This window comes from Hordeum vulgare, chromosome 5H (assembly GCF_904849725.1).
Source record: "Hordeum vulgare subsp. vulgare chromosome 5H, MorexV3_pseudomolecules_assembly, whole genome shotgun sequence".
In the NCBI taxonomy this organism is placed as follows: domain Eukaryota; kingdom Viridiplantae; phylum Streptophyta; class Magnoliopsida; order Poales; family Poaceae; genus Hordeum; species Hordeum vulgare.
In genome coordinates this window covers 503,688,406-503,760,494 of record NC_058522.1, presented here as the reverse complement: position 1 = coordinate 503,760,494, position 72,089 = coordinate 503,688,406, and the positions used below count along the sequence as shown (strand labels likewise).

At 46.1% G+C, this 72,089-nt stretch overlaps 3 protein-coding genes across 4 annotated transcripts; 1 reads left to right on the top strand and 2 right to left on the bottom strand.

Annotated features, from left to right (window-relative positions):
• Positions 1-44,154: 44,154 nt before the first annotated feature.
• LOC123400150 (protein NUCLEAR FUSION DEFECTIVE 4-like) lies at positions 44,155-48,200 on the top strand. Its single transcript, XM_045094566.1, has 2 exons — positions 44,155-45,524; positions 47,241-48,200. The coding sequence occupies exons 1-2, from the start codon at positions 44,338-44,340 to the stop codon at positions 47,719-47,721; spliced, it is 1,668 nt and encodes a 555-aa protein (XP_044950501.1). The 5' UTR covers positions 44,155-44,337; the 3' UTR covers positions 47,722-48,200.
• An 8,528-nt stretch (positions 48,201-56,728) lies between these two features.
• Positions 56,729-58,660, bottom strand: LOC123400149 (thaumatin-like protein 1). Its single transcript, XM_045094565.1, has 3 exons — positions 58,334-58,660; positions 57,496-58,195; positions 56,729-57,187 (listed from the first exon to the last, which is right to left on the bottom strand). Exons 1-3 carry the CDS (start codon positions 58,407-58,409, stop codon positions 57,112-57,114), a joined length of 852 nt encoding a protein of 283 aa, XP_044950500.1. The 5' UTR covers positions 58,410-58,660; the 3' UTR covers positions 56,729-57,111.
• Positions 58,661-69,638: 10,978 nt separating this feature from the next.
• On the bottom strand, positions 69,639-71,692 carry LOC123397572 (thaumatin-like protein 1). Of its 2 annotated transcripts, none has more exons than XM_045092107.1 (2): positions 70,754-71,692; positions 69,639-70,616 (listed from the first exon to the last, which is right to left on the bottom strand). In XM_045092107.1, exons 1-2 carry the CDS (start codon positions 71,521-71,523, stop codon positions 70,382-70,384), a joined length of 1,005 nt encoding a protein of 334 aa, XP_044948042.1. In that variant the 5' UTR covers positions 71,524-71,692; the 3' UTR covers positions 69,639-70,381. The 2 variants fall into 2 exon arrangements, with proteins under 2 accessions (XP_044948042.1, XP_044948041.1); XM_045092106.1 differs by having other exon boundaries at positions 69,639-70,634; positions 70,754-71,678.
• Between the last annotated feature and the right edge of the window lie 397 nt (positions 71,693-72,089).

The following is a 72,089-nucleotide window of genomic DNA, read 5'->3' as shown; positions in this document are numbered from 1 at the left end:
ATGCCTATAGAAACAATCATTGCATAGATATCGTCACGACTTTGCGCGGTTCTATCAATTGCTCGATAGTAACTTGTTCACCCACCGTCTACTTGCTTTCATGAGAGAAGCCACTAGTAAACACTACAGCCCCCGGGTCTATTCACATCCATCGTTTACACCTCCGCTTTTACTTTGCTTTGTTACTTTGTTGCTTTCAGTTCTCGCTTGGCAAACAATCTATAAGGGATTGACAACCCCTTCATTGCTATGGGAGCAAGTTTTTGTGTTTGTGCAGGATCTTGAGATACTCCTCCACTGGATTGATACCTTGGTTCTCAAACTGAGGGAAGTACTTACCACCGCTACGCTACATCACCCTTTCCGCTTTGAGGGAACACCAACGAAAGGCTCCAAGGCCACGGGGGAAATCCTTTGCATACTTGCATAGGAAGTCCCTTAAGGCGTAGCCGCAGCTGAAGGATTCCTGGTGCCGTTGCTGAGGAGTATCAAGCAACACTCCTATTTCTCGCGCCGTTGGAAGGTCTTTTGTTGCAGTAGCAGAAGTATTTCTGGCACCGTTGCCGGGGAGGAGAAATCAAGATCTATCCAAGTAGGTCTCACAAACTCTTCTCTTGCATTTACTTTTGTTGCCAGTTGCCTCTCGTTTTCCTCTCCCCCACTTCACATTTGCCGTTTTCATTCGCCTTTCGCCGTCGTCGTTTTCCTTTGCCGGTTTCTTGCTTGCTTGTGTGCTTGTTTCTTTGTTGAAGACATCATGTCTGAAAACACCAAACTTTGCGACTTCTCGAGCACTAATAATAATGATTTTATTAGTACTCGATTTCTCCCGCCACTAGTGCGGAATCGTATGAAATCAACGCAGCTTTGCTGAATCTTGTTATGAAAGAGCAATTCTCTGGCCTTCCTAGTGAAGATGCCGCATCCCATATCAATACCTTCATTGAGCTTTGCGATATGCAAAAGAAAAGAGATGTGGATAATGACGTGATTAAGTTGAAACTTTTTCCTTTCTCGTTGCGAGATCGCGCAAAAACTTTGTTTTCTTCTTTGCCTAAAATAGTATTGATTCTTGGGATAGGTGCAAAGATGCTTACATATCCAAGTATTTTCCGCCGGCTAAGATCATCTCCTTACGTAACGATATCATGAATTTCAAGCAACTTGATCATGAACACGTTGCACAATCTTGGGAGAGGATGAAGCTTATGATTAGAAATTGTCCCGCTCATGGCTTGAGTTTGTGGATGATTATACAAATATTTTATGTTGGCTTGAATTTCGCTTCTCGCAATATCTTGGACTCCGCCTCAGGTGGAACATTCATGGAAATCACGTTAGGAGACGCTACAAAACTCCTAGACAATATCATGACTAACTATTCTCAGTGGCACACTGAAAGGTCGCCTGCTAGCAAAAAGGTACACGCTATAGAAGAGATTAACTCGCTTAGTGCTAAGATGGACGAGTTGATGAATTTGGTTGCTAGTAGGAACACTACCGTAGATCCTAATGACATGCCACTATCTTCTTTGATTGAGAGTAGCAACGCTAGTTTGGACGTGAATTTTGTTGGTAGGAACAATTTTGGCAACAACAATGCTTTTAGAGGAAACTATGTTCCTGGGCCTTTTCCTAGTAACTCCTCTAACAATTATGGCAATTCCTACGGCAACACTTATGGAAATCACAACAAATTACCCTCTGATTTAGAGAGTAATATCAAAAAGTTCATCAACTCTCAAAAGATTTTCAATGCGTGCATAGAGGAAAAACTACTCAAAATAGACGATTTGGCTAAAAGCGTTGATAGGATATCTTGTGATATTGATGCTTTGAAAGTTAGATGCACTCCTCCCAAGATCAACTTGGATGAAACTTTGAAAGCTATGCGTATCTCCATGAATGAGAGCAAATAAATAAACGCCCAAATTCGCACTAGACATGAATGGTTTAAAAGGATGCGTTCTAGTGATGCAAATCACGAAGATCTTAAAGTGCTTGGTGTGTCTCCTCTTGAATCTTTGTTTTCGCATGTCAAACCTACGTATGGAGGGGCTGCATATGAATCCACTTTGGTTGAAAAACACCCCAATGATTCGGAGTCCACCTACTTTGATGATAAAGGTGTGGAGAGTGGAGTAGAAGAAGTCAAAATTTTGCGTAGTAATGAAACTCCCACTTTGGATTTCAAGGAATTCAATTATGATAATTGCTCCTTGTTTGCAAACTCTCCACATGCTTATAGACAAAGCAAAGCCTTTATCGTGCATATTGTAGATGCTATGATTACATCTCTTGAAGAGAAGATCGAACTAGAAGTCTCGATACCTAGATGTAGCGACCCGACTCAAGACGAGTCAAGCCTCTGTGTTTCTGTGCCATCCCTGGATCAGTATGCTGGCACACACAGTACATCAATGTATATATGAAAGTGCAATCACATGTAAATAGCGTAAAACTGATATATACCTTAAATATCTCAGCGGAAGCGGTCAAGGGAGTGGAGTCCCAATAAACACCAACGGCAAGTTGAGTGTAGACCGTAACCCCGAATCGTACTCTTACTCGTCAAAGAACAATATCTGCAACATAAGACGTTGCAGCCGTGTAGGTCAGCATATTGAATATGCCGGCAAGTCACATAAGATATGGGTGAAAAGTAATCATCTACACTATATGCATATATGGCAGGTGGGGCTATAAGTTTTTAGCGAAAAGCAAGTTTTTCTCCTACCACAAGAGAGGGCTAAAAGCAAAAATGTTACTACATAGGTTGGTTGTTAACGAGATGGTTCCGCCAACCAGTTCTCGTACCCGAGTTGTCAATAATTATCCTCATCAAATATATATAATGGTGTTGAGAAATCCAGATAACTTCAGTTCCTTTGGCTCAAGTTGTCCATGACCGTGGACACGGCTAATCGATTAGGTTTGAGTACTCTGCAGAGTTTTGCACACGTTCCCCACAAGATTTGATCGCCTCCGGGTTTGTCCTCGCACTTCAGGGTGTTTTAAGACCGGATGATCAAAACATGGTCTTTCAATGGGTCCCTCTGAATCCCTGTCGGTGCCCATCCATTCCTACCGTTCGTCTACATCTGCTAGCACCGCCTGTCCAGAGTCGCCGCGTTGTCCAACCAAGCCAGATCCCATAATGACTTGTGGCTGTGCAGGTAAGCCTTGAGTCTTGAAGTCTCCGTCCGTCTCTTCGAGCCTGGGTGAAGCTTTCCGCAGGATGACATGGCCTCTCCAGCATCCCGGGCATACACTGGGTTCTCCAGGGAGCCGATAAACCGTCCTTCACCCAGAGTTGCATTGCGTCCGAGGTCTTGAAAAATCTTTTCTTAGTCCGGTCTTGATTATTATATCAACCTCGCATCACTCGTGGTATACACTCAACCGATAACCCGTCTACTCAAGCATAGCATTTAGAAATTGTCGTCCCGGGGCCAAGTATCGGGGTTGTTGTGTTCCTACCACATGATACTACAACTTATACTAAATTTTCCAAGTACCTAGGCAGCATGCAATTGGGCATAGGAGGTGATCTACCATGCATCGAAAACATAGGTAAAATAACATGATCAAAATGACTTGCTGGTGATGTTGACGAAGAAGAATTTCTCGAGAAATAACTTGATAGACTACTCGTCACTCTCCGATGAAATCTATATAGCAAACATATCATTCACATAAGCACTCATACTAGCAATCATTCTAACAATCAAAACAAAAGAGAGAGCGAATAAGAATCCGAAAGAAACTTCAAATAAGACTAGGGAGTCTTCTACTACGTCAAACACTAAATAGTTTTGTCTAACAGAAAATAATAACAAGGAACTAAGATATAAATTTAACTAAGATAAAATAAAGTATTTTTCACAAAACCTTTTGAAAGTATTCCCAAACGGGATTTGAAACAGTGGGGAAACCAATTGCAAGTTACTAAGGAACTAGAATTGATTTCATGAAAACAAATAAAAATAAAATAAAAACTTGTTGCAAAACTACTGTTTCACTAACATAAACAAAACAATAATGTTTCTGAAATAATAAAGAAAATATTTTAAAACAAAAGTAGAAAAGGAATTAGCCGAAATCCTAAAAGAGGTGAAACAGAAATTGTTTCACAATAAACAGTGAGCTAAAATACTCAAACAAATCTGAAATTTTTACCACTGATAAATAAGATCACTAGTGATCAGTACCAAAAGGAATCAAATTAAAAGCTATTTTTCAACTCCTGGAATAGGAAAAACAAGGTTTAAACTAAATCTGATCTAACTTATATTTGAAAATTTCAAACATAGACAAATTATATGTTTTTACAAACTACAGGAGATTTGTGAGCTACCGGAAAAAGAATCAATGTCATTGGACTTCGGGATAAAAAGTTGTGGCCAAAACAAAACAGAAAGTTTCTGTTTTTGTAATTTTTGACAGAAAAACTGAAAACAACTAGCTAGCTATTGGGGTACACGTGGCAAGTTGCTATTGGCTGCGGAGGGTGTTTGTTTCAACGCTTCGGGCAAACGGCCGAAGCTAAGGAAAACCTGCCGGCTAAATCAGAAGTGAAAAAGAACCACTGGTTAACTGCACTAAACCGAAAGGTTACCTAAGAATCTAATCTACATCGTTGCATGAAGATCTAAGGGCTACTAATCAAAGAAGAGAAAATCAGAGAGGGGAGGGAGAAGCTACCTTGACCGGGGCAGTAGCTCCGGCGGGTCACGTCGCCGGCGAGGGAGGGGGATGCTCCGGGGGGTTGGAGCAGATGGGGCGGCGGCGGTGGGGTTCCTCCTCCTCGAGGGAGGCGGCGGCAGGGTGAGAGGGGCTCGGGGCTGCTCCTGGGCGGGGTAGACGGGGGTGGCAGGAGCTTGGGCTGCTGGCGGCGGTGGTGCGGCGGCTTCGGGTGGCGGCGGCGGCGAGGTAGGGTTGGGAACGGGGGCGGTGGAGGGGCAGGGTTTATATAGGCTAGGTGGGGGAGGGATAAGGAAGGGGAGGGAGTAGAATCGGGGAAGGATCCCGGCGACCTCGGGGCTGGCTCGGCCTCGGGCTCGAGTTTAGGAAAGGGAGAGAGGTGGGGGGTGACCGAGCGGGGAGAGGGGTCGGGCGCGGGGCCTACCTGGCGAGAAGAGAAGGGGCGGGGAGAGGGGTCGGTTGGCCGGTTTCTAGGGATTTAGATCCCGGGTAGTGGGGGATCTCGGCCCAGTCAAAAAAACGCTCGGGGCGGCGGCTAGAAAATTTCCTAATATTAAACCTTTTCCGAAACAGAAATATAAAAGCTAATAAAGGGAAATAAATCAAAATATTTATATAGGGTATTATATATCAAAAAATCAGAAAAAGAATCTCTACCCGAATAACATTTTTCCAAAGCAAAATAAAAACTTTAAAAAAAATGTTTTTTCAGAAATTCCCAAATTTGCTTTATTTCTTTTTGCAATTATTTTTGCAAAAGAACTTTGGGTTTTCTTGGCTCAAATATTTCAGAAATTGCCCGCACTTTGGAGGGTCATGTTCCTCCGCTCTTTAGAATGTATTTCCCGACATTTCTTGCACGAAGAAAACGACTGGAAATGCAAAAGAATTCAAATGCAAATATCTCCGTTCAAATTATTTATAGTTGAAGAAGTCATGTCATCTTCTCTCGTTGCTTTTAAAAGATTGAATTTGAATTCACCGAAGAAGGGGAAAGTCATTTTATTCCCTCTCATTCAAAAGTTTCGAAAAGTTTCAAATTTCACACAAGTTTAAATCACTCAGCAAACAAACAAACAATCAATAATAATTATATTAACATTCCAAAATTTATAATTTTGGGATGTTACACTAGAAAACTTCATGATGAGTGGGAACCTACTATCAAAATCAAGATCAAAAACTATGAGTGCAATGCTTTGTGTGATTTGGGTGCTAGTGTTTCCGCGATTCCAAAGTCTTTATGCGATATTCTTGGTTTTCATGAGATTGAAGAGTGTTCTCTTAATTTGCATCTTGCGGATTCTACTGTCAAGAAACCCATGGGAAGGATCGATAATGTTCTTATTGTTGCAAATAAGAACTATGTACCCGTGGATTTCATTGTACTTGACATAGATTGCAATCCTTCATGTCCCATTATTCTTGGTAGACCTTTCCTAAGGACTATTGGTGCTATCATCGATATGAAGGAAGGGAATATTAGATTTCAATTTCTTTTAAAGAAGGGCATGGAGCACTTTCCTAGAAAGAAAATAATATTGCCTTATAAATCTATGATGAGGGCTACTTATGGTTTGAGCACCAAAGATGACTATACGTGATTCCATCACCTTTTGCCTAGCTAAGGGCGTTAAACAAAAGCGCTTGTTGGGAGGCAACCCAATGAATCTATCCTTTCTCTTTCTCTTTTGTGTTTTTCACACTTTCATAATTCTGTTATGATTGTGTTTTTTGTGTTTCTTTTTGCGTTTGTGCCAAGCAAAACCGTTATGATTAGTCTTGGGGATGATCGTTTGGTCATGCTGGAAAATACAGAAACTTTCTGCTCACGAAAAGAATTTTCATTTTTTTCTGTAAGAGCTTTTGAGTTGATTATTTTTGCTTCTGATTGCTAGGCAAATTATTCAGAAGGTCGTAATTTTTCAGAATTTTTGAAGTACAAGAAGTATACGAAATATACAGATTGCTACAGACTGGTCTGCTGTTAACAGATTCTGTTTTTGTTGTGTTGGTTGCTTATTTTGATGAAACTATGGATAGTATCGGGGGGTATTAGCCATGGAAGATTGAAAATATAGTAACCCAACATCAGCACAAGTATAATTTAAGTTTTCTACAGTACCTAAGTAAGTAGTGGTTTGCTTTCTTGTACTAATGTTATCACGAGTTTCTGTTTAAGTTTCGTGTTGTGAAGTTTTCAAGTTTTGGGTGAAGTTCTTATGGACAAAGAGATAAAGAATGGCAAGAGCTCAATCTTGGGGATCCCCAAGCCACCCCAAGAGATTCAAGGATGTCGTAAAAGCCTAAGCTTGGGGATGCCCCGGGAAGGCATCCACTCTCTTGTCTTCAATCCATCGGTCACGTTACTTGGGGCTATATTTTTATTCACCACATGTTATGTGTTTTTGCTTGGAGCGTCTTGTATCGTAGGAGTCTCTTATTTTTGTTGTGTCACAATCATCCTTGGTGCACACCTAGAGAGAGAGACATGCACTCACTGTGATTTTGTCGAGCTTCACTTATATCTTTCGGTAGACAATTCAGCTCACATGTGCTTCACTTATATCTTTTAGAGCGCAGCGGTGCATGGCTTGGTAGTTTATCTATGCTTTGAAAGTAGTCCCAAAAGGGTAGTTATCCAAAGGGATACGAAAACTTCCACCTTCATGTGCATTGAATAGTTAGAGAAGTTTGATTTATCTCAATTAGTTTTGAGTTGTGGTTATGGTAATATTGAAGTTATGCTAGTAAGGTGTTGTGGATCTAGAAATACTTGTGTTGAAGTTAGTGATTCCCATAGCATGCACGTATGGTGAACCGCTATGTGATGAAATCTGAGCATGATTAGTCTATTGATTGTCATCCTTTGCGTGGCGGTTGGGATCGCATGATGGTTTATACCTACCAACCCTTCCCCTAGGAGTATGCGTTGAATGCTTTGTTTCGATTACTAATAAAACTTTTGCAACAAGTATATGAGTTCTTCATGACTAATTTTGAGTCCATGGTTTAGATGCATTTTCACCTTCCACCATCACTATCTTCTTAGTGTCATGCAACTTTCGCCCATGCACAAAACCCACCATTAGCCTCCCTCAAAACAGCCACCATACCTACCTACTATGGTTTTTTCAAAGTCATTCCGCGATATATTGCCATGCAACTAACACCATGACATGTGACACCACATCTACATTGCCATTGCATGATACTAAGATAGCTAGCATGATGTTTCCATTAATGTCTATGCCATGCTAGACCATTGCCACGGTACACTACCGAAGGCATTCCATATAGAGTCATCGGTGCTCTAAGTTTTGAGTTGAAAGTGTGATGATCATTATTAAAGGAGCATTGTCCCATGTGAGGAAATAAAAGAGGCCAAAGAAGCCCACCAAAATCAAAATAAAAAATAAAAAACAGGCCAAAGAGCCCACCAAAAAAATGAGAGAAAAAGAGAGAAGGGACAATGCTACCACTTTTTCCACACTTGTGCGCATTAAGCACCATGACCTTCATGATTGAGAGTCTCTCGTTTTGTCACCACCATATAGCTAGTGGGAAATTTTCGTTATATAACTTGGCTTGTATATTCCAATGATAGGCTTCCTCAAAATTGCCTTAGGTCTTCGTGAGCAAGCAAGTTGGATGCACACCCACTAGTTCTCTTTAAGAGCTTTCACATACTCGTAGCTCTAGTGCATCATTTGTATGGCAATCCCTACTCATTCACATTGATATCTATTGATTAGCATCTCCACAGCTCATTGGTATGCCTAGTTAATGTGACTATCTTCTCCTTTTTGTCTTGCAACCTCCACTACATTACACACCATCTATAGTGCTATAACCATGACTCACGCTCATGTATTGCGTGAGAGTTGAAAATGTTTGAGAAAGTAAAGGTGTGAAACAATTACTTGGCCAATACCGGGGTTGTGCATGATTTAAATTCGTTGTGCAATGATGATAGAGCATAGCTAGACTATAAACTTTTGTAGGGATAACTTTCTTTTGGCCTTGTTATTTTGAAAGTTCATGATTACATTGCTAGTTTGCTTGAATTTTTATTGTTTCCACGTCAATAGCAAACTATTGTTTTCAATCTAATGGATCTGAACATTCACGTCACATAAGAGGAATTACAAAGGACACCTATGCTAGGTAGCATGAAAGCATCAAAAATTCATTATTATCACTTCCCTACTCGAGGACGAGCAGGAGTTAAGCTTGGGGATGCTTGATACGTCTCAAACGTATCTATAATTTTTTATGGTTTCATGTTGTTATCTTGTCTTCTTTGGTTGTTTTATGTACCTTTTATATCTTTTTTGGGACTAACTTATTAATTCAGTGCCAACTGCCAGTTCCTATTTTTGACTCTTTTCAGATATGATTTTGGAACAGAGTCCAAACGGAAGAAAAAACCCCAAAATGGTTTTTTCCCGAACAGAAGAAGCCAGTGGGGCTTTTGGGCCAACCAGCTCGGCTCCAGGGATCCCACAATCCCCCACTCCGCCACCAGGGGGAGGCGGCGGTGGGCAGGCTTGTGGCCTCCCTGGCCGCCTCCTGACCTAGCTCTTTGGCTTATAAATTCCCAAATATTCCGAAAAAATCAGGGGAGCCTCGAAAATACTTTTCCGCAGTCGCAAGCTTCCGTTTCCGCGAGATCTCATCTGGAGACCCTTCCCGGCACCCTGCCGGAGGGGACTTTGGAGTTGGAGGGCTTCTTCATCATCATCATCGCCCCTCCAATGACTCGTGATTAGTTCACTTCAGACCTACGGGTCCGTAGTTAGTAGCTAGATGCCTTCTTCTCTCTCTTGGATCTTCAATACAAAGTTCTCCATGATCTTCATGGAGATCTATCCGATGTAATCTTCTTTGGCGGTGTGTTTGTCGAGATCCGATGAATTGTGGATTTGTGATGAGATTATCTATGATATATATTTGAGTCTTTGCTGGTTTCTTATATGCATGATTTGATATCCTTGTAAGTCTCTCCGGGTCTTGGGTTTTGTTTGGCCAACTAGAGCTATGATTCTTGCAATGGGAGAAGTGCTTGGTTTTGGGTTGTACCATGTGGTGACCTTTCCCAGTGACAGTAGGGGCAGCAAGGCACACTTCAAGTAGTTGCCATCAAGGGTAAAAAGATGGGTTTTTTATCATTGGTTTGAGATTATCCCTCTACATCATGTCATCTTGCTTAAGACGTTACTCTGTTCTTATGGACTTAATACACTAGATGCATGCTGGATAGTGGTCGACGTGTGGAGTAATAGTAGTAGATGCAGAAAGTATCGCTCTACTTGTTTCGGACGTGATGCCTATAGAAACAATCATTGCATAGATATCGTCACGACTTTGCGCGGTTCTATCAATTGCTCGACTGTAATTTGTTCACCCACCGTCTACTTGCTTTCATGAGAGAAGCCACTAGTAAACACTATGGCCCCCAGGTCTATTCACATCCATTGTTTACACCTCCGCTTTTACTTTGCTTTGTTACTTTGTTGCTTTCAGTTCTCACTTGGCAAACAATCTATAAGGGATTGACAACCCCTTCATAGCGTTGGGAGCAAGTTTTTGTGTTTGTGCAGGATCTTGAGATACTCCTCCACTTGATTGATACCTTGGTTCTCAAACTGAGGGAAGTACTTACCACCGCTACGCTACATCACCCTTTCCTCTTCGAGGGAACACCAAGGCAAGGCTCCAAGGCCACGGGGGAAATCCTTTGCATACTTTCCTAGGAAGTCCCTTAAGGTGTAGCCGCAGCTGAAGGATTCCTGGTGCCGTTGCTGAGGAGTATCAAGCAACACTCCTATTTCTGGCGCCGTTGGAAGGTCTTTTGTTGCAGTAGCACGGCTACGCCTTAAGGGACTTCCTAGGCAAGTATGCAAAGGACTTCCCCCGTGGCCTTGGAGCCTTGCGTTGGTGTTCCCTTGAAGCGGAAAGGGTGATGTAGCACAGCGACGGTAAGTATTTCCCTCAGTTTGAGAACCAAGGTATCAACCCAGTGGAGGAGTATCTCAAGATCCTGCACAAACACAAAAGCTTTCTCCCAACGCTATGAAGGGGTTGTCAATCCCTTATAGATTGTTTGCCAAGTGAGAACTGAAAGAAACAAAGTAACAAAGCAAAGTAAAAGCGGAGGTGTAAACGATGGATGTGAATAGACCCGGGGGCCGTAGTGTTTACTAGTGGCTTCTCTCATGAAAGCAAGTAGATGATGGGTGAACAAATTACTGTCGAGTGCAATCTCTGGCGTTAGCTACACGAATGCTTATGACAACAAACCTTCTCCTGCAACGGCACCAGAAGAATGCTGAAAGTACTCCCCAGTAATGAGACTAGAAGAATGTTGTTGACGGCCCACCAGCGCGTGGGTTGGCAGCAGTTTTCGAGGGTAGAGTATTCGACCCAAATTTGTTGATCGCCTAAAGGAGGTGAGAGAATACTCTCGAGTATTAGCAACTGAATTTGTCAGATTCAACCACACCTGAAAAATTAGTATCTGCAAGCATAGTAGTAACAACAAAGTAGTATGATAACAACGGTGTCAGAAACGATCTGTTGACGGCAGACTATTCCTAACGATTGTATCAATGGCGCCTCTGTTTCCGCGTTGACGGAAGTTGTCAGTTCCCGTCAACGGCCAGGGAACCAACAGTGTAACAGGTAGCAGCAGTGTAACAAGCAATAGCAGTGGCAAGGAACAGCAGTAGTGACAGTAGTAGCAAGTAGCAACAGTAGCAAGCGACAGTAGTAGCAGCAGAGCGAGACAAGTAACAGCAGTAGCACAAACTTGTAGGCAATGGGTCGGTGATTTGTTTGGATGATATTCATCATGCAACAGCTATAACACGGAGAGATAAGTGGCTAGCTCTCGTTCGTCAATGTGATGTAGGCATGCATTCTGTGTGTCGTCATACGTCCTTAGGGAAAAGAACTTGCATGACATCTATTGTCCATCCCTCCCGTGGCAGCATGGTCCAAAAGGAAACTACGGGATATTAAGGTTCTCCTTTTAATAAAGAACCGGACCAACGCATTAGCACTTGGTGAACACATGAACTCCTCAAACTATGGTCATCACCGGGAGTGGTTCCGGTTATTGTCACTCCGGGGTTGCCAGATCATAACACATAGTAGGTAACTACAACTTGCAAGATCGGATCTAAAACACACATATATTGGTGACAACATAATAATTTCAGATCTGAAATCATGGCACTCGGGCCCTAGTTACAAGCATTAAGCATGGCAAAGTAGTAGCAACATCAATCTCAGAACATAGTGGATACTATGGATCAATCCCCATCAAAACTAACTCGATTACATGATAGATCTCATCCTACTCATCACCGCCCAGCGAGCCTACGAATAGATTACTCACGAACGACGAAGAGCTTCATGGAATTGGAGAGGGAAGAAGGTTGATGATGACGATGGCGACGATTTCCCCTCTCCGGAGCCCAAGACAGACTCCAGATCTGCCCTCCAGATGAAGAACAACTGGTGGCGGTGCCTCCGTATCAAAAACGCGATGAAAACTTCTTTTTTTATTTTTTCTCAGACGAAAGGAAACTTATAGAGCTAGAGTTGGGGGCGGCAGGTGCCTGTGGGCCCCACAAGCCTGCCCACCGCCACCAGGGGGTGGTGGCAGACAAGGGGCTTGTGGCCCACTGGCCCACCCCCTGAGGTGGAACTTGACGCAGATATTTTTGATATTTTTCAAAACTGCTCCCCGTAAATTTTCACGACGTTTGGAGAACTTTGATTTCTGCACAAAAATGACACCAAGGCAATTCTGCTGAAAACAGCGTCAGTCCAGGTTAGTTCCATTCAAATCATGCAAATTAGAGTCCAAAACAAGGGCAAAAGAGTTTGGAAAAGTAGATATGATGGAGACGTGTCGTCGAGAATTGATAGAACCGCGCAAAGTCGTGACGATATCTATGCAATGATTATATCTATAGGCATCACGTCCGAAACAAGTAGACCGATACTTTCTGCATCTACTACTATTACTCCACACATCGACCGCTATCCAGCATGCATCTAGTGTATTAAGTCCATAAGAACAGAGTAACGCCTTAAGCAAGATGACATGATGTAGAGGGATAATCTCAAACCAATGATAAAAACCCCATCTTTTTACCCTTGATGGCAACTACTTGAAGTGTGCCTTGCTGCCCCTACTGTCACTGGGAAAGGTCACCACATGGTACAACCCAAAACCAAGCATTTCTCCCATTGCAAGAATCATATATCTAGTTAGCCAAACAAAACCCAAGACTCGGAGAGACTTACAAGGATATCAAATCATGCATATAAGAAATCAGCAAGACTCAAATATATATCATAGATAATCTGATCACAAGTCCACAATTCATAGGATCTCGACAAACACACCACCAAAGAAGATTACATCAGATAGATCTCCATGAAGATCATGGAGAACTTTGTATTGAAGATCCAAGAGAGAGAAGAAGCCATCTAGCTACTAACTACGGACCCGTAGGTCTGAAGTGAAGTACTCACGATTCATTGGAGGGGCGACGATGATGATGAAGAAGCCCTTCAACTCCAAAGTCCCCACCGGCACGGCGCCGGGAAGGGTCTCCAGATGAGATCTCGCGGAAACGGAAGCTTGCGGCGGCGGAAAAGTATTTTCGAGGCTCCCCTGATTTTTTGCGGAATATTTGGGAATTTATAGGCCAAAGATCTAGGTCAGGGGGCGGCCAGGGAGGCCACAAGCCTGCCCACCGCCGCCTCCCCCTGGTGGCGGAGTGGGGGCTTGTGGGCTCCCTGGAGCCCACCTGGCTTGGCCCAAAGGCCCCCTGATCTTCTTCCGTTCGGGAAAAACTCATTTCGGGGTTTTTCTTCTATTTGGCTCCGTTCCAAAATCAGATCTGAAAAGAGTCAAAAACACGGAAAAAACTGGGACTCGCACTTGGCACTAAATTAATAAGTTAGTCCCAAAAAAGATATAAAAGGTACATAAAACAACCAAAGAAGACAAGATAACAGCATGAAACCATCAAAAATTATAGATACGTTTGAGACGTATCATGCATCAAGGGCATAAGCCTTTTATCTGCCTCAAGGATGAGCTTCAAGTTGCGGACCCAGTCTGCATAGTTGCTACAATCATCTTTCAGCTTGTTTTTCTCTAGGAATGCGTTGAAATTGAGGTTGACGTTGGCCATCTACAATATTTATAAAGACAACTTTTAGACTAAGTTCATGACAATTAAGTTCATTTATTCAAATTAAGTATGAACTCCCACTTAAATCGACATCCCTCTAGTCATCTAAGTGATACATGATCCATATTGACTAACCCGTGTCCGATCATCACGTGAGACAGACTAGTCGTCATGGTGAGCAACTTCATGTTGATCGTATTCAACCATACGACTCATGTTCGACCTTTCGGTCTCTTGTATTAGAGGTCATGTCTGTACATGCTAAGCTCGTCGAGTCAACCTAAGTGTTTCGCGTGTGTAAATCTGGCTTACACCCGTTGTATGCGAACGTCAGAATCTATCACACCCGATCATCACATGGTGCTTCGAGACAATGATCCTTCGCAACGGTGCACACTTAGGGGAATACGTTCTCGAATTTTTTTAAAGAGGGATAATCTTATTATGCTACCGTCATTCTAAGCAATAAGATGAAAAACATGATAAACATCACATGCAATCATTTAGTGCATGATATGTCCATTATCATCTTTGCTCTTCCGATCTCCATCTTCAGGCATCACATGATCATCATTGTCACCAGCATGACACCATGATATCCATCATTGTGTCTCCGTGAAGTCGTCACGCCAACTACTACTACTACCACTACTATAGCTAACCGTTAGCAATGAAGTAAAAGTAGTAAACACATGGCGTTGCATCTCATACAATAAATTAAGACAACTCCTATGGCTCCTGCCGGTTGTCATACTCATCGACATGAAAGTCGTGAATCCTATTATAGTAACATGATCATATCATACATCACACATGTAACATCACAACTTTGGCCATATCACATCACATGTCAAACCCTGCAAAAACAAGTTAGGCGTCATGTAATTGTTGTTGCAAGTTTTAACGTGGCTGATTTGGGTTTCTAGCAAGAACGCCTTCTTATCTACGTGACAGCCACAACGATGATATGCCAAAGCTATTTACCCTTCATAAGGACCCTTTTCATCAAATCCAATCCGACTAGAGTGGGAGGGACAGACACCCGCTAGCCACCTTTATGCACGGTGTGCATGTCTGCAGGTGGAACCTGTCTCACGTAAGCGTGCGTGTAAGGTCGGTCCGGGCCGCTTCATCCCACAATACTGCCGGAAAAGAATAAGACTAGTAGCGGGAAGCAATTGACAAATCAGTGCCCACAACCTTTTGTATTCTACTCGTGCATAGAATCTACGCATAGAAAACCTGGCTCGGATACCACTGTTGGGTAACGTAGCATAAATTCAAAATTTTCCTACGCCATATTCAGATCTTCCTATGGAGAGACCAGCAACAAAAGAGGGGTGAGTACATCTTCATACCTTTGAAGATCGCTAAGCGGAAGCGTTGCTAGAACGCGGTTGATGGAGTCGTACTCGCGGCAATTCAGATCGTGGTGTGATTCCGATCTAGTGCCGAACCACGGCACCTCCGCGCTCAACACACGTGCAGCCCGATGACGTCTCTGTTGGGGAACGTCGCATGGGAAACAAAAATCTTCCTACGCGCATGAAGACCTATCATGGTGATGTCCATCTACGAGAGGGGATGAGTGATCTACGTACCCATGTAGACCGTACAGCAGAAGCGTTAGTGAACGCGGTTGATGTAGTGGAACGTCCTCACGTCCCTCGATCCGCCCCGCGAACTATCCCGCGATGAGTCCCACGATCTAGTGCCGAACGGACGGCACCTCCGCGTTCAGCACACGTACAGCTCGACGATGATCTCGGCCTTCTTGATCCAGCAAGAGAGACGGGGAGGTAGAAGAGTTCTCCGGCAGCGTGCCGGCGCTCCGAAGGTTGGTGATGATCTCGTCTCAGCAGGGCTCTGCCCGAGCTCCGCAGAAACGCGATCTAGAGGGAAAACCGTGGAGGTATGTGGTCGGGCTGCCGTGGAAAAGTCGTCTCAAATCAGCCCTAAAACCTCCGTATATATAGGTGGGAGAGGGGGGACCTTGCCTTGGGGCTCAAGGAGCCCCAAGGGGGTCGGCCGAGCCAAAGGGGGGAAGGACTCCCCCCCAAACCGAGTCCTACTTGCTTTGGTGGGTGGAGTCCTTCTTTCCTTTCTCACCTCCTCCTTTTTTTTCTTTTCTCTTTGATTTTTCTTCCAATGCGCATAGGGCCCTTTTGGGCTGTCCCACCAGCCCACTAAGGGCTGGTGCGCCACCCTCAAGGCCTATGGGCTTCCCCGGGGTGGGTTCCCCCCCCCCCCCGGTGAACTCCCGGAACCCATTCGTCATTCCCGGTACATTCCCGGTAACTCCGAAAACCTTCCGTAATCAAATGAGGTCATCCTATATATCAATCTTAGTCTCCGGACCATTCCGGAAACCCTCGTGACGTCCGTGATCTCATCCGGGACTCCGAACAACATTCGGTAACCAACCATATAACTCAAATACGCATAAAACAACGTCGAACCTTAAGTGTGCAGACCCTGCGGGTTCGAGAACTATGTAGACATGACCCGAGGGACTCCTCGGTCAATATCCAATATAGGATCCAATATAGGTAGAATATATAGGATCCAATATGGGCATCCAGGTCCCGCTATTGGATATTGACCGAGGAGTCTCTCGGGTCATGTCTACATAGTTCTCGAACCCGCATGGTCTACACACTTAAGGTTCGACGTTGTTTTATGTGTATTTGAGTTATATGGTGGTTATTGAATGTTGTTCGGAGTCCCGGATGAGATCACGGACGTCACGAGGGTTTCCAGAATGGTCCGGAGACGAAGATTGATATATAGGATGACCTCATTTGATTACAGGAAAGTTTTCGGCATTACCGGGAATGTACCGGGAGTGATGAATGGGTTTCGGATGTTCACCGGGAGGGACCAGCCCACCCGGGGAAGCCCATGGGCCTTAGGGGTGCCACACCAGCCCTTAGTGGGCTGGTGGAACATCCCAAGAAGCCCTATGCGTAGGAGAAAGAAAATTCAAAGAGAAAAAAAGGGAGAAGTGGGAAAGTGGAGAAGGACTCCACCTTCCAATCCTAGTTGGACTAGGATTGGAAGGGGAGGACTCCCCCCCTTGTTCGGGCAAACCCTTGAGCCCCAAGGCAAGGCCCCTCCCCTCCCACCTATATATACAGAGGTTTTAGGGCTGATTTGAGACAACTTTTCCACGGCAGCCCGACCACATACCTCCACGGTTTTTCCTCTAGATCGCGTTTTTGCGGAGCTCGGGCGGAGCCCTGCTGAGATTAGATCACCACCAACCTCCGAAGCGCCGTTACGCTGCCGGAGAACTCATCTACCTCTCCGTCTCTCTTGCTGGATCAAGAAGGCCGAGATCATCGTCGAGCTGTACGTATGCTGAACGCGGAGGTGTCGTCCGTTCAGCACTAGAACGGAGCGGATCGTGGGACGGATCGCGGGACGGTTCGTGGGACGGTTCGCGGGGCGGATTGAGGGACGTGAGGATGTTCCAGTACATCAACCGCGTTTATTAACGCTTCTGCCGTGCGATCTACAAGGGTACGTAGATCGGAAATCTCCTCTCGTAGATGAACATCACCATGATAGGTCTTCGTGCGCGTAGGAAAAATTTTGTTTCCCATGCGACGTTCCTCAACGGTGGCATCAGAGCTAGGTTCATGCATAGATGTTATCTCGAGTAGAACACAAAAGTTTTTGTGGGCGGTGATGTGCGATTTGTTTCCCTCCTTAGTCTTTTCTTGATTCCGCGGTATTGTTGGATCGAAGCGGCTCGGACCGACATTACTCGTACGCTTACGAGAGACTGGTGTCATTGCTACGAGCAACCCCGTTGCTCAAAGATGACTGGCGAGTGTCGGTTTCTCCAACTTTAGTTGAATCGGATTTGACCGAGGAGGTCCTTGGAGAGAGGTTAAATAGCAATTCATACATCTCCGCTGTGGTGTTTGCGTAAGTAAGATGCGATCCTACTAGATACCCATGGCAACCACGTAAAACATGCAACAACAATTAGAGGACGTCTAACTTGTTTTTGCAGGGTATGCTTGTGATGTGATATGGCCAACTACGTGATGTGATATATTGGATGTATGAGATGATCATGTTGTAATAGTTAATATCGACTTGCACGTCGATGGTACGGCAACCGGCAGGAGCCATCGGGTTGTCTTTAAACTAACGTTTGTGCTTGCACATGCGTTTACTATATTGCTAGGACGTAGCTTTAGTAGTAATAGCATGAGTAGCACGACAACCCCGATGGCGACACGTTGATGGAGATCATGATGATGGAGATCATGGTGTGACGTCGGTGACAAGAAGATCATGTCGGTGCTTTGGTGATGGAGATCAAGAAGCACATGATGATGGCCATATCATGTCACTTATGAATTGCATGTGATGTTAATCCTTTATGCACCTTATTATTCTTAGAACGACAGTAGCATTATGAGGTGATCTCTCACTAAAATTTCAAGCCCAAATTGTGTTCTCCCTGACTATGCACCGTTGCGACAGTCCTTCGTTTCGAGACACCACGTGATGATCGGGTGTGATAGACTCAACGTTCACATACAACGGGTGCAAAACAGTTGCACGCGCGGAACACTCGGGTTAAACTTGACGAGCCTAGCATGTACAGACATGGCCTCGGAACACATGAGACCGAAAGGTCGAGCATGAATCGTATAGTTGATATGATTAGCATAGAGATGCTTACCACTGAAACTATTCTTGACTCACGTGATGATCGGACTTGAGATAGTGGGTTTGGATCGTGTACCACTCAAATGACTCGAGAGATGTACTTTTTGAGTGGGAGTTCTTAAGTACTATGATTAATTGAACTAATTGTCATGAACTTAGTCTAATGGTTTTTGCGAATTACGATGTAGCTTGCGCTATAACTCTACTGTTTTTATATGTTCCTAGAGAAAATTTAGTTGAAAGTTGATAGTAGCAAACTTTGCGGACTGAGTATGTAAAACTGAGGATTGTCCTCGTTGCTGCGGAGAAGGCTTATGTACTTAATGCACCACTCGGTGTGCTGCACCTCGAGCGTCGTCTCTGGATGTTGTGAACATCCGACATACACGTTTCTGATGACTACGCGATAGTTCAGTGCAAAATACTTAATGGCTTAGAAGCAAGGCGCCGAAGACGTTTTGAAACGTCACGGAACATAAGAGATGTTCTAAAGAGATAAAATTGTGATTTCATGCTTGTGCCCATGTTAAGAGGTATGAGACCTCCGACAAGATTCTTTATCCACGAAGTAGAGGAGAAAAGCTCAATCATTGAGCGTGTGCTCAGATTGTCTGAGTACGACAATTGCTTGAATCAAGTGGGAGTTAATCTTTCAGATGAGATAGTGATGGTTTTCCAAAGTCACTGCCACCAAGCTGTGAGAGCTTCGTGATGAACTATAACATATCAAGCATAGATACAATGATCCTTGAGCGATTCGCGATGTTTGACACTGCGAAAGTAGAAATCAAGAAGGAGCATCAATAGTTGATGGTTAGTAAAACCACTAAGTTTCGAGAAAGGCAAGGGCCAGAAGGGATACTTCGTGAAACGGCAAAACAGTTGCTGCACTAATGAAGAGACCCAAGATTAAACCCAAGCCCGAGACTAAGTGCTTCTGTTATGAGGGGAACGGTCACTGAGGCGGAGCAACTCTAGATACTTGGTACATAAGAAGGCTGGCAAAGTTGAAAGAAGTATATTTGATATACATGATGTTGATGTGTACTTTACTAGTACTCCTAGTAGCGCGAGGGTATTGGATACCGGTTCGGTTGCTAAGTGATTAGTAACACGAAATGAAAGCTATGGTATAAACGGAGACTAGCTAAAGGCGAGGTGACGATAAGTGTTGGAAGTGTTTCCAAGGTTGATGTGATCAAACGTCGCACGCTCCCTCTATCATCGGGATTGGTGGTAAAACCTAAATAATTGTTATTTTGTGTTGAGCATGAACATGATTGGACCGCGTTTATTGCAATACGATTATTCATTTAAAGAGAATAATAGTTGTTATATTTGCTTGAGTAATTACCCTCAATGGTTTATTGAATCTCGATCGTAGTGTTACACATATTCATAATATTAGTGCCAAAAGATACAAAGTAATAATGATAGTACCACTTAGTTGTGGCACTGCCACTTGAGTCATGTTGGTATAAAATGCATGTAGAAGCTCCATGCTGATGGATCTTTGTACTCACTCATTTTTGAAACGTCTGAGACATGCAAACCATACATGTTGGTATAAATGCATTAAGAAACTCGATGAGAGATGGATCGTTTGGACTCGCTTGATTTTGAATCACTTGAGGCATGCAAAACATGCCACATGAAACAAGAGAGTAACTTGTTGGGAATAATACATTTTTGATGTGTGCAGTCCAATGAGTGCTAAGGCACGCAGTGGATATCGTTATGTTCTTACTTCACTTACGATTTGAGTAGATACAAGAGTATTTACTTGATGAATCACAAAGTCTGAAATATTGAAAAGTTCAATTCTGTTTCAGAGTGAAGTTCGTCGTAACAAGAGGATAAACTGTCTACGATATGATCATTGAGATGAATATCTGAGTTACGAGTTTTTGTACGCATTTAAGACAATGTGGAAATTGTTTCGCAGTTCATGCCACCTGGAACACCATAGTGTGATGATGTGTCTAAACGTCATAGCCACGCCCTATTTGATATGCTGCATACTATCATGTCTCTTATCGAATTACCACTATCGTTTATGGGTTATGCATTAGAGACAACCGCATTCACTTTAAATAGGGCACCGTGTATTTCTGTTGAGATGACACAGTATAGACTGAGGTTTAGAGAAAGCTAAGTTGTCGTTTCTTGAAAGTTTGGGGCTATGATGCTTATGTGAAAAAGGTTTCAGTCTGAGAAGCTCGAACCCAAAGCGGATGAAAGCATCTTCATAGGATATCCAAAACAGTTGGATACATCTCCTATCTCAGATCCGGAAGCAAAGTGTTTTTTTCTAGAAACGGATCCTTTCTCGAGGAAAGGTTTCTCTCGAAAGAATTGAGTGGGAGGGTGGTAGAACTTGATGAGGTTATTGAACCATCACTTCAACCAGTGTGTAGCAGGGCGCAGGAAGTTGCTCCTGTGGCGCCTACACTAATTGAAGTGGAAGCTGATGATGGTGATCATTAAGCATTGGATCAAGTTACTACAAACTTCGTAGGTCGACAAGGTCGCATACTACTACAGAGTGGTATGGTAACCCTGTCTTGGAGGTCATATTGTTGAACAACAATGAACCTACGAGTTATGGAGAAGCAATGGTGGGCCCGGATTCCGACAAATGGCTGGAGGCCATGAAATTCGAGAGAGAATCCATATGTGAGAACAAAGTATAGACTTTGGAAGAACTTGATGGTCGTAGGACTATTAAGTAAAGATGGATCTTTAAAAGGAAGACAGACGATGATGGTGATAAGTCACTATTAAGAAAAGCTCGACTTGTCGCAAAGATGTTTTCGACAAGATCAAAGAGTTGACTATGATGTGACTTTCTCACTCGTAGCGATGCTAAAAGTCTGTTAGAACTATGTTAGTAGTTGCTGCATTATTTGTGAAATATTGCACATAGGAAGTCAAAACATTGTTTCCTCGACGGATTCCTTGAGGAAAGATTGTATGTGATACAATCAGAATGTTTTGTCGATCCTAAGGATGCTAACAAGTATGCAAGCTCCAGCGATCCTTCAATGGACTGGTGCAAGCATCTCGGAGTTGGAATATACACTTTGATGAGATGATCAAAGATTTTGGGTTTGTACAAGGTTTATGAGAAACTTGTATTTCCAAAGAAGTGAGTGGGAGCACTATAGAATTTCTGATAAGTATATGTGGTTGACATATTGTTGATCAGAAGTAATGTATAATTTCTGTGAAGCATGAAAGGTTGTTTGAAAGGAGTTTTTAAAGGAATACCTGGATTGAGCTACTTGAACGTTGAGCATCAAGATTTATGGAGATAGATCGAAACGCTTAATAGAAGTTTCAACAAGATGCATGCCTTGACAAGTTTTTGAAGGAGTTCAAAATAGATCAGCAAAGAAGGAATTCTTGACTGTGTTGTAAGGTGTGAATTTGAGTAAGACTCAAAACCCGACCACGGCAGAATAAAGAGAATAGACGAAGGTCGTCTTCTATGCCTTAGCCGTAGACTCTAAAGTATGCCATGCTGAGTACCGCACCTGATGTGTGCCTTGCAGCAAGTCTGTTAAGAGGTACAGAGAGTGATCCAGGATTGAATCACTGATCAGCGGTCAGAATTATCCTTAGTAACTAAATGGACTAAGGAATTTTTTCTCGATTGTGGAGGTGGTTAAAGAGTTTGTCGTAAAGGGTTACGTCGATGCAAGCTTTGACACTAATCCGAATAACTATGAGTAGTGAAACGGATTCGTATAGTAGAGTAGATATTTGGAGTATTTCCGAATAGCACGTAGTAGCAGCATCTATAAGATGACATAAAGATTTGTAAAGAACACACGGATTTGAAAATTTCAGAACCATTGACTAAAACCTCTCTCACGAGCAAGACGTGATCAGACCCCAGAACTATATGGGTGTTGGATTCGTTGAAATCACATGGTGATGTGAACTAGATTATTGACTCTAGTGCAAGTGGGAGACTGTTGGAAATATGCCCCAGAGGCAATAATAAATTAGTTATTATTATATTTCTTTGTTCATGATAATCGTTTACTATCCATGCTATAATTGTATTGATTGGAAACACAATACTTGTGTGGATACATAGACAAAACACTGTCCCTAGTAAGCCTCTAGTTGACTAGCTCGTTGATCAAAGATGGTCAAGGTTTCCTCACCATAGGCAAGTGTTGTCACTTCATAACGGGATCACATCATTAGGAGAATCATGTGATGGACTAGACCCAAACTAATAGACGTAGCATGTTGATCGTGTCATTTTGTTGCTACTGTTTTCTGCGTGTCAAGTATTTATTCCTATGACCATGAGATCATATAACTCACTGACACCGGAGGAATGCTTTGTGTGTATCAAATGTCACAACATAACTGGGTGACTATAAAGATGCTCTACGGGTATCTCCGAAGGTGTCCGCTGAGTTAGTATGAATGAAGACTGGGATTTGTCACTCCGTGTGACGGAGAGGTATCTCGGGGCCCACTCGGTAATACAACATCACACACAAGCCTTGCAAGTAATGTGACTTAGTGTAAGTTACGGGATCTTGTATTACGGAACGAGCAAAGAGACTTGCCGGTAAACGAGATTGAAATAGGTATGCGGATACTGACGATCGAATCTCGGGCAAGTAACATATCGAAGGACAAAGGGAATGACATACGGGATTATATGAATCCTTGGCACTGAGGTTCAAACGATAAGATCTTCGTAGAATATGTAGGATCCAATATGGGCATCCAGGTCCCGCTATTGGATATTGACCGAGGAGTCCCTCGTGTCATGTCTCCATAGTTCTCGAACCCGCAGGGTCTGCACACTTAAGGTTCGACGTTGTTTTATGCGTATTTGAGTTATATGGTTGGTTACCGAATGTTGTTCGGAGTCTCGAATGATATCACAGACGTCACGAGGGTTTCTGGAATGGTCCGGAGACGAAGATTGATATATAAGATGACCTCATTTGATTACCGAAAAGTTTTCGGCATTACCGGGAATGTATCGGGAGTGACGAATGGGTTCCGGATGTTCACCGGGAGGGACCAGCCCACCCGGGGAAGCTCGTAGGCCTTAGGGTTGACACACCAGCCCTTAGTGGGCTGGTGGGACAGCCCAAGAAGCCCTATACGCAGGAGAAAGAAAATTCAAAGAGAAAAGAAAAAAAAGGGTGAAGTGGGAAAGTGGAGAAGGACTCCACCTTCCAATCCTAGTTGGACTAGGATTGGAAGGGGAGGACTCCCCCTTGGTTCGGCCGAACCCCTTGGGGCTCCTTGAGCCCCAAGGCAAGGCCCCTCCCCTCCCACCTATATATACAGAGGTTTTAGGGCTGATTTGAGACAACTTTTCCACGGCAGCCCGACCACATACCTCCACGGTTTTTCCTCTAGATCGCGTTTCTGCGGAGCTCAGGCGGAGCCCTGCTGAGATTAGATCACCACCAACCTCCGGAGCGCCGTCACGCTGCCAGAGAACTCATCTACCTCTCCATCTCTCTTGTCGGATGAAGAAGGCCGAGATCATCGTCGAGCTGTACGTGTGCTGAACGCGGAGGTGCCGTCCGTTCGACAATAGATCGGAGCAGATCGTGGGACGGTTCGTGGGACGGTTCGTGGGACGGTTCGCGGGGCGGATCGAGGGACGTGAGGACGTTCCACTACATCAGCCGCGTTTATTAACGCTTCTGTTGTGCGATCTACAAGGGTATGTAGATCGGAAATCTCCGCTCGTAGATGAACATCACCATGATAGGTCTTCGTGCGCGTAGGAAATTTTTTGTTTCCCATGCGACGTTCCTCAACACAAACCTTAAGTGTGTAGACCCTACGGGTTCGGGAATCATGCACACATGACTGAGACACTCTCCGGCCAATAACCATCAGCGGGATCTGGATACCCATGGTGGCTCCCACATGTTCCACGACGATCTCATCGGATGAACAACGATGCCAAGGATTCAATCAATCCCGTATACAATTCCCTTTGTCTGTCCGTATAAAACTTGCCCGAGGTTGGATCGTCGGTATACCTATACCTTGTTCAATCTCGTTACCGGTAAGTCTCTTTACTCATTCCGTAGCACGTCATCATGTGACTAACTCCTTAGTCACATTGAGCTCATGATGATGTTCTACCGAGTGGGCCCAGAGATACCTCTCCGTCACACGGAGTGACAAATCCCGATCTTGATTCGTACCAACCCAACACACACTTTCGGAAGTACCCGTAGTGCACCTTTATAGTCACCGAGTTATGTTGTGACGTTTCATACACCCAAAGCACTCCTACGGTATCCGGCAGTTGCACAATCTCACGGTCGAAGGAAAAGACACTTGACATTAGAAAAACTTTAGCATACGAACAACACGATCTAGTGCGATGCTTAGGATTGGGCCTTGTCCATCACATCATTCTCCTAATGATGTGATCCCGTTATCAATAACATCCAATGTCCATGATCAGGAAACCATGATCATGTATTGATCAACGAGCTAGCCAACTAGATGCTTGCTAGGGACACATTGTGATCTATTTATTCACACATATATTACTGTTTCCTGTCAATACAATTATAGCATGAACAATAGACGATTATCATGAACAAGGAAATATGATAATAACCATTTTATTATTGCCTCTAGGGCATATTTCCAACAAGAAGGAGCAGTCATGCGTCGCCGCCGCAGGACCGAGGCGGAGCCCGACGAGGACGCCTCGTAGTCGCTTACGACCACGGGGACAGACGTGCGGTGGCTCCGCTGGAAGAACGCCAAGGCGCTCGGGATTGCCATTGAGAAGTCTGAGCGCAAGGCGGCGGAGGCAGCAGCCGAGGCGGCTCAGCTCGCTTAGCTCAAGCGGTAGCAGGAAAGTAAGGTCCGGCGGCTAAAAGGGCTCGTCATCCTCTCCAATGACGACGACAGTGACCACGGCTCCTCATCGGACGACACAGATGATTCCGCACCAACCGTCGACTCCTATACCTGCGTCGACGACCCGAAGGGCAAGGGCCAGCGAGGAAGTGGTCAATGTGTGCCGTCTTCATCTTCATTTTCAAGATTTTAGTAGTCTAGTTTAAATTTGTTTGTTGTTTATGTGAATTGTATGAACTGTGGCGATCTTTTGAACATCAAACGATGATCTTTTGGTGATTGGAATATGCATTCATGTGTTCGATTCTCTATTTCTGGTTGATATACATTCTTTCTATCTATGTTGTGTGTTAAGATGGATATGACAGATCGGATATAAGATACACAGATGTGGATAACACGATTGATGAAGTGCTCGATCGTGTCCGCGGGCGTTTGAGGATTTGTAGATCTTCATTGTAGATGCTCTTACATGCATGAGTCGATGCATATGACACATGAGCACACTCGTTTATCCATAATGCCACATGAGTTGGGTTTGGTTAGAATTGCATAGATATCACGCACGACGATTGTGGACAATTTTCTCCCTATAGCAGCGTGGTTTTTGTGTGTGTACGTGTGTGGTTGTACAAGATTACGTACGTACGTCGCGATCGTACACAATGGTACCACGTGACAGTGATTGCACTCATGGCTCGCGCGGGCATCCGCTTGCGGTTTCCATTGACACCGACCGCTAAATCGGCGTTAAAATCATGAGATCTTTAGCTTGACCAAATTTGCGACGACGATTTATTTTCTTATTAGAAAAACGGACACGTGGGATTTTTGTACTATATTATACTCAAGAGAACAGGATTAGTATTTTATTGCATTTATTCATTGATTTTAATATAGCTTATCACTTATGTAAACGTAAGTTTTGCATTAGGACAGAATCGAGGAGGCCATGCCACACGACGACGTCGATCCACAGGCCGACCGACGTAAAAGCTTAAAACATCTATAGCCGGAATTTATGAATCTCGTTCCTTAAATAGTGTGCGGATGTATCTTTTATTTATTCGTTTATACAGTCATATTCTTTAAAAAAAATCATATGTTCGATCACTTACACATGATTGACAAAGAGAAAGAGAAAAAAAAAACAATGAACCGAGATGAGGTCGCGTCCTATGTGACGGATTGATCAGACGCGTCCGAATACGTCCTCAAACCCTCATATCCTCTTCATATTTGAAAGTGATACGAGGGTTCGTAAACAACTCGGACATATATAAATGACATGACGGATTCGATTGTGTCATTTTCTTCTATCACTTGTTTGTTCATTGATCGCGCTCGTCCGGACGTATGGAGGGTCATGGGTCCTGGGTGTAGATGCTTATAGGACATGATGCGTCCAGCGTGCCGGTGTGATCCATCGGATGCGTGCGCCGGTGAGGCTCCATTGATCGATCCATGAAACAACAGTGTGGCCGTCCATCTGTGTCCCTCTCGAACCACACCATTTTCCTTCTTTCTTTTTTTGCGGGAACTCTCGAACCACACTTTGACCAGGCAGGCATCGACTGTTTTGGACGTGCTGTGATACGCTGGTCCCATGCTCAAAACAAATCTGCTCGTACAAGACTACTACGTACTTCTATAATACAATTTAGCACGCACACGGAATAGCAAAATAATGGCCGGATGCCAAGAGGGTGATCGTAGAGTAGCACAAGAGATACCGGAATTCTCTTGGTAACGGGACACATGCACATGCACGGTCCACACACCCCACCGCGGATTGATCAGGAAGAAGAATAAGGAAAAGTACTACTTCTAGTAGCACATATCATAACCGCCGTCGTCAACGAAAACAGACTGCAGTAGAGGGTGCACACAGGTTACAGAGGCGTGCCAGCTTTGAGTGGCACCATTTTGAAAACTCGGACGGCTTATCGGACCGGGGCATAGACGTCCCAATCGGATACGCCGCTTGCATGTACGACGTACGTATCTGCATCACGTGCCGGCTAGCAATCAATGGGACAGTGCGCGATGCCGTCAATCAAGTACTCCCTCCGGACATTCTTACTATACGTAGTACTCTGCACATATGCTCATAAGATTTTTCTAGTTTGGCCAACTTTATAAACAATGACATCGTTAGAGCAGCTTCAATGGACGACCCATTTCAATCCGTCGTCCTTTGTTTGGCTTCGCGCGGACAAAATGGATGGCCGAACGCGCTGACCCATTTCCAAAACGCGTCCTTACCGATCCATTTCTGACTCAAATTTAAGACTGAAATGCGTCGGCGCGGACACGAAGCGGACGAACGCGCACCCTCTCTGTGTCCGCATGTGGCCGGCCTCGCCGACTTGTCACACAACCACCCACCCACATCTGCCCGTTTTTTTAATTCGCTGGCCCACCCCACCCACATTTCTTCTATTATTATATTACTACAGTGCTGCTGTCCACTTGCTTCCCGTTGGATGCACGTGCTGATCCATTTAAAAAAGCGGACACGGACATGCCGACGGACGAGCCAAACGGACAAAATGGCCATCCATTTGGGTCGACCCATTGAAGTTGCCCTTAGATATGTCATGTTATTTATAACTTTAATAATGTAGATGTTCAAAATTTCCACATCAATATTGTCAACTTCACAAAGTTATAAAGTAGGCACTGCTACGCATCGGTCGGCCAATCCTTTTAAAAGATCGGCCAGGTCGCTAGCCGCCAGACCTAACGATGTGCATCTTAACTTTTGTGACAGAGATAATGTTGCGAAAACGTGTGTAGAGTTCTTTTTGCAACGGAATTTGTTACATAATATTTTCTGTAACAAAGATCATGTTACGGAAATGTCTGTAGATTATTTTCTTGAAACAGAGTTTGTTATAGATTGTTTTTTACAATAAATATCATGTTGCGAAAATATACATAGACCTTTCTTGTAACAAAGTGGGACGATAAATATTTTTAAAAAATCTACTAGCTCCGCAGCCATTTAAATCTGACAACATCCAACAACCCAACATCGGTTTTACTATCGTAACAAAGAAGTGTTGCAGAACTTTTGCAACAAAGAAAATGTTGCAGAACTTTTGCAACGAAGCTCATACTACAGGAAATTATTTGCAACGCAAGGTGTGTTGCAGATTACTTTTCCTAGTTTTGCGACATTGATGATGTCACATGTTTCTTTTTTTTTGCAGTCAAAGATGTTGCAACAGTAACACTAGCCCGGTTGCCGTCTTTATTTTGCAACTTCGCCATTTTATAGAATTCTTTAGGGGCAGGCACGTGCAGCTTCCGTTGTGTGAGGCGGAGCCGACGATTTCGCGACGCTGGTCCTGGACATGGTTCGTCGTACTGGTTTTCGTTGGGCTCGCACCGCGGCGGAGGCGGCAAGGGGGGTGTGCCTCGTCCGCTTGGGAAGGTTGCGTCGTTTCCTGTCAATACGTGGGCGACGTCGATGGCCACCATTTAGGCCCAGCCAGCCTTGTCGCTCCGCCATAATTGGGGAGGCCATCGTCAACGGAGTTACCTTTTAGTTGATCTGCAATATACCACTTGTTGGGGTTTGATTTTAAAACATGTGACCAATTGCATGAATGAAACTAGCTATAAAAACGCATTAGTGGCGAGGGTTCTAAGGAATAAGGATGAAGGAGAAATGCGGTGCGTGGACGTAATCAAGACGCGTGACAAAACACAGGACGCGGCGGATGTAAAAGAAAAAAATCAATGGGTTGAACACCTGCTTTTCCTTATAAAATTTAATTTCTAATCAATTTTACATACGAAGTAAAAAAAGGACGGTAGGGTCAGATGTGCGCTCCGGGCTGGGTTGAGGCTGAAGCAATAACTGGTCGATTGGTACAGGCGGTTCACATGTACCACTCTGGTTTCCTGTCTGGCGGCGATTGATCGCGTACCACAGTACACAACGCAAAAAGCATTGTCAACCAATTAATTAAGACAGGACGCGACTGACTATTCAAGTGCTCAAGAGTTGTTTTGTCGCCTACGCGTCTTAGGCTGTTAAATATCATAGGTAGTATCATGCATGCCAACTAAGCATTTTTGATGAGGTGACATAGAATTAAATTAAAAAAGAAAGGGTTAAGTATCATATCATGATACCGTATCATATTAAATGATGTGCTACTATGTATCTCGCATGATAATAAATAAATTACACTATGATACTAACATATGATACTATACATTACGGATGTGGTATCATACACTAGTATCATATGCATTACCCACTACAACCAGCCTTACCTTCGAAACTATCTCATTTGTCTTATAATATTAAAAACACATTTATATTATGGGATGGACGAAATAGTACTACTTCGATCATTAGCCAGATATCATAACTTCTATACCTAATAATAAAATAAATAGGTATTATTATTCCGTCGTGTTTTTGCACAAAACCCCTCATATTTCATGGAGAGTCAACTCATAGTTCATAAAAAAGTGTTAACACTTCTCCACACGTTTCATTGGGTTCGTATATTGCAGAGTTACACTGTCACACGCTGAATTCCAGTCCGGAAAAGAAAGCAAACTGCATTGGAAGGAATTAGTAACCCTGATCACCTGGGATAGAAACGAAAGGACAGGGATTTCTTCTACAACCCAAAGCTTCATTAATATTCAGATTATAGATAATAGATGGGGAATAAATCAGGCACGTATCCACTTTATATCATCTCGAAGGCGCTGGATGTCATCGGCAAGATGGTGAAGGTGGACGTGGTCTGCACGTCCAGTGCGGCTACAGGTGGATTGCCGCTCGGGGCGAGCAGGAGCTTGCACAGTGGCTTTCATGACTGTTTTGGTGCTCGCCAACTCGTGGCGGCGGTATGCAGGGCTAGCTGGTATGGCATAATGTAGGCACAGGGGGCTGCGGCTGCCAGCAAGAACGGGGCAGAAACTGTGCCGGGAGAAAATGTGAAGCTGAAATAGGTCATGACAAACATTGTTAGGATACGTCGAAATTTCATGGTCTAAAAATAAATATTTAGCGTAACCTTATTTAATTTTCGTCCGGTGTAACGCATGGGCATTTGTAGTAGTTTAAACATAAAAAAATAGATATTCTTAGTCCGTTATTAATGTTTACAAAAAAGTCCATGTGTTTTCTCTAATCAACCCACACTACGTAAATAAGTTACTTACCAGAAAAATCACACGCCCTAAACAGATCGCATGCATGCAAAGAAAAACCAGAAAATAGAACGGACGCACGACACCACCTCCACGTGATGCAGCTCTTCCTTCTCGACTTCTCTCCAGCGTCGCCGCTGCCGTCCCGACACCCGCCACCGCTCTTTTCTCCTTACCCTTCCAACCAAGCCCAATCTTCTCCGGCGTCTTCCCCAGCCTCCTCCACGTCCAACCTGCTATATCAATTTTGGACAGAGTGAGCACGTGCTACCTGTGTGCTGCCAACGAGCTCGAACTTGGCGGCGCGGCGGCCGCAGTGACGCCCAACAAGGAGCTGCATCCCAACGCAGCTGTTGCAGGCGGAGGAGATGGCCACCCAATCGATCTACCTGGCGACCACGACGACCCGCTCGAGTTCCCTGACTCGGCATCCCCAATGGTCGCGCTGCGAGAAGCGACCTCACCGGCTACCAACGCGTCCGTCCTAGGTCGTCGCGGGATCCAGAAACCACTGAATACTACTACGATTCCCTCGGGAGGCACAATGCGAAGAAGAAATAAGCACAACAACATAGGCAAGTTAGCAACAGAAAAACAAACACATTAGTTGTTCATGATTTATCCTCTCTATATGATTCTTGACCATTCGCAAGTTCAAAGTAGCTTTTCAGAAGGAAAAACTTAAAGACAAGGAATCCATGCCTTCTAAGTTTGAAATTTAAGTGAAAACTTTTGCTTAAGCACCTATTGTGTGTGCTGACGATTAGGCATGTGTGATGAATTTGTGTCTGCTGACGATTAGGCTTGGGATTTTCTGCACCTTTCTCCCCATGCTTGCTTGTTCTGGATTTTGCACCATCAGTTTTCCTCTTATCATTCAGTTTACTTTTCTTTTATTTTCTTTCTTTAGGTATAACTGACTTTGGTCCTACTCATTTTAGGAGCTGTTTGATAACAAGGCCTCATAGTGGAGGAGCGGCTAATGTTACTGTACTTGAACACCAGGATTATCAGGATTTTAACGGCCATTCCGTCATCAAACTCAACACCAACCACAACTGTGTGATGGGTGGGCGTCGCGACCTCACAAGGGCAAAGGTGAACTTCTTTTGCATAGTGTAATATTTCCTTCATCCCACAATATAAGACGATTTTGTAAACTAAAACATCTTGCAAAACAATTTCATATTTAGGCATGACGGGAGTATTCCACTTGGAAGTTGATTCTTCGGAAAAATCCAAAACTACTTGCGCCTTGACTTCTTTGTTCGCTATTGGTGCAAATTTAACGTGTTGGTTTTCGGTCTTTATGGCCAAATTATGAAGGATCAAGTGTTTGCTCAATTATTTGATTAGTAGGCCAGACAAGATGTCATTAATGACCTTCGTGTTGCAACTCGGTTCCTCAAACTGGCTAACCATGGTTCATGGTATCTGGTGTTTGCTTTGGAGTGAAGCTCCCGTTGTGTTTCCTTTGTACTGAAGCTCTCTGTGCAATGCACGGGTAATTTTACTAGTATCTTTTAAACATAATACAAACACAAACATTTATATACATGCGCATACACGTATCTGTATAAACACACGCCAGAGGTCATATCTGGTAACCGTGCATGCATGCATGGTTATACGAGTAGCGACGGGCTAGAATGCGCACAAGAATGGAATGGATGTGTGATGTGCGTGCGCCCGTTGCCATTTTGCAGTTTTGCACCATCAGCATCTCGCACAAGGATGTGTCCAAACGCGGACGAGACGTCGCGTACCCCGCGACGCCAGGATTTTTTTTACTGGGCACTTCCACAGCCATCCTCAATCAGCTTTCAGCTCCACGGCGGCTGGAAGCTATGGAGGAGTGGACGACGGTGCCTTGCCTTCCTTGCCTTCCTTCCTTCCCTGTCTTCCGGAGCACCGAAAGGCCGCACACGTCCAGTCCAGTCCAGTCCAGTCCAGGGGCTCCTACCCGGCGTCGGGTGAGCCAAATCGTCCGCGTTTGTTTGTATGGCTGGACGTGTCCGTGGAGTTAAAAACCCGGGAGACCTCCGCTGTATCCAGACGTCTGATTTGACCGCGGGGCCGCGCAGCGCCGGAGGATGAGGATGGATCGCTATCTCCAATATTTTCCCCGGTCCGGCCGAGAGCTACTCCCACCCGGATAAGAACAAATCTAGCGGACCTTTTATATCATTCATCTTTATCGCGTGTTTACAGTTTATTAAAAACACGTTTTACGGGCTGGCACAGGCTACGATGAAACAGACCTCATACAACCAAACTGTAAAACCAACGAGAGGTATGTCGCTTCGGCGTGCAGACTATAAAAATTTAAATTCGACAATTTGATAGTTTCATCGTCGTAATGGTTCTCTTTCACCGTAAAAAGAACCTCATGCAAAAAAACCACCATCACCTTCGCGACCATCATCACTCGCCACCACCGCCACCCATTCTTTTGCGGCACTGAAGCCATCCGACCTTGCAGCTATCATCCTCCTCTTTAATATCTCTCTCCTTGTCATATGATATGCCATTCGTTGGTGATGTCGTCCATTTTATTATGGTTCATAGTCATGATCTTGTTTTCCTCGACAAAAAGCTTGACCAAGGTCTTGTTCGCCTCGGCAACGACTCTCTTCTCCTCAATGGCAGCCTTGCGCAGCCCGTCTTCCTTGATTATTTGCCACTTTTCTTACTTCTCTAGCGAGTTCTTCCTCAGACAACTCCTTCTTTGCCTTCAATGTCTTGACCACCATCAATTCATTTGATTGCACCATGGTATCTATCTTGTCACGCAAGCTTGATGCCTCTGATTCCCTCTTGATCTTGTCCCTCGCTTTCTTGTTTCAATCCGGCTTATTCTTGTTTCTTGGGCCATCATCATCATCCATCTCACTCACAGAACCTCCTCTTCGATGGGGATTCTTTATCAATCAACTCTCACTTACGGCTATGTTGAAGCAATTTCCAACAATGCTCTAGGTTAAATGACCTACCACGTGAAGCTTTCATGTCCTTATACCTTGCTTTGTGTGACTTTGTCCCACAAAACAAAAACTATGTCAAAATATAACTCATGCTAGGAAACATTTGCAATACAATGTGAAGAATAACTCACATAATCAGATTCAATGATGCCACTTGGAGGTGCATTGCGGACTTGCTCCAAGCAAGCAGCCCAACGGCTATAAACCGGCTTGATCACATCCCAACGACCTTGAAGTGATCTAAAGGTGCGTGATGTTCTATTGAAATACTTTGTCATCATTCAGAAGAACCGGTCCTCTATCCTTTGTCAATACCGCTTCGCGATTTGGTCAGTGCCGATGCACGCATCAAGAGACACAACTTCCCAAGCCTTGATCAAGATTTGATCTTTCAAGTACGTGTAGTTCTTCGATCTTGCACGAGCTTTTGCTTGCTCTTGGTCGAACACCCCATTGTCAACCTCCTCCACCCCATGTTCTTCTTGACTGTGACAGTGCACGCCATCATCCAACTCATTGTAACCGTAATCATCGATCGGAGCTTGATCGATGTCGACCGTGTTGTCGTCCAACAAGTGCACAAACTCGACAGTTGCATCGTGTAAGCTGTCCCTCCAATTACGGGCAATAAGTCGCGAACAAGTGCAATGGCGAATAAAAAAACAAGTAAAGTAATCAAAGTTTCATACCTTGCCCCCATTTCATTGAACATGTTGGAGGCGGCGGCAACAAAGTAGTTGACGAGCATCCTCAGGGCTGCTCTTCCCGGTGTAATGGGGGAGGCCGTTGGCGGGGCAACTCTTTGCGGCCCTCTTCTTGCCCTTTACACCCGTCACCATGCCTGTCTGGGCCGGCGCTGGTCTTCCTGGATTCGCAGTGGCAGCGACGGCGGGCGCACATGCCTTACTGGTGGGGTTGTGGAAGCATCGTCCTGGATGATGACGTCGCCCTGCCGCTTCCGGGTTTTTGCAGTCGAGGCTTGAATGACCACGCCCGCGACATGGTCGACGACGAGATCTGACGGAGGGGTTGGTGCGTGGACGACTTCGACGATCACGGTCAACGGCTCTGATGCTTCCATGGTGGCAACGGGCGGCTGTGGATGGTAGTCTGGAGCGGGCGCAGGGAGATCGATGGAGGCGGAGGGAAGGAAAAGCGGGAACGGCCGCCCGAAAATGTCCCTCACACCAAAAACGCTGCCGGTAGGTGTCAAGCTCGGGTAGTCCTTACAATCCATGAATCTAAAGGTTGAGAACGAAATTTTACGTTGCTTCGTAAAGTTTTTTACAATTCCACCTCAGATACGGGGTGTTTTCAGACCAGTTTTAACATGTAATATCATAAGCTGAAGGTTATTTTACGGGTCGACACAATATGACGGTCTGTTAAAGTTGCTCTAAAGATTCTTGCAAACCACGGGTCGGTCAGGGGTATGGTAGGCTGAGCTGCGTGTTCTATATAAGAAAAACGAGGTGCATGGGAATGTGCGCCTTATTTTTCTAGCAAATGAAGGGCTTTCATCCTTTCCTTTCCAATTTCCATTTCCTACTAAAACCAACCAATTTTAAACGAAGCTACAAGAACCGCTAATCCAAAACTAAAAAGCATCTATCACAGCTACCAGCAAATACCAAAAGCAAGTCCAATCATTCGTGGCGGCAGCGGCGGGATTGCCGTGTGCGTGCTGCCGCGTACGTTTTCGTCGAGGTCGAAAACCACGCACGGGCGTCGTGGTAACGTCAATGTCCCGTGGCTTTGCGTTAGGTCGGGCAAGGGCAACTGTATTAGGGCAGTAGTAGTAGTAGTGTGTTTGACAAACTGTGTGACCTGGATCTGTGTGGACGTCGAACTGGTAGCGCCCAAGTTGGCTTCTCTTCTCCGCCCTTGGACCTGGCCTGGGCTGCGCGGCATCGAAGAATATCATACACAAACCAACATTATTCGGGGCTGAAATTTATCTTTCTCGTTGCTCACATCTCGTAATACTCCCTCCGTTTCTAAATATAAGTCTTTTAAACGATTTCACTAGATGTCTATATATGAAGCAAAACGATTGAATGTACACTCTAAAGTATGTCTATATACATCCGTATGTAGTCCACTAATGAAATCTCTACAAAGACTTATATTTAGGAACGGAGGGAGTATGTTTTAACTTGAAATCTTATGTGGCAACAAAACATCTTTTTTTTTAACATCCTATATTTCTTTTCAGATTTTTATGAAACATAAAAATCTAATTTTTACAAAGTTATTTACTCCCTCCGTTCCTAAATATAAGTCTTTTAAACGATTTCAATAGGTGTCTACATACGGAGCAAAATGATTGAATGTACACTCTAAAGTATGTCTATATACATCCGTATGTAGTCTATTAGTAAAATCTCTACAAAGACATATATTTAGAAACGGAGCGAGTATTAAATATTGATTTTCGTATAATATTCTGCCGCGCGGCACAGTCCGGGCACACCGAGGCCAGGACTGCAGCGCACAGGCTAGAGACCTGGCACTGTTGCCCCGGCCAGAGAGGCGTGCTCCACGCGGTTCCGTCCGCGTCAGAGCATGGATGAAAACTCACCAAAAGCAAAACGTGCAAAAGACCCATTTACTAGCCGACCGGGCCATGATCGGTGCCGGCAGTGGTCGGCAAGATGCAAGAGAGAGGTTCGCTTCGCTTCTCAGCATCCGTCTACACAAGCTCTGTGGAACGAGTATTCTTCAGCAGTAGCTTTTGATCTACTACTGGTTAAAAATGATCTGCTTTCTCTTCGCGGTACAACTCCCTCCATTCTCATTAAAAAAAAGTGGTAAAAGTAGCAAAGAAGGATGGGAAACAATGAAAATGAGCAGCTGTGCCTTTGGGATAGTGTTATATTTCCTCTATATATACCTATACGTTTGTCGTTGGGGGAAATCAGTATAGGTTCTTCTAGCGACAAATATCGTGATACAAAGGGGGTAATGTACAGTTAGGGTTCACAGCTTTGCGCAGCTGGAGTCATAGCAAGATACAGGCCGGCGGTGCGTGTGAGTTTCGTGTTGCTGCCAAGTTGGATGGGGCGGGGCGGTGATACACGTGCATTGATGAACCGGCGAAGAAGGTCGATGATATGAGAGACGGGGACAGAGATACAGATGATCGACGCTTGCTTGCAAGCTACCACAAGTTTCACACGCTGAAGTCCTCAGCCTCCTCCGACCCCCATCCCGGCAGCCCCTGAAGTCCTCAGCCTGCTTCGCGCAGTCGGCTCCGACCGCCGTCACCGCCTTCCGTTGCCATACTCCGCCGACCCCGACGAGCCCATCCAGCCGGCTGCTACTATCCTATGTTTGATGCCTCGGTGAGCCTCTCTCTTTTTATTCCTCTCTGCACATGGAAACATCTAAGTGTTATCAATTCAGCACCCAATTTTTGTTAGGGGCATTATGGATATTTCAACATACAACTCATCCCGTATTCTCAGACTACAATCTCACAAAAGAACTTGACAGATGATTCTAGGGGATGTTTTCGAAAAGTTGATTTTGGAGAATCATAAGCTAAGAAGAATTGGGCCTATAATTTACACCGAACCAAAAAAGCAAGCATGTGAGTGTTAGAACAAATCTGAGGCGTGCAGTCGATCTACTGAAGACCGAACAATCACACGAACACAACACCGAGATTTGTTAAAGAGATTCATCTATATGGCTATATCCCGGTGCTTACCTACGGGCGCTTTTTTTCCATGACACCGCTATAATACCGCACAGTCGTCCGCCCCGGCGCCGGCACAAGCCGCCAGCTCCCCTACGTATCTGTGCTTGTTAGAATAAATCTGAGGCGCGTAGTGATCTACTAAGGACCAAGCAATCACACGAGCACGACACCGAGATTTATTAACGACGTTCACAGATGTGGCTACATCCTTGAAGCCTGATTACGGGCGCTCCTCCCCATGACACCAGTACAATACCGTACCCTGGCCGTTCGGGCGCCGCACAAGCCGCCAACTCCCCTGCATACTTCTGCTATTATATTCGCATATGTTACACCATGTGTTTACCCTCTCATTATATAAGATGTCTGGGGATACAGGTGTTCTAATAGGACACGACTCCTACCTTGTCTACACATAGTCCAAATCCAAGTCCAACTATAACCTAACTTGTACAAATATTAGAGAAAATTCTAACAGTTAGAGAATTTACAGTCGGATTTAGTAAATCCAACCCCTCAAACGCTCATGGACGTGTCTGGTCAGTGACCAGACGTGTCCGTTTTGAGCACCTACTTTTCGTCCGTGCAACCTCACTTCTCACTTTTTTTCCTCATACGTCCGGTCAATTGTACATAATTGATGGAGAAGAAAAGAAAGAAAGAAAAAATGAATAAGAAAAGAGAAAAGATGGTCCGGGGTGGGATCGCGTCCTACATGGCGAACTTCCCGAACATGCCCGGGCGCGTCCGCGAGCGCTTATATCGTCCTCATATTTGAGATGGATATGAGGGATGCCGATTAATCTGAGCGTTTGAAACGGATACGGGGGATCTCGTTAGGTCGTGTTTTGTGACCGATCACTCACAAGATGGCATATATGTCACTGGCCGATCACGAAATTGCGACCCAACAGGGCGCCTCAAACGGGCCTCAAACGTCCGTACTGATCGACACCCCTCATATCCAACCCAAATATGAGGCAGGTATGGGGGCGCCCGGAAATGCCACACAGATCGGACCCGACAGGCTAACCCCACCATAAATTGCACCAAATCCATCCGAAGAACCGTCGGATCCATTTGCTCTTTGTCTCTTCTTCCTCCATCGTGTTGTTCGTCTTGCAGCTCCATTATTGCGTGCGCTCTGCCGACGTTCCTAGCCTCTTCTTCCCCAGCTCTGGTAGAGCAATCATCTATCCCATCCTTGCTATGGGGGATGCCGTCACCGGCCCGGAAGACGTCGCGGTACGTCCGACAACTCTTTGGTTGTGCCTTACGCTGGATGTGTTCGACGCCGATTTTTTTGGGTCAAAATTGAGGGAAAACAATGGATTTCGATGCTTTGTCCGACGAGGAGTATGGACCGACGTAGCTTGATCAAATGATGGAATAGTAGTTCTCTCATTCCTTGGATTTGGACGAAGAAGTGGACATGATCATGGTTATGAGCATTCGAGAGGAAATGGATCGGGAAGTGAAGCATATCCTTAATTTCAAGGGCTCAATCAAAAGGAGAAGAGTGATCAATCATGATAAGGTGTCCGAAGCAAAGCTACTGCAGAAGGACTACTTTGAGACGGACCCAACTTTTTGAATGATCCATAGTTTTGGCATCGTTTTTCGACAACGAAAACCATTGTTATTGCGGATTGTGGATGCAGTGGAGGCACACGATGACTACTTCAAGCTCACAAGGGTTTGTTGCGGTTAACTATCTTTCTCTGCCAAGGAGAAGTGCACGGCTGCTCTAAGAATGCTTGCACTTGGTACAACCACATATGTCGTTTGTGAGATGGTCAGGATGGGGGAGAGCACGTGCCTCAAGACCACTCTCAAGATTACACGCGTTGTGGTCGAGGTGATTGGAGCGGAGTATATGAGAGAACTAAATGCACATGACACACAGAAGTTGTTCGCAATTAGAGAGGAAATAGGGTTTCTAAGAATGTTGGGATCAATTGATTACATGCATCGACAGTGAAGGAACTGCCCCAAAGGTTTATGAGGAATGTATCAAGGTCACATGAGAGAGGCCACCATCATATTAGAAGCGATGTCATCACATGACTTGTAGATTTGACATGCTTTTTTTTGGAATGTCGAATTCTCACAATAACATCAACGTGCTTCAACGAACTCTGGTGTTCACGTGCCTTTGCAATGGGAAATCACCGTCGTGCAACTACACCGTCAACGACCGAGACTACAACATGTGGTACTATCTTGCCGGCGGCATCTATCCTTAGTGGGCTGCATTTGTCAATACAATATCCGAACCAGAGGGCAACAAACAAAAGCACTTCGCAACAGTGCAAGAAGCTTCTAGAAAGGATGTGGAGAGGGTATTCGGAGTGCTGCAAGCTCGTTGGAGAATTGTTCGTGGGACTGCAATGATGTGGGAATCAGAAACTTTGTGGCAGCTCATGACATGTTATTTATTTTACACAATATGATTGTCGAGGATGATTATGATGGTGTAGTGCAAATCAATGTTTTTGAAGTACGTGACGAACAAGTTGAAATCCCAGAAGGTGAAGATGCAGCTCAATTTATAAACTTTGTGTAGATGCATCAGAATCACTGAGATCATGAATACACGCGCAACTATTAAATGGTGTGGTGGAACATATGTGGACACACAGTGAAAATCAAAAGACAGACGCTTGATTGGCATTTCAAATAAATTCGTGTGAACACTATTTATTTTCGATACCAACATTTGTTATTTACATGAGACAATGATATGTTTTCGACATTAATTTGAAAATCCAAATATGAGATATATTGATGTGTGGAACGATTTGTGAGATGTTGTTCAAATGCGTGTGTAGATGTGTTCAACGCATCCGCGGACATACAGGGGCCGGATTTGCTTAAGCCGGACTGTATATGATTTTATATGATTGATTGACTTCAGAGGGACAGCGTCACATAGATATATCATTTGCACCGTGTATATAGCTACTTGCCATGCACGTTGACCAAGTGCTGTCGCTCAATCAATCGAAATTTCCTATTTTATCCTCCGGATTAGATGCCTTGTACTCGCATGTTACTGCTGCCGTACTCTCTGATTATCAAGGCCGTGTTTGTTTCACAAGTTTCGGGACTTTTTTAGTCCCAACTTAAAAGTTCCTAGTCCTTATCCGTTTCTTTTCAGAAACTAAATAGGGACTAGAGGTCATTAAATAACATGCAAAAGACTATGTTACCTTTAATAATGTAGTACTAGTTATTAAATGACATGCTAAAAATAAGGACATTGTTGGAAAAAGTGACAAAAAAGTTCCAAAAAGACCCTCCTATAGGAACTTCTTTAAATAGTCTCAAATACCCTCTTTTAGTCACTAAAAGTCCCTTCTATTTATTTCACATAAGACTTTTTGAAACTTTTTTTAGTCCCTACACAAAAAAGTCACTGGAAATAACCCCCAAGTTGCTACACACTGATAACGTACGCTAGTGCATAGGGTGCTAGCTCTGCCGTCTGTTTGCGTGCCATACGAGTGAACAAACGATGAGAACGAACATCCACTATGCACTATGCAGCATCTATATTATTGACAATTCAAGCACTGTATACGTTATTAGTCTGTTTTTGTGTGTGTTTGGTATATGTTAATAGTCCAATTCTTTGTAGGAATTATAGAGGAAAAAAATTCCTCGACGTCCTGAGAGGCCGTTAAAAAGCTCCCTTTATAAGAATTATAGAGAAAAAAACATTCCTCGAAGCGCCGATGGGCTATTAAAAAGTACCCTTTGTAGGAATTATAGAGAAAAAACATTCTTCCACGCTTTAAGGAGCCGTTAAAAAGCTCTCTTTGTAGGAATTATAGAGAAAAAAACATGCCTCAACGCCATGAGGGACCATTAAAAAGCTTCCTTTGTATGAATTATAGAGAAAAATAACATTCCTCGACGCGTCAAGGGGCTGTAAAAAGCTCCCTTTGTAGGAATTATAAAGAAAAAACATTCCTCAACGCCTTGAGGGGCCATTAAAAAGCTTTATTTGTAGGAATTATAGAGAAAACAACATTCCTCGACGTCGTGAGGGGCCGTTAAAAAGTTCCCTTTGTAGGAATTATAGAGAAAAAAAATCTCGGCGCACCGAGGGGCTCTAAAAAAGCTCCCTTTGTAGGAATTATAGAGAAAAAACATTCCTCGATGCCCTCAGGGCTGTTAAAAAGCTCCCTTTGTAGGAATTATAGGGAAAAAAAATTCCTCGAGGAACCGACAGGCTGTTAAAAAGCTTCCTTTGCAGGAACTATAGAGAATATAACATTCCTCGACGCGCCGATGGGCTGTTAAAAAGCTCCCTTTGTAGAATTATGGAGAAAAAAACATTCCTTTGACGCCCCAAAGGGATGTTAAAAACCTCTCTTTGTAGGAATTATACAGAAAAAAACATTCCTCGACGCTCCGATGGGCTGTTAAGAAGCTCTCTTTGTAGGAATTATAGAGAAAAAACATTCCTCGACGCCCCGAAGGGCTGTTAAGAAGCTCCCTTTGTAGCAATTATAGAGAAAAAAACATTCCTCGACGCCCCGATGGGCTGTTAAGAAGCTCTCTTTGTAGGAATTATAGAGAAAAAAAATTCCTCGAGGCCCCGAAGGGCTGTTAAGAAGCTCTCTTTGTAGGAATTATAGAGAAAAGAACATTCCTCGACGCCCCGATGGGCTGTTAAGAAGCTCTCTTTATACGAATTATAGAGAAGAAAACATTCCTCGACGCCCCGAAGGGCTGTTAAGAAGCTCTCTTTGTAGGAATTATAGAGAAAAAACATTCCTCGACGCCCCGATGGGCTGTTAAGAAGCTCTCTTTGTAGGAATTATAGAGCAAAAGCATTGCTCGGCGCCCCGAAGGGCTGTTAAGAAGCTCTCTTTGTAGGAATTATAGAGAAAAAAACATTCCTTGACGCCCCGATGGGCTGATAAGAAGCTCTCTTTGTAGGAATTATAGAGAAAAAAACATTCCTCGACGCCCCGAAGGGCTGTTAAGAAGCTCTCTTTGTATGAATTATAGAGAAAAAAACATTCCTCGACGCCCCGATGGGCTGTTAAGAAGCTCTCTTTGTAGGAATGATAGAGAAAAAAACATTCCTCGACGCCCCGAAGGGCTGTTAAGAAGCTCCCAAAATAGATCATAGATAATTCTAGCAATTGCCAATATATGGTGAAAACTACATTTACTCCAATCTACCTATTTAGTTGCATGAGTTTTGGTTCAAATTTCAATTTTATTTTTGTGGTGTGATAGATACATCTTACATCATTATCGTAAATTATCAGAATAAGTTTTATCTATTATTCTTTCCGTAAAGAAATAAAAAAGTGTTTAGATCATTATTTTTAGTGATCTAAGCGCTTTTATAGTTCTTTACATAGGAAGTGTTTCCTATTTAGGCTGTCCGTAATGGTAGTATCATATGTAGTATCATGCATGCCAACTAGGTAATTTCGATGAGATGGAATGGAATTAAATGAAGAAAGAGAGGGTTGGGTATCATATCATGATACCGTATCATATTAAATGATGTGCTACTATATGTCTTGCATGATAATAAATGATCCATCCTAGATACTGACATATGATACTATGCATTACGGATGTGGCATCATACGCACTCCCTCCGTCTCGGTGTATAGGTCATCTTAGGTTGTGCACCGTGACCAAGACGGAGAGGAAACAAGAAAAATAATGTGATTTTGCTAATTAATACAATTGCATGCAATGAACTGACCACTGCATGTCTTGCTAGTTAATCTCAAGTCATTAAAAACATACACGGCCCACGTCTCTTATTGGTTGATTCGTTTATTCATGTCAAAAAACAAAAAAAAAACAAAATGAAAGTTAATGCATCGTGCCTAAGTGTTTTGTGATTATTTGGTTTTCGTAAGATGACTTATATACCGAAACAGAGGGAGTATGATAGTACTATATGATACTACCTATTACAACCAGTCTTACCGGAGGGCACATGTTTATGCTCCCTAGAGCCGACCCCCCCCCCCCCCCCCCGACGACCCGGAATGAATGAATATATATAGTAACCGGTCTCGGTACAGTAATAGGGTCAAGTTAAGTTGTCCCGTTTAGGCCTCATTTGGTTAAGGGGGGTTGGGGAGGTTTAGAGAGGAAAATCTCCGGGAGGCCCAGAAACCTCACAAATCCTCAGAGGTTCATTTGATAGGAGGGGTTTGCTTAGCCCAATCTCCTCTGTTCCCTTTCAATATCTTTATATCCATGTGTTTCAAAACCCTCCTGAAGGGACTAGTAGAAGCAAAGCCCCGGAGATTTGAGAGGATTGGATGGAAGAAAGGGATTCACCCAATCCACTAAAATCCCTCCCTCTCAAAACCTTCTAAATCCCCCTTAACCAAACGAGGCATTAAGGATGGAGTGCATTTGACATCTTGGTCTCAATTCCTATGACCAACATCCAACCATTTCCGTCCCAACCTCATTCCATCCATTCACGCACGCTACTCCCCGCCAACGGCAACCAGAGAAACTGATGACACGGCAAAAATCACACAGGAAACGGCAGCATCGTTCACGTCATCATCACAATCACACAAAACAGTAATAAAGAAGGTAAAAAATCACAGTCTCGCGGCGGCCAGTAGTCTCCGTGTTTCACTGTCAATTCACTCCAAAATCACCGCCCGAACAGGGCCAACAAAATCCACAGGATCACCGCCGTCAATGCGTACCCCGACGGAAACTTCCCACCCCTCTCTCCCGCTGCCTATATAATCACCGCTAAACCCCCCATTTTAGCGTGACCCCCCAGGCGAAACGAAAACCCCCATACCATACCATACGCCCGCACGCACCGTCCCACTGACCCGCGGAAAGCACCGCCCCCGCTCCCGCCCTCCCTCCCATACCACCTCCCACACGCGGCCAAAGCCAAAGCAAGCTGTGAAGCCGAGCCGTAGTAGGTAGCGGGTTGTCGTCGTCGGCGGCGATGGTGACGACGGCGCTGGACGCGATGGCGGGGACGGCGTGGGGACGGTGGCTGGGGCTGGTGGCGGCGGTGTGGGTGCAGTGCATCTCGGGCAACAACTACACCTTCTCCAACTACTCCGACTCCATCAAGACGCTCATGGGCCTCACCCAGCTGCAGCTCAACGGCCTCTCCGTCGCCAAGGACGTCGGCAAGGCGTTCGGCCTGCTGGCCGGGCTCGCCTCCGACCGCGTCCCCACCTGGCTCCTCCTCGCCGTCGGCTCCCTCGAGGGCTTCCTCGGCTACGGCGCGCAGTGGCTCGTCGTCTCCAGGGCCGTCGCGCCGCTGCCCTACTGGCAGATGTGCGTCTGCCTCTGCCTCGGCGGCAACTCCACCACCTGGATGAACACCGCCGTGCTCGTCACCTGCATCCGCAACTTCCGGGGCAGCAGGGGCCCCGTCTCGGGCGTCCTCAAGGGGTACGTCGGCCTCAGCACCGCCATCTTCACCGACGTCTGCTCCGCGCTCTTCGCCGACGACCCGGCCTCCTTCCTCGTCATGCTCGCCGTCGTGCCCGCCGCCGTCTGCGCCGTCGCCATGGTCTTCCTCCGCGAGGGCCGCGTGGCCGACTCTGACTGCACCGGTGCGGCCGGGGACGAGGCCGACGCGCGCGGGTTCGCGGCCATCAGCACGCTCGCGGTCGCCATCGCGCTCTACCTCCTGGCGGCCGACCTGACCGGCGTGGGGGGCGGCGGCGGGGTCGTGTCCACCGTCTTCGTGGCCGTGCTGATGGTGCTCCTCGCGGCCCCGGTCGCCGTGCCGGCGTACGTGGGCTGGACGTCCTGGATGAAGTCCCGCAAGGCGGCCAACGCCGACGCGGAGGACGCGGCCGCACCCCTGCTGCTCGACTCGAAGGCGGCGGCGGCGGCGCAGCAGGGCAGCGAGGCGGAGGAGGCGCGCGGGCCCGGGGAGCGGCCGCGGCTCGGGGAGGAGCACACGATAGCGGAGGCGCTGGCGTCGGTGGACTTCTGGGTGCTCTTCTCGTCGTTCCTGATGGGGGTGGGCACGGGGCTGGCGGTGATGAACAACCTGGGGCAGATGGGCGTGGCCATGGGCTACGCCGACGTCTCCCTCTTCGTCTCCATGACCAGCATCTGGGGCTTCTTCGGCCGCATCGCCTCTGGCACCATCTCCGAGCACTTCATCAAGTACGATCCTCCTCCTCCTTCACTCCCCATGATTGCTTTGCTCGCCGCCATTAATTCCCTTCCTGCTGCTACGGTACGACCTCCGTGGTACGGATCTGGGGCCGTATCTATATCTAGCTTGCTCAGGATTGAATCGAACCCCACCACACAATCGCACGTGAACGTTCTTGGCCAAAAATCAATCATCAAACAAAATAAGAAAATAATAATATACTACACGGATGGACGGCGCAGAGATTTCGTAGCTGTTGCTTTCAGATGAGATAATGTGCGGCCTCGGTCGTGTGAGAAGACCACAAGAGATCTCAGATGAATGGGGACCAGCATTTCTTGGGAAATGTATAAAGCATGGCCAATCTTACTACTACTGGATGTAGAATGATTATCGTGCCCTCACTCCGTTCCTGAATATAAATGTATTTTAGAGTGTAGATTAATTCATTTTGCTTAAATATGTAGTGTATAATGAAATCTTTAGAAGGTCTTATATTTAGGAACGGAGGGAATAGTAGTATTATCAATCAAGACTAACTACTACTAGATGTATAGTGAATATCCTCTAAATTGCTAGCGCATTTGAGCACTCAGTCTTTTCGATTTCTTATCACTTTAGCCGAAACTGAACCTATTAAGCAAACCATATTTTGGTTAAAGTTAGAATGAATTGGCCTCGTTGCTATCTTAGGCACGAAGGAGACACCAAAGTGGTGGCCTAGTAGAAGAAAAAGTGAGCGGGAGCTGATTTTTTTAGACAAAAGGCATTCACTGAATCCCTGATTACAGAAGGAAAAGTCCAAATTGTTCAACAAAGCGCTGCAGATATAATACTGAAACTGAAAGTAAAAAACAGCCACAAGCGGTGGGTGGGCGTGGGGATTATTTTATGGATAAAAGCACGCATGAAAGTGCACGTCGACTTCGTGGAGGAATTTGCAACCGCGCCTCGATGTGTGAGTATAGAATTGTCAACTTGTGTAGGTATGTAGTGTGTGGGCTGGGCATGTAGCTCGGGCGCCTTTTACCGGTGGGCGAAGCGTCCCTTTCACGCTTTTACTAGGTAGAAAGGAGCAGATATTTTAAGCCTGATAGCTATTGCCAATTCTGTTTCATAATATGGGTTCAGTTCAGTAGCAGGTGCTGGTTTCTCAGCATTAAGATCGCGTGAATCGTGCCTCCACTTGCTCATGCCTATATTAATGAACCGGTTGGACGAGAGCGCGAGCATGATCTTTTAATCAGTGCGTCCCGTTCTGAAAGAACCTTGTGAAGTTCAGGTTGCTAGTAGTATGAATCTTCGGTGTTTTTTGATCACTAGTACGGTCAAAGTCGATCAGTATGTAAATGAAGATGATGTTTGCAACTAGTACGCACTAGTAATAATCTCTTCATACCATTTTCTGACACTGTCTAGCATTGCGAAACGTCGATCACTGAATGATTTCCTTGCTTTCCAATCATGCAGAAATATGCGTAGTTTTCTTTTCAAAACACCGATCACTGTCAATGGAATCCAGAGACTCAGATTGCTATCATTATTTCTCGCTTTTCGATCATCATTATGTACTTTCCAAAGTGAATGTATATAATGAAGTCAGTCTTTGCAACCTAATCTCTTAATTTCTGTCCCTCAAAAAAAGATCTCTTCATTTCTGTCTCGCAAATAAAAATAAATAATCTGACACTGCCTAACGTTGTGAGACATGACTGAATTTCCAGGACGAGGGCGCTGCCGCGGCCCGTGTGGAACGCGGCGTCGCAGGTGCTCATGTGCGCAGGGTACGTGCTGATGGCGTTCGGCATGCCGGGATCCCTCTTCGTCGGCTCGGTGGTGGTCGGCGTCTGCTACGGCGTGCGGCTGGCGGTCACCGTGCCCACGGCGTCGGAGCTGTTCGGCCTCAAGTACTACGGCCTCATCTACAACATCCTCATCCTCAACCTGCCGCTCGGATCCTTCCTCTTCTCGGGCCTCCTCGCGGGACTCCTCTACGACGCGGAGGCCACCAAGGTGCCCGGCGGTGGCAACACCTGCTCCGGCGCTCACTGCTACCGCCTCGTCTTCGTCGTCATGGCCGCTGCCTGCGTCGTCGGCTTCGGCCTCGACGTGCTCCTCAGCCTCAGGACCAGGCGGGTCTACGCCAAGATCCACCAGGCCAAGCGGGCCAAGAGGTTGGCCGCCGCCGCACAGAGGGTGAGCTAACCTCGCTGCCGCTCTTCTCATGAGAAACTGCACAGTTTACAGCCTTTCAGGCTGAAGAACAGTCCTCTAAATTTTGCGCATCAGTTAAGGGGATGCCTTGATTAAGTGGATACATGCCTTGATTCTTTGGGCAAAGATGGATAGTATAGATTCAATTGGTATACTCATACTCATACGTATGGATGGATGGTATACACTATGGCTATGTGCATCGATCTATGCAAATGCCACCATTTTCTGAAAACAGATTGTGTACTGCCAGGGAAGTTCATAGGCTGCTAGATGGAACTGTTGTTTTTGTTAGGTGAAGTAGAATGCTCCTGCCTGAGAAGGCGTTGGATCGTGTGGCTTTCCAACCCCTTTCAGTTTCGCATGTATCTTGCTGAGAAGGTTGTAAACTAGTACGGAGTACTATGTTGCTGTTTGTAGCCAATTCGGCATTAGATGTCGCAACAATTCAAGTGCATATCTTTTCATCACCCGTGCGTTTCATATTATCTGTGCTCAGCTCAGTACATGGCACGGTGAAGGAATTAAGTGCTTTCAGGATCACATAGCTGATTCCAAGGAAGTGCTGTTTGTGAGCTGCTGAATTCAGTGCTCTGCAGACTGCATCCTTCACCTTCAGTTAAGGTGCATGCTCAACCTTAGCCTGAAGAAGGGTAGATAAAATTGCAGTTGCTGTAGCAGGGAAGGAGTGACTGTGCTTCTGAAACTACATCATGGTTTCACACAAGCCTACTCACTGCTTCCTGGTTTTGCAAGAACCAGCAGCAGCCTGAGGTTGGTGGTGATCTGGAAAATTAACTTGACTCAGTTCCTGGTATGAAGTGAAGTGATTGAGGTATATACTTGATGCTTAAACTAACTTTATCTCAACTATTAACACTTCTGTCTGTCAGATTTTTGCTGTCAGATTTTTTCTCAATTTTTAATATTTGATTTCATTGCAAGGGAGAAATATCTTGTCTCTCCTGTGATGGTTATTAACATGTTTTGATTTTCGAGAAAGATACTAACATGACTGTTTTTTGTCATTATGGCTGAAACTGTGTAAGCTGATTTGACACTGGAGTTGGTAATTCGGTACAAGTGGACACTGACAAGATAAAGAGCTTAATTTTTGGGGTGGTTCATGATGTTAATATGTCGCCCCTGTCATAATCTTCAGAGTTTTTAGCGGCTCACAATGGGTTCAGATATGATTCTGAAGCCTATTTATCGTCATCATTACACCCGTCTAGTCTTAATAAGGTAGTGCTTCACAGGCGCCTCACTATAAAGCACTTGTTGAAATTTCCTCATATATACTTTCAGCAGATTTAAGCACTGAATACTTGAAAATAGAAAACACTTTTACTGAAGTTAGTTCGCTGTGTTTTCTGATGTTGGATTCTATATATACTTGCAATCATTTCCTTGTATGTTTATTGACTTCAGAGACTTCTGTGGTTGTTCACAAAGCTGCATGGTCTGGTCTGATCACTAGAAAAATAAGCGCAGGAAACAGCTAGGCTTGCTCTGTTGGTACTACATGGTCTGGTCTGATCACTAGGAAAAGAAGATCCATCAATCTGCACTTATTGATGCATACTTTTCCGAACTATTTCTCCGTGCCTTGGATTTTTTTTCTCTCCTTGCATTTTACATTTTTGCTCGTCTCATGTCATATCCATTATGGATGCTTATTGATAGCTTCGGGTGAGATGTACCTGCCACCTGGTTTGTCCATCTACTGTACTTGTTGTGTCTGTATTATGCCAAACCTACTGAACCATCTACAATTTAACTTTGTGGGCTATCAGTAGACAGTAGCTGATCATTCTCCTTTTCTTCTGACGACCGTATCTTCCTGGGCCATCCAAAACCTTTACAAATTAAGATATGTATCCCATGTTGCATCCTACTCCTTCAGTTAAGGTCCATGCTGAACCATAACCTGAACAATGTCTGTAGCAGGGAAGGGAGTGACCGTGCCCTTTATTTGGCGAAATGGAGTGACCGTGCTTCTGAAACTAAACGGTTTCGTGCAGGGCTGATTACCGGTTCCTGGTTTCTTAAGCACCAGCAACCTGATATTGGTGGTGATCTGAGAAACCACCTTGATGAATGGATGGTATCTGGAGTGAAATGGCTGTGTATATCTGATGTTCAAAGCAACTTTTTCTCCACCCTTAACATTTCAATTTGTGAAGATTTTTGCTGTGAGGTTTCAAATGGTTTTGAGATAACCGAGTCCCAATTTCTGCTGAATTGTCTTGTCAATGTTCCTATGTTCAACCAACCCTGAATTTCATTGCAAGGGAGAAATATCTTGGCTCTCTGGCTGATATTGACATCCTTCCTTTTGTCTGCAAGAAAGATACTGACATGCCTTCGAGATATTGTGTCGGAAACAGTGAAACTGTGCAAGCTGATTTGACAGATGGTTGGTAACTCGGTACAAGTGGACGCTGACACGATAAAGAGCTTGATTTTTTAGGGTGGTTCATGGTGCTTAGTATCATGCCCCTGTCGTAATCTTCAGAGTTTTTGACGGCTCACAACGGGTCAAGATATTATTCTAAAATGTATTTAATCGTCATCTTTCAGTCCCTTCAGTACAAGCAAGGTACATCACTGGCACTTCACCATAAAGCACAAGTTGGAAAAATATTTGCACCGTCGAAATTCCCTCGCACATACTTTGAGCAGATTTAACACTGACACCGAGGCATGTTGATTGCTAAGTAGAAAATGACAATACTTGGAAATAGACACAACTTTTGCTTACCTTCTTTCTCTGTTTCCTTTTGGGAATACATTTTTTTATGTTGTTGGCTTCTATATACTTTGCAAACAATTACTTTTTTCTTTTGAAGAAGAGGTTAAAACCCCGGCTTATGCATCACTCGATGCATGCAACCATTTTTATTAATCATTTAGCAAATGCAACCATCTTTATTAAATATTTAGCAAAGATCTCACAAGAACATACATCAATCCGTCTAAAGCCATCATTGACACCTATATACTCGATAATGTGAAGTGTTCTCACTTTCTATATCCAAATCTGGTGTCGTCGTCAATCCGTCAGCATAACGTGGGACCAACAGTGGATGCAACAGACCTAAAGCGCACATAACATGGACACGTTTTAGAAACCGTCTATTTCATCGGACCACTGACCCATCTTCATGATAAAGATTCGCATCATCCTTGCCAGTCTGGACATCCGTCGACGTCACCACGACGTCCGACGGTGCCCCTGCGCTCATCCTCCAGGCGCGAAGATTCTAAAAAAAATGTCACGTGTAGCACCTGCCAACCAGGCATGACTCGGCGTAGTACCTGTCGGCCATGCATGACTTGATAGCTCCAACAAAACTTCATGCAAGACGAAGACGTTCGACCTTGTGCCTCTGTCCTCCAGCGCTACTCCACAAACGATGCTGCCAAGAGAGAAACGGCACCATAGTACCGCCATCGTCCGATCTGGAAGATCAGATCCTAGGGTTTCCGTTGAAGCAGTGCCCATCACCAGCAATCGTCAAGGACCCACACAGTGCCCACCACCACTCAGCCCTCAAGGCGACGCCTTCCGAAAGGTCACGGCGTCAAGGACACCGCCGCCGTCCACCAGAGTTAGGGTTTCCACCCGAGAGGCAGGGAGGTGGGAAATGGAGGAGCACACGTAGACCGAAGTCTCCAAGAAGAACAACGGCACCTTTGAGCGTTGTCGGCGACGCAGCCGCCCTGGGCCGACCAACGGGTTTCCCCCAATTTGAATCTCCTCCACTAGCTTCGCCCGCGGCCACGTCGACACTGTCAAGAACCCGCAGGACAGAAGCACACCGACCAGGACTAAAGGACGGCGGCCAGATCAGGCGTCGCCGGCTGCCAGAGCAACCACGCGAGGCCCTGGTCCACCGATGATCCGTCAGCCATCCGACCAAACCACCGACAGGACGCCAGCCCGACCGCTCGCCACAACACGGAGGGGTCCCGCCGGAAGGGCCGCTGTCCCAGATCCAATCGTTTTCCAGTGCAAGGCAGAGCGGCAAGGGGCCCGCCACCGCAGTCTCTGGCTAGGCCACGGGCTTGCTCGACGCCAGCCTCATGCGGCAGCGAGGAAAGGAAGGAGAGGAGGTGTCTACGCCGGCGACGGAAGGGGGGGGGGTCGCTCTTGAGGGACGACGCGGGGGGCTTCCACATGTATAGTGAGCTGGCTGGTTTGCAGACAATTACTTACTCAGGAATCTGCTATTGTAGACCTATAAGTGAAGAGTCTTCTTTCTCGCCATGATGCTGCGTAATGTACTTGCACGAACAATTGCAAGAGAACACATTCCGAATTTAAGTTTCGTCTTAAGAGAAACTAAGCAAATACTCTGGTGAATTCTTTGTTATGTCGGTATTATGTTAATCTGGACTTGGGTTTGATTTTTGGGCAACGCTACGCGTCCACGGGCGGATTATTTTCAATGATCCGCCGCCTTCACAACCGTTTGTTTTGATGCATCTAGCCGATCTCATCCATCCGATCCGCACGCGGGGCTTTGGCCTAATTCCTGAAACGATGCTTGAGTTTCTGAAACAATCGCTTTGTTGCAGTTTTTTTTTCTACGCGCGCGCTTCGGCTGGGTACCCGGTAATTACTGAAACAACGCTCGAGTTTCTGAAACAATCGCTTTGTTGCAGTTTTTTTTCTTCGCGCGCGCTTCGGCTGGGTATCCGGTAATTCCTGAAACAACGCTCGAGTTTCTGAAACAATCGCTTTGTTGCAGTTTTTTTTCTTTGCGCATGTTTCGACGTTTTGTTCGTTTTTATGTTTTGCAACATGTGTATTGTCGCGGAGGAAAATTTTATAACACAGATAAAGTTACACGAAAAGAAACACGCGTCGTATAGAGGAGCCGACGGATCGCACGAGCTAGACTAGATATTTTCTGTAGGGAATATGCATGTGCTATTACCGCAACATCAAGTTTAGCAGACTCATGCGTAGCAACTTTACCTAAGATATTTTTGAAAAGAAACTCAAAAATAAGGAAAAGAGATATTAATATTGTTTGTCTATAATTTAATTCACAAAGCTTGCGTGGTTGTTCACAATGTTATTTGGTCACTGTGAAAAGAAATGCAAGAAACAACCAGGCATTCTCTGCTCGTACCATATGAAGGAGAATAAATTCTATCCATTTCTTGGGCATCGATTGCTTTTAGAAGGGAGTATATTGTTGTCATCTCTTTAGCTGTGGATGGATTTATCATAAAAAAATATAAGGTCAGTTGCCGATCAAAGTCTGCATTTTGCTTCATAGTGACAACTGAGTACTTAACATAAAACCATTTATTAAGCTTTTTTTATTTATATATCCTTTTCTGTAGCTCTGAAGTCCTGCTTGGAGCTCTGGATCATTTTGTTTCTATCCTTTCATTTTGTTGGCTTCATATCATATAGGTTATGGATGCTTACTAATAGCCCCTTCATGAGTTGTGACTAGTTATGGTCTACGTGTGAAAATTATAGATGGCTGAATATTGTGTTGTTGTGTATTATATTGATCTAATCCTTACAGGATATATATAGGAGTACATGTGAGGGGAGAGGGACTTAGAATAGAGGACAAGTCATATACTCCTATGTTGATTTAAACATATTTTATCTTTGTTCCCATCTTTATTTTAAACACAATATGCTTCTAACACTATGTTGCACGAATACTTGGATACGTATCGGATACATGATATGGGGATATGCCCGATACAACAATTTTCTAAAAACATGGATATGGGGATGCGTTTTATATAGATATTACATATATTAACAATTGAAAATATGAAGAAAAAAAAGGAGCTTCTAGGTCAAAGCATGCCTCAATAGGATTACTCCATTTCTTTTCTTGCACTTGGTCCACTTCCACTAATTGGCAGTGGGATTTCCCTGGGTTTGCTGCTTAATGAGTGCATCGACTCTCTCTTGCTCACCTTTCAATTGAACATTAACATTGATAGTTATGTTTTGACATGAACTTGGGAATCTTGAAAAGGTTCGCCTTTACTATTCAGGGGATTTCATGTCGAACGAGGGGTTTCAGGTCTCCAAAACGTATCACAGCAGTATTTCAGGAGTATCAAACATTATTTTCTTTTTTTAACAAAATAAATTAGGAATACTTACAGGATATGTATCGAACAGTATCGGGGCAGTATCCGGATGGATACGGGCGCTTTCTGAAGTATCCGCGCGCAACGTAGGTTATGGTCAATCTACTGCGTACTTGTTCTGTCAGTATTCTGTCAAGCCTTTCTTTACTGAGCCATCTACAACTTAGCTTTGTAGGCTATCAGTTGGTGATCACCCTACTTTTCTTCTGACGACCATATCTTAGTGGGTCATCCAAAACCTTTTGGAATTAAGATATGTATCACATACTCTGTATGTACATTATCAGTTTTTGTTTTCCTCAAGAACTGTTCGCACATCATGAGTTTTTTTTACAGTCACACATCATGAGTTTGCAGGGTCAGCAAGGTTACGGGCACCGGTTGTTTTTATTTACCAGCGGGAAGCGGTAAATCCGGTTACCATCGGTAATTGGATATATCTGCCTTATATTCTCGAAAATCGTTCGAATACAAACTGAATTTGTCAAAATTAAATGTTGAATTTGTCAAACGTTATTGCACAAATGTTTGATTACTACAATTATCCTTTTAGAGGATATTTGTATGCTTACAAATATAAAAAGGTCTACTTCTTTTTGGTCTTTTTGTTGTTAGACGGATCGATTAATTGTTCAAAGCAGAGGACATGATGTCACAATTCATTTAAGAAGAAAATTCATTTCAGGGGACAAGATAGGTTAAGAAAGAATTGGATTATCCTTACGACGTTAAGACAATCATGGAAATTGATCTAGTAATGTGGAAGTTCGAAAGTAAGCACTCACTCATCTCGATGTATAAGTTATCTTACGAAAACCAAATAATCTCAAAACACTTAGATGCGATACATTAACTTTCATTTTGTTTTTTTGTTTTTTGACATAAATAAAGGAATCAATCAATCACAGACGTGGGGCGTGTATGCTTTTAATGACATGAGACTAACTATTAGCACAATATGGAGTGGTCAATTCATTGCATGCAATGGTATTAATAAGCAAATTGATATTAATTTCTCTCGTTTCCTCTTCGTCTTGATCGCGGTGCATAACCTAAGATGACATATACACCAAGACGAAGGGACAAACTATATACACAAGGGAAATTCACTTTGTAATACTTCCTATGCAAACAAATGTAAGACCTTTTAGGTTACTGGACCGGTGACCGAAGATTTGAGTTGCGGTCCAACCCGGGCGAATCGGGGGGAACCCAGCCGCCACCGGCCCCCCACCCCTCCTCCATCCTACCCCACGTCATCGTCGTCGGAGGGCCAGCCGACGAAGCTGCGCGGGGCCCTGGGATGACGGTGGCAGGGTTGTTCTCCCCACTACCCACGTGTCCTCCTGACCCGTCACGCCCTTAGATCCACTCCTGGCGGCAGAGGCGGCCTCCCCAATGGCATCTTCACCTCCTTGCTGCTGTCGCGTGTGGCCTCGCCACAGCTCCTGGCGCGTCGTCCCCGTTCGCCCCGATTGGATCTGGGGCCTCCCCCACGCGGTTGTGGTGCTCCCGGCCATCCCTCCATGGTGGCCGGGCACGCCCTCCTCGCTGCGCCCCCACCCTGACCCCCTCCCTCCTCTCTGGTTTGCTTTGGGTCAACCCCCCTTCGGAGGCGGCCTGGAGGCACCTGGTTGGCGCCCGACGGTTGCTATTTCCCGTAGCATGTTGGCCGGGAGTTCGGCTGCGTGCGAGCCTTCTTCACCATCACCCCCACCCGTATAGGGGCTTCTTTGACCTGGCAGCCAATAGACATGCGTTCCCTTCCAGCGCCTATGGGCGACGGACGTGGCTTCGGATCCGAAGCACCTTGGGAGATGCGCTATCTTCGGCTCTTATGGCTCGCTGGCTCCTTGGCATCTCCGCACCCAACATTGTGTGGGTGCTCTTGTTGTCCGTCCATCCTGACGCATCTTTGGATCCGACACGCCTTGGGAGTTGCGCCCCCCTTTCATCTCGTTTGGCACTTCGGTGCCCCTGCTGCTCCGGTCCTCGTGGCCGTGATATGTGCTCGCATTTAGATCCTGGTTTATTTGGGGCTTCGACCTTCGTCGCATCTGTGTTGCCACTCAATCCGCACAGTCACGCAACTTTGCCCTCCTTTGAAGCTCACACACCTGGCGATGACCGGTGCCTCCTTTGGCATCGGGCGTGCCTTCTCTTCCCATAGTCGCAGTTTCACCCTATGGTCGACTTCCTCTTCTCCGACTTGTGCTCCGACGGCTAGTGATTACTCAGAGTTTGGCCAGGGCGAAATCCATGCATCTCATGCTGGCAGCGGCGAAACCTGCGGGTGTTGTCCCCTTCTTGGAGGCGTTGTCATGGCCATTATCTACGCCCCCCTCCGAACATCAGGGGAGACCATAGATTTTGTTTTCCGGATCGGACAACGAGATGTCTTGGTGTCGTTCTTCTTCGTGAAGGTGTTGTCTTGTTTGCTCGCCGCATCCTCGGTGCTGTTTTTGGAGATGTCGGTCGTCTAGCTGTTAGTTGGATTGTTTCTTCGGTCGGAGAGTTTAACTGTGTTTTCTATGTTTGGGTGGAGTTTCTCATGTCTCTCAGTTTCGTGCATCATGTTCACGCCTCTTGCGTCCGTCTCATGTGTTGTATCATTTATTGTACTCTTTTTAACTTATTCTATCAATAAAATGATACCCAAGCTTTGTATATTCGCGAAAAAGGATATGTGACCTAAAACGTCTTGTATTTGCTTACAGAGTGGGTATCATTTACCAAAACATCTTATAATTTGAAAAGACCCTCAGAGAAGTAGAAAGCTAGTCCTGAGTGCCAAGAAGAGGAGATAAAACCTTAGATACTTCCAATACAGCATGTGACAAGAGGAAGCAGCGAAAAATTTCTAACAAAAAGGAAGGTGTTTTATACACAGGAAGGAACATGAGCATCAAGATTTGGGAGAGATAAATCAGCCAATGCATAGCGCACTAGTTGACCGACACCACTGCAAAAATATGCAGCACAAGTATACTACTAGTATAAAGTTGGTTGCCACCTAGTCATCAGTCCCACCCTCTCTATCCACAAGCAAAAGGCACAAGAATATGATTCTCATCACGTCCTCATCACCTCAAGCTAATTAATTAATTACTCGCCCCAACCGCGTCTTAGCTACAGCGACGACACCAGCAAGGCCACGGCCGCCGCCAGCGCCGCTCTGAGCGCCGCCCCCGCCGTCGTAGCCACAGCGGCGCCGTTCTCGCCGGTCGCCAGGCTCGCCAGTCACGTGTCCGCCGCTACCTGCGCGCCGGCGACGACGTCGCCCGGCCTCGGCAACGGGTCGTTGCTCGACTTGAGGCTGCAAAAGAGAAGCGTACGTCAGCACATGTCAGATCAGAATGCAGTTGGGATTTTGATGGTAGTTGTATGTATTGTATCACACGTGCAGTATTCTTTTCTTTTTTTCCAGCTGGGCTTGGGCTGCTTTCAACGCGACAAGCACTATCCGGGGCGGTGACTGGCAGGTGACCATGCGTACGTGGTGGGGAAGGGACAGAGGCGAAGCTTTTCTTCGATCGACGCTTCTTTTTTGGTCACGAGCAAAAGAGAATGCGTTTTCTGATGAAGCGGATCGTGTCGTGCGCATTGTCCGGCGGTCGTACGTACCTGCTGGAGGCGCCGGCGCGGGGGCAGAAGACGACGGAGTAGGCGGCGGTGCCGGAGTACGCGCAGGTGAAGGTGGAGGTGGCGTCGTCGTAGGCGTAGCTGTAGGCGCGCGGGCAGGCGGCCTTGAACGCCTGCGAGTAGGCGGAGGGGCGGCAGGTGTCCGGCCCGCCGAACGCGCCGCTGCAGCAGTACTCCGGCCGGTCGAACGCCTCGCACGCGCTCCGGCACCCCTCGCCCGCCGGCGCCCTCAGCTCCGCCGGGCACCGCTCGTTGAGGTCCACCAGGCACCCCGTCGCCGGGCACCCCGCCGCGGACGGCTCCACCACCACGGGCACGTTGTACCCGTCCACCAGGCTCACGTCGTAGTAGTCCTCCTTGCCGCCGTCGCCGTCGCCGAGGGTGAACTCGACGAGCGTGGCGGGGGGCGTCGCGCCCGAGCCGTGGCACTCGGCCTCGCCGCTGCCGCAGTCCCCCGTCGCGCACTTGCCGCCCGATGTGCCGTCGAAGGCGCACCCCGTGCGCGCCCAGAACCGGCCCGACCACCCCGTCGGCGCCGCCAGCGACCGCGCCTCCCCGGGGCTCAGCGCGAAGCCCGTCGTCTCCAGCGGCGGGCTGCCCGAGTTGGCCAGCACCCCCGGCCACACCGTGCCGCCGCACCTGTTCGTGAACGTGAACGTCACGCCGGCCGCCGCCACCAGCCCTGCACGCACGCACCATCGATCCATCCATAAGCATAGCAATCCACGCAGAAAACAACACACGTGCGTACAAACACAGACATACACAGCAAGAAAGAAGGAACCATAAATTCGCCATTGCCGATCACACGGTACGGTACCTTGAAGGAACGACACGATGACGAACAGGAGACAAGCGATGATCGAGGAAGACGACGGAGAGACGAACGAAGCCATCGCATGCACGTACGTCGACGGTAGTATATCAATTATGACCGAAACCGAATGCAGAGGTGATCAATTATGGCAAGGTCGGCGCCCGAAATGGCCTGTGGAACGGCGGTTTGGCCTAACTATATAAGGCAAGTAGGGTGGTTAGGGGGAGGAGACCAAAACGACCACTCTGTGTCTGTCTGAGCAAAGCCAGAAGCCAGAGTGGGTTCTACTCCTACTAGGGGTTGGTTGGGCTATGCGTTGGTGTAGCTGTGCAGTACGTGTTTGATCACTCTCGCTCTCTCGCATACATGCCGTTTTATACTAGCTCGCGGTGACGTCAGCAGCCTTTCTTTTTTCCGTCGTGGTTGCTTCTTCTTTTCCTTTTTTCTTTGTGTGTGAAAAAGTTCTTTTTTTTCTTTCCCGCGGAGGCGAGATATGGATAATGTTGGGGGTATTGCTACTTTGCCCTCCTTTCTTTTTTTACTTATGCCATTGCTTTTTGGAAGAAGATAAATCCGTCTTCGCTTTTTTTACATAATGACATTACTTTTAGGGAAGAAGATACGGTTCGTCAAAAGAGATAGGGACACGAGACACGAAGGGAATTCGACATGCTATGCGCGAAAGGGAGGAGCAAATCTCGCTAAAAAGGACGACCCCGTGGTCTTTTTTGCTTGCGGTTTATTGATCGCGAGTTTACCGAGAGTTTCTTAGGTCGAAGTCAGACTTCGAGTTGTGCATATTGCGAAAAGTGCACTGTTCACTAAATTGAAGTCGGCTTTTCTTTGGAGCCGACTAGGATATCGATTGACCCTTTTTGCTTGTCATGTTTTCGTGTCGGTAGAGTTCGATGTAGAGGTCAGGGGCATTCCCCCCTTATTATTATTATTATTATTATTATTATTATTATTATTATTATTATTATTATTATTATTATTATTATTATCTATATTTGTCTTTGTACATGACATCAAGAGCATTAGTTTCTCTTGAAATTGAAGTCAAGAGTAAATAGCCAAGTTCTTGTCCCCTAGGAGTAATCGTTCTTTCTTGCGTATCAAAAGAATGATCTATAGATCTAAGAGTCGTGCATGTGAGGATGAGTGATGAGAGGAGACATAAAGTAGGAAGCTGGGAGGGTGGTGAGAGAAATGAGGGAGGACAGTCAGGGTCGCTGCATGGCTATTCGGATGACTTAACAATGGAGGAAACACCTAATATGGGTACCTACATCCCAACTAGACTTCATTGCCAGCAGGACGGTTTCGGACCTATAAAAGCAGAGTGGGATCTACTAGGGTTGGTTAGGCTAGACGATGCGATGGTCTTGGTAGCTTGTGCAACTGTGCAATACATGCCATTTGGGCTCACTCTCGCTCTCTAACACACACATGCCATTTATGCTAGCTCGCGGTGACATCAGCAACAACCATTTTCATCGTGGTTGGTTCTTCTTTTCCTTGCCCGCGGAGACGAGCGATGATACATATAACGTTTGGGGTATTGCTACTTTCACCTTCTTCCTTTCGCTATTACTAATTCCATTGCTTTTATGAAGAGGATAAATTCTTCTTTGTCTTTAACCTATATACTGCTAGTGCTTTTAGGGAAGAAGGTAAAGTTCGTCAAAAGAGATAGTGACATGAGACATGGGGAATTGACATGATATGCGTGAAAGGGAGTAGCGAAGCACGATAGAAAAGATGACCCGGTGGTCTTTCTGCTTGCGGTTTTATTGATCGTGAGATTAACGAGATTTTCTTTGGTCTAAGTCAGACTCTGAGATGTGCACGCTATGAAAAGTGCACTATTCACTAAATTGGATCTACTTTTATTTGGAGCTGGCTTGGATATCGACGGACACTTTTTATTTGTCACATTTTCATGTATTGTAGGTAAATGGTGTACCTCATGTGTCAAAATGAAAAATTATCGATAGATCTAAGAATCGTGCGTTTGAGGATGGGCGACGAGAGGAGACGTAGAGTAGGAAGATGGGAGGGTGGGGTGAGAAAGGAGGAAGAAGGACAATTGGGATGGATGGATGCATCCTAACTAGACTTCACTACAAACGCCTTTGACATTGGGTCCACAAAAGTGGATGACAATGCTGAGGTCATATGCCGGGTTACAGCGTTGATGGGCATTTTGATGCAGGAGGGAGAATTTTCGAGGGGGGCGGGGGCATGGTTAGGCTAATCCGCTCCCCAACCGAAAGCAATTCTGAAAAGCTATGTAGTAACATAAAGAAATCAGCTAATTATCACCTTAATCCTCTTGAATTCCTAGTTGATTTTGTAATTAGCTTTTTCTTGTATGTACCGCGCAAGTGCACGCTTCTTGCCATGCATGTACGTTCTTTGCATTATCATTGCAATTCTATCCGGAGTATGATTGCATATCCTTCTTTCTATCGGGGTATCACAATTAAATACTATTTGATATATACTGCAAAGTCTTTTTTTAGGTTTTATCTCTTGTTTATCTTAGATTGTGTGCTCGTCAAAAATATAAGCATTCACAAGAAATATCAGTCCACCGATTGTTTGTAAGTTCCAAAACCAAAAATTCAGTTAACCTAGCAAGACACAGCCTCTTAATTAGAAAAGAAGACGAGAAGAATATCTAGCTAGGCCTAGAAGCTAGCTACAATGTTCCGACGACGAGTACCGGCCGGCTGTCCGGCGATGGGTGGATTAATTCTTCAGGCGGAAGCAAACATGAAATGAGAGGCACGAAACGACGTATCCACGAGCGGAGCGCACCGTCGGCAAAGGAGCGAGCGCTTACGCGCGCTCGTCGCGGGGCAGACTGATCGATGCATGCATGCCGTGTAAAGCGCGTGGTGTGATCATCTGCACATCGATCGGATAAGATAGAGATGATGCGCCTCCATTCCATCACCTGGCAGGTAACTTTTGAAGCTTTTCCGTCGTCGTCGTCTTCGTCTTCTCGGCCATGCCACAGGGTGAGAGAAAAGATGGTCCGCGACCGCGCGCTCGTCACCCTCCACCCTTCTCGCGCCGCATTGGCATGCAGTGCAGTGGCCAGTGGCAACGAAGGCGACCCCTTATTTTGGCCTCCTAGCTAGCAACTATCTGGCGATCGATGGATCCCCTTTTGGCATAGTTCCATGTCCCCCTCGGACCATGATCCGTCCGTCCGTCCGTGCGAGCTACTGTCAAGTGTCAACATAGATGCACCTTTGCTTGTGGAGGAGGAGAAACTGATGGCAAATTTGACGGTAGGAGTTCGTTCGAATTGACCTCGATCCAGAGAGACGCCATTGTAGCTAGCCTCGGGGGCACACACCTTTGACCTTTGCTTGCAGAGGAGGAGATCCATCCGACTTGACCTCAAGATATGCCATTCGCATGCAGGTGCATGCACAACACAGGCGATCGAGCTAGGCGGCGGGCGAGGGGTCACGTCAATGCCACGGCGAGGCATGGCCAAGTTGCGCGGCCAAAAGAGGCCAAGTTGCGCCTCTAAAAGAAGGCAATGGGGCATGGGGGCACACATGAATATGCACGGACGGACCAGGCGGAAAGGCGGCAAGATACGGGGAGCCGCCATCGCCATATGCATGGGCCGGGATGCAAAGCGATCCCGATGCGTCTGCCATGCCGGCGCACTGGTCGGCAGCGGCCTTTGCGTCGCGCCCTTGACCCGCCACCGGCCGCGTTGGCCGAGACCGGCCGTTGGTTCCCAGCTCCAGCTGGTTCGCGGGTGACTGGTGGTGGGGAAGGCGATGCCAGGATATCATATCTGTCTCGCTTTCTTTTTCTTGCTTTGGGAATGGCATGGTAGAGTGGAGTGGATGCTAATCCCAACGGGCCCCTCGGGTACGCATACTACCTGAGTGCGCGCGCTGCGTCCTCCCCTTTTATCTACTGTTTGCTTTTGCTGATCTGGGATTGGGTCGATCGTCAAGCGACCAATTCTTTCACTATTTTCTAGCTTTCGCGACTAGTGCTGCTTGGTTCATCTTAGCATTCCCTGCATTTCAGGCTGACCGTAACAGGAGTATCGTAGGTAGGTTGTATAATATATGTCAACTAATCAATTTTGATGCCGTGGCATACAATTAAATGAAGAAAGAGAGGGTTGAGTATCATATCATGATACCGTATCATATTATATGATGTGCTACTATGTGTCTTGCATGGCAATAGATGAAATATCATATGATACTAACATATGATACTATGTATTACGGATGTGGTATCATAGACTAGTATCATGTGCATGATACTAGTATAGTACGATACTATCCATTACAACGAGCCTCAATACTAGGACTTTCCCGGCACCCGCGACCCACAAACTTGTTTAAAGCATCTACCGCCGGATCCCTCCAACGGTATTTCATATGCCCGCGGATGTTTCCGGTTAATGACCTGACAAAAAAAGTGATTTAATCGGATCTCTTATATCATTTCTATATGCTCGGCCTATCCGTGAATCCTTATATCCATCTCAAATATAGAAAGAATATGAGGGCTTGCGAACGCAGCCGGGTACATCCGGTCAGTCTGCCACGTAAGACGTGACCCCACCCCGGACCACCTTTTCCTTTTCTTTATTTATTCTTTTCTTTCTCCCTCTCTTCTTATCAGTCATGTGCAAGTGACCGGACGTATGAGGAACAAAATGAGGAGTGTGACTGCGCGGACGGATAAATAGGAGACACGCGCGATCATTGATCGGGCGTGTCCACGAACGTTTAAAGGGTCATATTTGCTATGTTCGGCTGTAGATGCTCTTATCAACTATACCCCAAGCCCACCGGCCATCGTCCCGAGGGTAATACCCGCCACGCCACCAATTTATACCAACCACGAACAACAACACTTCACACAGATAATTAGCAAATAAACAACGCGTCAGGTCTGTGTCAATGCATCGTTTCTTAGCACGCTAAAAAATGATCCCGAGGAGAGGTAGGTTAGGTCCTAAATTGGCAGGGCTAGGCATCTATTTATAACAATGGGGGCTAGGGTTATGGGGGTCTTGCATCGATTTCGACCGTTCCATCTCGTTCGTACTTCCGGAAACCGAGAGGGGGCTAGCAGGGCGGTTGTGTGCTATGGAGAGGGGGTGTGGGGTAAGAAGAGAGGGAAAATTGCATCTCGGCACAATATTTGAAACACCGAAAAACGTCCGACGATAAACCGATGAAGGTGCCGCTACGGTCGACCGTTCGGGTATCAAACGGACTCCGATTGCGATGAAATTTGGCACGCGTCCTACCTACACTATTTGAAGACTGCACATCAAGTTTCAACCCAATCTGAGAAAATTCTATACACACTTTTAAAAAGAAATATTTTAACGATGCCGCGGGCGCGTGCGTGTGTGGTTGGTCTAAAAACGGTCAACGGCAAAAATGGAGAGAACCCGCAACTACTAACGGATGCAAGTTTGAAAACTGGCGGCAACGGAGTGCCGATGCAATGCAGATGATGTGAATGATGCGATGATGAATGCGACACCCAAACAAATCACATGACGAGAATGGAATAAAAGAGGAATCTTCTGGAGCGTCGGTCTCGGGCTGTCACACATTAGCTCTTTGTGCACCGATCTGTTCTTTGTGGAGGTAATCTTGTAAAGGTGTGGAGCTAGAAGCTTGAGTGGGCCGACTCTGGTCCACTTGTCATGCGAGAAGAGGGTCTTATGCCCATTGCCCAGCGTAATCGAGATGCACGCACGAAAGAGGTTCATGTGTGCCTGGTCACATGGTAACTTCGATCCCACCCACGACCTCTCTGGATCAGTCCATTGCAACCACGGCTACCGGAGACGCAGGGCACGGCTAAATGTCTCCAGGTCCATGATCCCAAGACCGCCCAAATGCCTCGGGCGGCAGACGGTCTACCAGTTAACAAGGGAGTGACCGCCCGATGTCTGAGATTGGTCCTCTTATTGCGAGATGAAGGCCCTGATGATTTTGTCAATCTTTATCACAGTCCCCTTTGAAAGGTTGAGAGCATTGATGTGGAAAGTAGCCATGGCCGTGAGGACAGACTGTGCGAGTGTCACCCTGCCAGGCTTGTTGAGCAATTTTCCTTTCCATCCCGGAAGTCTACCCCTGAATCTATCGATGAAGGGTTGCAGATCAATCCCTTTAAGACGGCGATAATGCAGGGGGAGCCCCAAGTAGCGTCCCGTGATCCTTATTGCACAATATGATCAAAAATATATTGTTGTCGTGCAAGTAACGTGTTGTCATTTAAAAACATATATTTTTTATACTACTAAATAATGTACCGATTTTGAAATAGATTTGTAGCATCAATCACAATGAGAAATCCAAGGGCTAAGATCAGCAGGATTCACCGTATACAGTAGACTGATGTTGCCTTTACTGTTTTTTTCTTTGAGAAAGCCTTTTTTTTAGAAACTTTTGAGAAAGCCTTTTGTGTTCTAGAACATTCGTGTGGCCCTTCGACAAAAAAGAAGCCCACATGTGGTACCTCATGGGCCATATTTGCCACTTGAGCGCATGACGAGTTGAGCCCAGACAAGATTGTTTTGGAGGAGAATGTAGTGAAAAAAGTGTATAGTAATATATATTTCTTATAATGAACCTACTGTTTTTTAGATGGCAACTTACTGTTCTTTGTATGAATATCATTTTTTTGCCGGAGGAATGAATAGTGATTCCTACTCAATTAATGTATTTGCAATTGTATACGGAAGTCTTCTTCCGAGCACGGGCTCAGATGCTCTCGCTCAAGAAAAAAATAAAAATAAATATCTAAAAAAATTAAAAAAAATCAATTTTTTTGTGTGGTAGACAATTTGATGCGTGAGGTTCGACCCAAATTTCATCTTCTTTGGACATATGAGCAGCTTTCAGCAAAAAATACAAATCGGGTCAAAAAATTCGTGCACAATCAACCTTTTTCACAGACCCAGATTTTGTCTTTTTTGCTGAGAGCTGCTCAAATATCCAAATAAGATGAAATTTGGAACGGACCTCACGCATCAAATTATCTACCATTTTTTTTTGATTTTTTAGTATTTGTTTTGATTTGTTTCGTTGGCGCGGGTGCAGATGCACCCGAGAGTCGAAACGCCGCTCTCCATTTCTATATCACTATTTTTTCTTGCTTGACTATTAGTAAATCTTTGACCTTTTTTATTCCTTGTACCAAAATCATTTCATGATATTTTTTGTTAGTCACACTCTAAAATCACATTGTTATATTAAGACGTGCATTGTACATGCATACATACTAGTGTATTCAAAGTGGTCGAGCATGCTTACAAGGAACAGTCGGCAAGGTTGCTTGGTTGCCATTGAGGGAAAAATCATCATTTTGCTTGCTTTAATAGAAGTGGTTCACACCAACTTAACGGTTGATGGCAAATAGGCAAGAAAATGAGTTTGTAAGTGGTATGTAAGCAATATTGATTTGTTCAATGATAAATGAGCAATAGCCGAGCTTGTCAACGGTAAATAGACAATGTCTCATAAACCATTTCATCTGCTTGAAATGGAGGGGTGGTGGTATAATTGAGTATGGTTCAGCAAGTAACCATTGGTAACCATTGGTTGATGGTGTGGTTTTTTTATACGAAGGCAGAAGATTTTCAAGCACGCACTATAGCGTTGTTGCGGAACACCGATGAAAAATCATGTGTTACAACGCACCCGGAGGCAGCGAGGCCAAGTTGCAGGGGGTGTGCGCCGCATCACGAGCCGACAAGGGGCTCCACAAGAATCTAATCAGAACATATAGGATCTTGGATGACAAAACAGATCAAAAAAGAAGATGCATACAGAAAAAAGGTCGAGCGGCTTGCAACTTTGAGCCAAGATTCACGAGAATCAGCTAGTGCCGGAGGCCCATATGGTAGGTGGACACATGCCCGACTGAAACTCCTACAGTGCAGCTGCGCGTGTTAATTGGCAATTTGGCGCCACCTGACAGAGAAGCAGTAACCAACAAGCTCGGCCTCCTTTGCATGCACTGATCCCTCGTGACCCCGATCATGTCTGTCTCGAGATGGGGAACGTCGCCCGAATCTGGCTTGGGATTGTCTGCACTCTGCAGTGCACCATGAGCACTTTAGGGGAAAGTCTGTTTTAACCTTAAACGGTTAAACCTGCTATAGATTTAATCCTGAATTCGGAATCCCAGTAATTCGCACACGAAACTTATCAATCCCGGTATGAATTGAAACCTGAAGCTGTTTGCTGTACCGGAAATCGACGATCCATCCTAGGATCACATGCTAGTCTAACTGACAATGGGGCCATGTGTCCTACTCCTATTAATCTTCTTCCCCAATTTCTTTCTCTTTTTCACTACCGAATCAATACCGATCGAGCAGCAGGCATCCGGCGATTGCAGCGCATGGAAATAGCTGGCACACACGACAACAGGGAGTAGCGAGCACACACAACAACTTAGCATTTCGAAGCAGCACAACACCAAAGCAGGAGGTCGGGGCAATGCAGAGCTAGCTGAAGAGCTATGGAAGGGAAAGATGATGGCACAGATTCGAGCTTAGGAGATTCTGCCACGTGATAAGCTCAGGCAGCCACGCCATGTCGACGGAGGAGAGGAGTGACATGATCGCGAGCCGAACGACAGAAGTTGCTTCATGTCGAATTTGTTTATGCATTTGAATAAACTCTTTAAATAAGGCCGGATTTTGTCCTGGAAATTCAATAGGATCATTCATATTATCAAGTTTAGAGCTGCTGCAACATCCTCACCCTCATCCTCCACGATAATCTTGCACATGATCCCACAACATGTCATCACCTCTCATAAAGTCTTCGGAACCCATTTTTAGCAGGTCCATGAACAACTACAAAACAGGCCTGCCGAACTTCAAATGCCCTCTCGACATCTTTTTTAATTGCTTGTTGTTTGTAGGCAAAGTGAGATTTTTTCTGTCCAACTGAGTTAGAGATGGTGTCGACCAAGGTAGCCCGCAGATGATAGATGTTGTCCAACTGAGTTAGAGATGGTGTCGACCAAGGTAGCCCGCACATGATAGATGTCGTCAAAAACATAGTAGCGGGGTGGACCCCGGGTGAAAGGTTGAAGGTGATGGAGAAGTAGGGTTTTGGCAGGGGTGTGGGTGGAGGTCGGGGTGGTGGAACGGCGGCGAAGGCATGAGAGGAAAAAGAAAGGAGAGAAAATGGGGTGGATGGAAGCGTGGCTTATTAGGGATGATACACTACTCATATCAATAAGAAATTTATTCTTTTTCGGGAGCCCATGAGTGAGGACAAAGTGTGCAAAAAAAACTAGTATTGATATGTGGGGCCAATCTAGATCCCGTCACGAGTAACGACCGCCGACGGGTGTGTCCGGGGCGTTACAAGTTGGTATCAGAGCCGATCCTCGTGGTTTCATGGATGTTTGCGGACAGGTGTGCGGTCATGTTGTCATGACGTTTGTGACTTGTCGTGGCACATGACATGACACATGTACTGCACTGGATGCACAAACGTTTGTACCAAGAGGGAACGCTCATGTGGCTCGACGAGGACATCGATTCCTGTGAATGGTGGGCTTGGAGTAGTTCTAGGATGGGTGACCGACCGGTGACCGACCGGAAAGTTGATCTCTGATGCGCATGAGTGAGGACAAAGTGCGTAGAAAATACTAGTATTGATATGTGGGACTAGGTCTAGATCCCGTCAGGAGTAACGACCGCCGGCGGGTGAGTTGCGGGCGGTTTGAGGGTCAGTGTTGGATGGAAAACCACATCCGGAGCGCACGGTCCGGATAGTCGCGGGCGGTTTGAGGGTCAGCGTTGGATACATGCTCGCGTTGGATGGCAAAACGCGTCCAGACAGTTGCGGGCGGTTTGAGAGTGAGTGTTGGATACATGCTCGTGTTGTATTGAAAACCGCGTTCAGAGCATATGGTCCGGACAATTGCGAGCGGTTTGAGTGTCAGTGTTGTATACTTGCCCGCGTTGGATGGCAAACCGCGTTCGGAGCGCACGGTACAGACAGTTGCGAGCGGTTTGAGGGTCGTTGTTGGATACATGCCCACGTTGGATGGCAAACCACGTCTGGACATTTGCCAACGGTTAGAGGGTTAGTGCTGGATACATGGCCGCATTGGATGGCAGATCGGGTACGGAGCGCAAGGTACTGACAGTTGCGAGCGGTTTGAGGGTCAGTGTTAGATACATATCCGCGTTGGACGACAAACCGCATTCGAAGCGCTTGGTCTGGACAGTTACAGGCAGTTTGAGTGTCATTGTTGGATACATGTCCGCGTTGGATGGCAAACCGCGTCCAGATAGTTGCAGGCGGTTAGAGGGTCATTGTGGGATACATGCCCGTGTTGGCTGAAATACAACGTTCGGAGCACACAGTCCGGACAATTAGAGGCTGTTTGAAGGTTAGTGTAGGATATATGTCCGCGTTGGATGGCAACCGTGTTCGGAGCGCACGGTCCGGACAGTTGCACGGTTTGAGGGTTAGCCTTGGATACATGCCCGTGTTGGATGACAAGCCGCGTTGGAACAATTGTGGCCGGCTGAGGGTTAATTTTGGATACATGCCCGTGTTGGATGACAAGCCGCGTCCGAACAGTTGTGGCCGGTTGAGGGTTAATTTTGGATACATGCCCGTGTTGGATGACAAATTGCGTTCTGACAGTTGGGTTGGTTTGAGGGTGAGTGTTGGATATAGGCCCGCGTTGGATGGCAAACCACGTCCGAAGCGATCCAGACAGTCACGAGCGGTTTGAGAGTGAGTGTTGGATACGTGTCCGCGTTGGATGACAAACCGCGTCCGAAGCACACGGTCCAGATAATTACGGGCATTTTGAGAGTGAGTGTTAAATACATGCCCGCGTTGGATGACAAAACGGTGTCCAAAACGCATGGTTCAGACAAGCCGGTTTGAGGGTTAAGTAGGCGGTTAGAGACGGTTTGAGGATGAATGTTGGAGATGCAGTAAGTGAGTATCAATTAACTACTCTTTTCGTTTCTAAATATAAGTTTTTTAAAGGTTTCACCAAAAGACTACATATGAATGTATGTAAACATATTTTGAATTGTAGATTCATTCATTTTGTTTCGTATTTAGTGCTCTAGTGAAATCTCTAAAAGAGGCTTATATCTAGAAATGGAGGGAGTATTGGTTGCATAGATTAGCATCTGCTTGACTTTTATGCATGCACTATTGCGTCGCTCTTGAGGTAGCGAGGGCAAGTTGCAACTCCCCGTTGCAGGGGATCTGTGCCACATTTAGAGCCGATAAAGAGGTCCGCAAGAATCTAACCAAACATATAGGATCTTGGATTACAATAGAGATCAAAAGAAGAAGAAGATGCGTGAAGGAAAAAAGGTTGAGCAACTTGCAACTTTGAGCCAAGATTCAGCAGAATCTAGAGCCAGAGAACCCATATGTCTTTTTTTCTTTTCTTTTTGCAGGTAGACCCATGAGCTACTGAAACTCCCAGAGTGCAGCTGCGCGCGCTAATTGCCAGTTTGGCACCACCTGACTTGACAAGACAAGCAGTAACCAACAAGATCGGCCACCTTTGCACTGATCCCTCGTGACTCCGATCACGTCTGTCCCGAGACGGGGAGCGTCGCCCACATCCAAGTTGGGATCGTCTGCAGAGCTCATGGTCGACCATGTGATGTGAGAGCAGGAGGCACCGGCCCACCTGCATATATTCACACGTCGCCCCATGCCCCATCGATCACACCCCCACCTGGCCTCTGTTCCCCTCACTCCTCCAATCCGATTAAAAAATGAGAGTACAGTACAAATGGCGAGCTGGTTGCTGCGATCCGGAGGCTCGATTCAAAACTTTTCTCCACTCCACCGCTTGCTTGCTTGCTTGCTAAATCAGACTCGCTACAATAATCTATACATGTGATGCTACGGCCCGAGGTCAAACTGCCGGCTCGATCCGCACATGGCTGTTGCGTTGCATTGCATTGCATGCACCTCGCCGGGCGGTGCCGACGTGCCGTGTCATGGCACTAGCTAGCTAGGACGAAGACAGAAGCGGCCACTGGCGCCCGGCGCTGCTGCCGCAGAGCCACGTGAACACGGCGACCACCGCGATGGCGAAGGGGCTCGGCGCTGAAGACGACGCGTCGCTCGAGCTCGGTGTGTGCTGCCACCCGCTGCCGGCGTCGCGGCTGCGCCCGAGGTAGGAGACGGTGTCGTTGACGTGGGGTAGAGCCGGCGACGGGTTCGTGCTCACCACGGACGACTTGAGGCTGGATTCACCGTCAGAACTGGCAAAGCCGAACATTTTAGTTAGTTAGTACGCACTGCAATAGGTTGGACGTGACAAGGTTTTTTGCTGGACGCCGTCATGCAGCATGAAAACGTACGTATGCATGGACGAAATTACCTGGACATGGCGGTGGGGCAGAAGACGACGAGGTACGCGGCGGTGCCGGAGGCGCAGGTGAAGGTGGAGGTGGCGTCGTCGTAGGCGTAGCTGTAGGCGCGCGGGCACGCGTTCTTGAAGAACATGGAGTAGGCCGACGGGCGGCATGCCTCGGGGCCGCCGGCGAACGCGCCGCTGCAGCAGTCCTCGGGCCGCCCGAACGCCTCGCACGCGCTCTTGCAGGCGATGCCGGCGCCGTCGGGCCCGGCCACCCGCAGGTCCGCCGGGCACGGCCCGTTCAGGTCCGCCAGGCACCCCGTGGCGGCGCACCCCGCGCCGCTGCCGCCCTGCGGGAGCACGGCCATGGGGATGTTGGAGCCGTCCACGAGGCTCACGTCGTAGAAGTCGTTGCCGCCGGAGCCGGCGAGGGTGAACTCCGCGAGCGAGCAGGGCGGCGCCGCGCCCCCGCCGGCGCACTCCACGGCGCCCGATCCGCAGTCGCAGGTGGCGCAGGCGAAGCGCCCGTCGGCGCCCGTGGCGCAGAGGGTGCGCCCCCACATGCGGCCCGACCACGCCGCGGGGGCCTCCACGGCGCGCGACTCCCCCGGCGCCAGCGCGAAGCCCGTGGTCGGTAGCGCTGGCGTGCCCGAGCCGGACAGGAGGCCCGGCCACACCGTGTAGGCGCAGGAGTTGGTGAGCGTGAACGTCGTGGAGAATGCCGCCGAGAAGAGCGAGCTGAGGAAGAGGAGGATGGAGGCGGCGAGCATCAGCGGGCGAGTCCTTGGCGCCATTGCAGCTAGCAGCAACCGGCGAGCTCGAACAGGCGGCGAGTAGCTAGGGTACGTAGGGTTGCGAGAAGAGTTCGGGAGGAGGAGGAGCTCGATGGAGGTAGGGACGGTGGTGTGCGCGCAATGCTGCAATCATGTGTGGCGGCCGGTGTTATAAGAGGAGATGGAGACGGAAGGTGGGGGCGGAGACAGGGGTGGACTTGGACCTGGAGGCTCGTGATGGACGGTGGTGGTGGCGGGGGCGGTCAACAGGTTGTCTTCTACTCCTCTGTGCGCCATGAGAGAGAGAGAGGAGAGCATCGGGCAGTGCCGGTTGTCCGTGTCGCCTGCCAGATTCTTTGTGCTACCACATGGACATGGTGGATTACTCATGAATACTTGCGGTTTTTACTCCGTTTGACAGTTTTCTTTACGTCGTCCCTGCGATCCCGTACGTCTTTGCAGTGGCTTGAAGCGACTAAAAGTTTAAAATGCTCCGTTTGATGAACAGGGTTGATGAGCTAGATTTTTTTTCTTCGGGTCACAAGACGGGAGATGCATCATGCATGAGGATGAGGAGAATCTACCGG

What these genes read in the sequence shown, in the direction of transcription:
- LOC123400150 (XM_045094566.1), top strand. Translation starts at nt 44,338, where the DNA reads ATGGTGACGACGGCGCTGGACGCGATGGCGGGGACGGCGTGGGGACGG. An exon ending in ATCTCCGAGCACTTCATCAA is followed by an intron (nt 45,525 to 47,240) that starts GTACGATCCTCC and finishes CTGAATTTCCAG; the next exon opens with GACGAGGGCGCTGCCGCGGC.
- LOC123400149 (XM_045094565.1), bottom strand. Translation starts at nt 58,409, where the DNA reads ATGGCTTCGTTCGTCTCTCCGTCGTCTTCCTCGATCATCGCTTGTCTC. An exon ending in CATCGTGTCGTTCCTTCAAG is followed by an intron (nt 58,196 to 58,333) that starts GTACCGTACCGT and finishes GCGTGCGTGCAG; the next exon opens with GGCTGGTGGCGGCGGCCGGC. An exon ending in CGCGCCGGCGCCTCCAGCAG is followed by an intron (nt 57,188 to 57,495) that starts GTACGTACGACC and finishes TCTCTTTTGCAG; the next exon opens with CCTCAAGTCGAGCAACGACC.
- LOC123397572 (XM_045092106.1), bottom strand. Translation starts at nt 71,523, where the DNA reads ATGGCGCCAAGGACTCGCCCGCTGATGCTCGCCGCCTCCATCCTCCTC. An exon ending in TGCCCCACCGCCATGTCCAG is followed by an intron (nt 70,635 to 70,753) that starts GTAATTTCGTCC and finishes CGGCTTTGCCAG; the next exon opens with TTCTGACGGTGAATCCAGCC.